The 70188-nt window shown below is 53.3% G+C and overlaps 2 protein-coding genes across 2 annotated transcripts in view; both read right to left on the bottom strand.

The window, feature by feature from the left end:
* Nucleotides 1–1144, bottom strand: part of LOC134515300 (uncharacterized) — a 1625-nt gene extending 481 nt beyond the window's left edge. Inside the window, exons 1-3 of the mRNA XM_063334161.1 lie at nucleotides 1062–1144; nucleotides 704–758; nucleotides 1–545 (exon numbers count right to left, since the gene is read on the bottom strand). The exon at nucleotides 1–545 is cut by the window's left edge and continues 481 nt beyond it. Coding sequence (XP_063190231.1) covers nucleotides 1–487 — 487 coding nt within the window. The 5' untranslated portion in view covers nucleotides 488–545; nucleotides 704–758; nucleotides 1062–1144. The remainder of the gene's footprint in view (nucleotides 546–703; nucleotides 759–1061) is intronic.
* An 18741-nt stretch (nucleotides 1145–19885) lies between these two features.
* Nucleotides 19886–53170, bottom strand: LOC134512681 (neuronal acetylcholine receptor subunit alpha-10-like). The gene is made up of 5 exons (XM_063328282.1): nucleotides 53129–53170; nucleotides 23097–23248; nucleotides 22469–22733; nucleotides 21767–21847; nucleotides 19886–20008 (listed from the first exon to the last, which is right to left on the bottom strand). The coding sequence occupies exons 1-5, from the start codon at nucleotides 53168–53170 to the stop codon at nucleotides 19886–19888; spliced, it is 663 nt and encodes a 220-aa protein (XP_063184352.1).
* Nucleotides 53171–70188: the final 17018 nt, after the last annotated feature.

The raw sequence follows: 70188 nt of genomic DNA, 5'->3' as shown, positions 1-70188 counted from the left end.
AAACTGATTCTCTGCTCCTGTCAAGGGACAAAACTGATCTGCTGACAGTCACAGGGATAGAGAAAATATTGACTTTTTTATTGGATGAGAAGTGGGGCACCCCAGGGGGTTCCCGGCCCCACACCTCCCAGCCATTAGGGGAAATTTCTGAAGCAGATGCAGCGCGGCCGGCAGCCGGCTCTCGCCATGGGCTGTCTGGCCATGGCAGTCTGGCCATGGGCTCGCCGCGCTGCTGCCTCTCCCCCCACGCCTTGAAAATGTGCAAGAGGTCAAGTAGACCTCTTGCGTGGTCCTTGTTGGCAGTTCCTGTGGGGGCTCCTCGCAGAGGGCTGGCCCTGGCTCCTGCACCCTCCCCTTGACAGCCCTGGGGGGATGGCGGGGTCCTGAGCAGTTGAGTGCTGCCAGCTCCGCCATCCCACCAGGACAGGCCTCCGGGAAGGGTAAAGGAAGCTGAGGAAGAGTAGCCTCTGTCTGTCATGGAGTCCATGGTGGCCAGCGGGGCCCGTGGGGAGAGGGGCTTCCGGCTCAAGGCCTCCGCACTCGCCCTGCAGAGGAGGAGAAAGAGACCCCGCTGCACCCCAGACCCCAGCGGGACCCGCAGGCAGCACCCCCCTTGGCTGGCCGTCAGGGCTGCCCAGCGCAGGCAGGGGCAGGGCACGGGGTGAGGGTCTGGGGCAGCATCTGGGGTCTCCCCCACACTCACCGCTTCTCCTGCTTGGGCCAGGATTTCTCCACTCCTCCAGCCACTGTCTGAGAAGCTGCAGAGGGAGGAGACAGAGTGAGCGGCCAGCAGCTGCCGGCACAGCCCCGGCTCAGGGCTGCCATGGGGTGTCGGCCGTTTGTAGGGTGGTCGGTGCTGGGGCCACTCACCGCTCTGCTTCTCCAGCTGGGCTCTTGTCTTCCTTGTCTGACGCTTCTTCTTCTCCTTCACTTATGGAAGGTCCCCAGGAGCTGGGTGAGACGGGAGCCCCACCCAGTCCCACACCACAGCCACCCACACCACCCCACGCCATCCCTCGCCACCCCATGCCACAGCACAGTGTGCTGCAACAGTCACCTACCTGAAGCAGCTTCCTCCACAGCACAGATGAGAATACGCTGAGCCCCATCACAATCAGGAGGAGAGGGCCCAGGGGAGACAAGGCATCAGAGCGCCCATGGCACGGACTCCAGTGTGGCTGCAGTGCTCCAAGTCACCATCACAGAACCGCGATGTAGCTCCCCAGTGTCCTCCTGGGTCCTTGTTTTTCCCCCAGTTCCCCTTCCCGGTTGGGGAGGGGTCATCGGGTGAGAGAGTAGTTCTCTAAAGGACAAGAAATTGTGGTGGGTTTCTCAAACCATAAGGAGGGGGAGAAAAGGCGGGGGAGAAAAGGCGGGGGAGAAGGGCCCCACCCCTTCAGGGAATGGTTTGGGTAGGAACGGACCTTAAAGGCAACCCAGTGCCACCCCCTGCCCTGGGCAGGGACACCTCCCACCAGCCCAGCTTGCTCCAAGCCCCGGCCAACCTGGCCTTGAACCCCTCCAGGGATGGGGCAGCCACAGCTTCTCTGGGCAACCTGGGCCAGGGGCTCACCGCCCTCACAGCCAGGAATTTCTGCCCGAGATCTCAGCTCAATCTCCCCTCTTGCAGTGGAAACCCCTTCCCCCTCGTCCCATGGCTCCCCTCCCTCATCCAGAGTCCCTCCACAGCTTTCCTGGAGCCCCCTGAGGGACTGGAAGGGGCTCCAAGGTCTCCGCGGAGCCTTCTCTTCTCTTCTCCAGGCTGAACGTTTCATCGAATCACAGAATTTCAGAGTTGGAAGGGACCTCTAGAGATCATCTATCCAACTCCCCTGCTAAAGCAGCATTGCCCACAGCACATTACTCAAGACTGCAGCCAGGCACGTCTTGAAAGTCTCCAGAGAAGGAGACTCCACAACCTCCCTGGGCAGCCTCTTCCAGTGCGCTCTCACCCTCACCGTGAAGAAGTTTTTCCTCAGGTTTGATCGGAACTTCCTATGTTCCACCTTGTGCCCGTTACCCCTCGTCCTCTTACTGGCAGCCACTGAAAAGAGTCTGGCTCCATCCTCCTTCAGCCCACCCTTCAGATACTTGTAAACATTAAGAAGGTCTCCCCGCAGCCTTCTCTTCTCCAGGCTGAACAACCCCAACTCTCTGCTGCTCTGCCCTCTCCCTGACGCTCCGCAGCCTTTCTGCTCCCTCTCTGACCTCTGCCGCCAGGCCGAGCGCATCAGCCGCCTGCTCGCACCTCACGCACCCGCCATCCCTTCTACCCTCCGCTACCCGGGAGAGGTGAAGGCGCTCCCTGCAGACACAGCCCGGGGGGGCTGCAGGCGTCCAGGGGGGCTCTGTCTGCGTGGCCGCGTCTCCTCTGGAAAGTGCGCAACACGCGGGAGGCTGCGCCTTTCGGGCACAGGCCATGGCTGAGCTCCCCCGCCTCGCCCTGCCTCGGCGTCCCGCGCGAGCTCAACTCCCGCGCGAAATCCCGCGCGAGCTCAACTCTCGCGTGACCTCCCGCGCCCTGGCTGCTCGCCCCGCTCCCGCTCCCGCTCGCCGCCCTCCCCGGGGCCGCCTTTGACGGGGGTGGGGTCTGGCCGCGGCGGCTGCAGGCCCCGCCCCCGCCTCGCCCCCCGCCCTCGCGCCAGCTGCGGCCGAGCTGCGGGTGCCCGCGGGCGAGCTGCGCTTCCCCGCCGCTGCCCGGGCTTGTGCCGGCCTCAGCACAAGCCGCCTGGGTGATGCTGCCTCTGAGGGAGCCGGGAGAGACCTGGGAGCCGCCCCCCCCCGGCACTGCCTGGTGGCCCCCGCAGCCCCCGCCCTCTCTCCCCAGCTGTGGCTGAGCCCGTCCCCGCCGGACCGGGGCTGAGATGGGGCTGGGGACCCCCCTGCCGCTGCCGGGACCTGGCTGTGCCTGGGGGCCCTGCTGGGACCCCCCTGTGAGAAATAAGTTCCGGTCCGAATGAAATAGGCTCAGGCAGAATCCTCTGGGAGGCACATTTTCATTCACGCTCTTGCAAGAGCGGGTGACCTAGCAAGTAGGCACACTTTCCGTTCTTGAAACACCACACCTTTTTATTTCCTAATCCCGGCCCAATTTTTCCCTCCCCTCTTTCCCGTTGGTTGGGTACTCCAGGGTTCACGGTCTGTGCGAGGCACCTAAAATTCTTCCCGCATGTCCTGCCGCTGTTTGCTTCTCTTTATGCTACACCTAAAGAGATTATCTGACTAGTTTATTTCCTTCCTTTTTGGTAACAAAAAAATTGCTCAATGTCATTAGCCCTGGTTAAATGTATGACTACCCTTCCAGACGCTAATGCAGTAGGAATCAGTTTGTCCTTTTGTCTGTGTGATAAGAGATGTTCTACAAGCCTTTGCTGGAGCCTCTTTGTCTCAGTCATTCCCTTATCGTGTCACCTCTGATGGAAACGGCTTTTCTCCTCTGCAAAAGCAACACCTGCCTTTCTTACAATTTCCCCCTTTCCTTTCTCATAATCTTATTGTCTTTTGCATTCCCAGGGCATGGTTCCATATGAGGCCTCTGGAGCCGACAGCGTGATGTTACGTTCTTCTTCTTCTCGACAGTTTTTATTGTCTTCTAGATGAAGCATTTTCCCAGGGTATGGGGGAGGGTCTACTTCCATTCGTTTTGTTAGGGCAGTTTCAATTAATCGTTGAACTAATCCTCGCACACAGGGAATGATACAGCGTCCGACAGCCGCTAACATTCCCGCTACCATTATAAGAGAAGTCAATATTGATACCACCATACCTTTCCGTTTCCCAAACCGGGAATCCAGCCAACTTGTCAGTGAGGTGTCTATTCCAGAGTTCTCAGCTAACTCATCAGCTAGACTGGTGAGCCCTCGAAGGGCTTTAGTTATAGCACCATCTGGAGCTGTATTGTTGGGGATGAAGGTGCAGCACCGGTTCCCTAACATTACACACACACCTCCCTTCTCTGCTAAGATCACGTCCGGGGCAATCCTATTTTCCCATGCCATCCGCTGGTTGCATCCAATCGTTCAGCTATTCCTTTCAATGCATCTCTGGTATAATTAATAAACCTCTGTTGGTTATAGTACATATAATTTATCCAATCTACATTTTTGCTTATAGTTATCCACCAGAAAAAGACAGACTCGAATCCTGCTCCTGTCTGATTCCTTGCTTTGTGTTCATCTGGGACTCCTCTAGGGACTCCAATGGGATCTATATATATCCGTTCATCAAAGGATACACCCACACTTCTTTTTACGCTACTGCCTGAGCTCAGGGTTCCTGTTCCTTTTTCAAATGCTAGGGTGAATGGTATTGCCAATTGTACCATTCCACATGTACCTTTCCAGTTAGCCGGCAACACAGATCACAAGGTCTTCCCTCCACAATACCACCAGAGATCCACCCAAGGCACTCGTATCGCTGAGTAGTTTCCTTTTACATCCTTGGTCCCATTCAGAGTTTCAGTGCACAGGGTAAATCCCCCCCCAGGTTTGGTAGCATTCACACCCTGCCGTGAGAGGCACGCTGGATGGTTACCAATTGCTGTGGAAAATGCTGGTGGCACTTTAACATCTCTAGATTCCAAGGCAGGAAACAGTAAGGAAAGTGAATGACAAGCCTCGTTTCCCCAGGCCGTCCTTTCTTGGTATAATGCTATCATACACCACATCCCTAGGGAATCTTTCGTCCACCCTAAGGGAAAAGGGACAATCTGTGCTGTGGGCCTTCCTGAGGCACAAGCAGAGCAATTGCTTTGGTTCAAACTATTAACAGTATATTTTACCCATTCTACTCAAGCATTCGTCTCACCGTACCCTGTCTCAATCTCAAATGTTTGTCTAAGATCTGTAATCTCAGCAACCGTTACCAAAGCTGGGTCATTCAGTGGTTCCCACTGTTGTATTACTGGGAGTTTTAGTAGTCATAGCTGTCCCTTCTGCTTAACTGCTATTTTCCAGTAGGTCTATTCTAAATCTTCCCCTTGGCTCTCTTCCAGACACATCTGCTCCTATTCCATACCTCAGGTTAGCTGTATCGTCCCTCTGGGTTATAGTTATCAACCGAGGAGTCCATTCAAAAAGGCCACACTCTGGGGAAGGTGATCCTTTGTAAAAATGTATTTTCTTTTTGAGAGGGTAATAATAAGAAGACTTGAACCACTTGTCATCAATGGCCCACCCTCCAATTTGGGTGGTCCACCACGCTTCACTCCATCGGTCACAAGGTGCAGCCTCCTGATATCCCTCTGCGACCCTCCAAATTTCTGGGAACAGGTACCTGTTTTCACCACTCAACCGTCTTTGGGCCTCTAGCTTCCCACACTTCAGTACTTGACAGGCATCAAAGCGTACAGTCTGTGGGGTATCTCCTTTAGTGATGTTTATGATAAGCCTAACCGGGTAATCTGGGTGTGCACTTCGTAGGTGATCTAGGTGTACACTCCAGCTTCCTAGTGGGAAGCTCAACACCGCCCCTATGACCAGTATCATCGCAAAACGCTTCTTAAAATTCATGGCATGCACAGATTTATGTCTCCCAACTGGATCATCCCGCCCCAACCCACGGCTTATTGTCTCTTTAGGGTTACTCGCAGTGGGCTGTCAGTAGAATGTACAGTCCACCGTTCTACCGGATCTGTTGGCGGGGGTTCAACTGCTCCTTTTTGCTGAGCGTAGTGAGCCCATCCTTTTTCTGCTGTCCTTACTGCGGTTTCAGTAGTGAGGAGGACTTGGAATGGTCCTTCCCACTCCGGTTGTAGCTTACTCTCCGTCCAGGATTTGACTAGTACCCAGTCCCCTGGTTTATACGGATGGACGACAAATTCCAACGGCGGAGTTTGAGCAAGAAATCCTTTATTTCTGAGGCGAGAGAAAGAAGACGACAACCCCAGTGTACGGTTCTTAAGAAGCATATCTTTAGTTTCAAAAGTGGGCAAGTCTTCTCTGTTACCCATATAAGGTAGTCCAAAAAGCGTCTCACAGGGCGAGAGACCTGTATCTTTTCTAGAAGTCTGGATCCTCAACAATGCTATGGGCAAACATTTAGTCCGTGGTAATTTTGACAATTGTCTCTTACTGAATTGTCTCTTAATGGTCTGGTTCATCCTCAACTTTTCCTGATGACGGGGGATGCTAGGGGATATGAAATTCCCACACCGTCCCTAAACTTTCCAGAATTCCTTGAAGGATTTTAGATAAAATGACTGCCCCGATCTGAGTTTCTATTCTCCACTAACCCGTATCTGGGAATAATCTGTTCGAGGATTATCTTAATTACCCCTGCTGCAGTAGCTGACACCAAGGGGTAGGCTTCCACCCATCCAGTCAGACGGTCCACTAGGACTAAAAGATCTTTTCGCCTGCCTGTTGGTGGTAGTTCACTGAAGTCTACCTGTATACTTTGGAATGGTCTCAAGCCGGGCTCTCCTCCTCCCGAAGATTGCTTTCTCAAGGCTTTCTTGTTTACTTTCTTACAAATAGCACATCCCTCACAAATTTGTTTGGCTATTGTGTATATGCCAAAGCACCTGTACTTCCACAAAACTATTCGCACGTTGCATGCGTTCCCCAATGGCTTCCCTGTTGTAACACTGTCACTGTTTCTCTCATTGTTTGTTGACCATTTCCCTTCCGTCAGGCAGAATCCATTTACCACCTTTCTCCACTGCCCCTGCTTCTGTCATTGCTTCTCCTGCCCCAAGGCTGCCTCTTTTGCCACCTTGTCCGCTAATCTGTTTCCCCTTGCGGTGATTGAATTGTCTCTCTGGTGACCTTTAACATGTAAAGCTGCTATTTCACTTGGTATTAATATATTAGCTAACACCTGCTGTGTAAGTTCTTTGTGTAAAAGTTCTTTCCCTTTGCTGTTTATTAGTCCTCATTCTTCCCAAATTTTACCAAAGGTATGCACTACCCCAAAGGCATAGCGAGAGTCTGTGTATATTGTTCCTTCTCCTTTCTCCAGTTAATTTAAGTGCCTGCTTTAAGGTATACATCTCACATATTTGAGCGGACCATGCACTAGGGAATTTTTCAGATGCTTTTACTTGTTGGTGTATTTGTCTGTCAGAGTCCCGGACTTTCACTGATTTACTATCAGAGTCCCACCACAGGACTTTCACTGAATCAGATTCACAAATAATCGAAATTAGTTGTTTTATTGAGAGCGACAGAACAGACTTGAGATTGCCGTTGATAAATTCTCTGACTACAATAGCGCTAATTACTTCAGGTTAACATTGCTAGCAAAAATAATGATAGTACAGCAACCCGGGGTAACATTCACCAGAGGGTGAAAGGCGCAGCGCTTACCCAGAAAGGCGTCCCTGCCTGGGGCGGAGGGAGAGAACACAGCCCGTCGACTGGTCCGTCACGTATCAAGTTTCTTCTCTCCCAATGTAACAGTCATTTTCTCCATCCTTTTATCCCCAGACTTACAAGGTTTATAGGATTTATTTTTTCGACTCCCTTCACTGACTACATGTCCCAAGTACTTCACTTCTGTTTCCACCTATTGCAATTTTTTTTTTATTTTTTTTTTGAGACCCTCAAACCTTACTGTCCCAAAAAGTTCAGTAACTCATTCGTGGCTTCTTTTACCCTGCCTTCTTCCTCCCCAGATACCAATAATCATCCACATACTGAAGCAGGGCTACTCCCGATGGAGGGCTGGATTGTTCAAGCACTTGTTCTAACACTCGCCAAGCGAATTAGGGGATTCTGTAAATCCCACAATGATAACACCCTACCGGTGAACCTCGAGCTGCTGGTAGGAGCGGTCGGGGCAGTCCTCGTCCCCTGTTATTCACCCCTCTCCCTCGCCCCCAAGTAACAGCCTAAGGGGTCCCACTTCGGGGATTCAATTTCTTTGTCGATTGAAACATCACCGACGGTCTTGTTATAGTTGAATTTAAAATAAATCGAGTCCAACTTAGATTCAATAAATATTTATTGAGGTAGGAAGGCAAAAGCAGCGCTGGGCGGCCGGGGAGTCGCAGCTCCACCAAAGGCTCGCAAATTCAAGCAAGCTGAGCAGCTCTTTTTATCTTCACGGAGGTCGGTTTCGACATCTTCGGTACGCCCCTCTGTAGCTTCTTGCTTGAGGTAGTTTAGATAAAATGTTGGTCACAGAATCAGCTTAAAACAATATATTCTGATAACATTGTGGTTAAGCTTTTTGTCAAACAGGAGTTCCCATGTTGATGTAGCAAGATAACGTGGACATGTCTCTTCTGGTTAAACAGGGAGTTCTCAAGACTGCCACAATGGGTTCGTTCCTCTTGCTTAACTTGTTCGATCAGCATATCACCTTTAGTTACTTATTACAATCCCCCCCTTCTTTTATTTATAAGTGATTTGCTGATCAAACCTAGACAATACCTCACAAGCTGCATCTAATTCAGGATTTTCGTTCGGTATAATTTTCATTTCCAGTTCTGATTGCTTCATCACCATTAGCTGCACTTTTTCTAACCTGCTTTCAACAAAGGTTACAAATTTATTAATGACACAGGGTCCAAAAGTCAGAGCCAATAGCAACATCATGAGGGGTCCCGCCAAAGTAGAAATTAAGGTAGTCAGCCATGGTGACTGATTAAACTAAGATTCATTTTCTAAAGTCATGGTAATCAATACCATTAATAGGATGCCAGCTTTCATTTCCCCACTGTTTAGTACCTCTCTGCCTTCCTCGTCTACTCCTTTGCAGAGAGCAACGGGATATCAAGATCTTCTCGGCAGCAGCAGATAGTCTTCAGGGGAATTTTACTGTTATCCTGTCAATAATTTCCAAGGTCTAAAGAGTTAGTTATCTCTCAAATCTATTTCCACCTATGTGGTTGTTGTGCCCGTTTCCAGGTGAATCTTATAGCACACTGTCTTAAAACTCTATACCAGTCTGTTTCATGTACTTCCCAAAGTTCAGGTACTGACAGTTCCCACCCACAAAATAATTTACGAATTTCCACTGGATCCTCTGGTCCCCTGGCACGTATCAAATCATTGCGACATTTCATACAGTAGGGTTGTCTCTTAAATGAAACACAGGACCAATCTCTATTACAATTTAGACATCGGCAAACAACCCAACATAAATGTCCGGAAGTAGGGTGTTTTAAGCAGGGTATTCCCCAGAGATCTCCTATTCTGGGCGATTCGGGTATCTCCGTCTCTGTTTCGCAACAAAATGGAAAAACCTGGGGAGTTCCTGTTAGTTTGTATAATCCACCCCCCCGCCCCCGTTTGGTCCGGTATCCTTTCTTCACTCCAAGGTGCAAAATATACCTTTCGTAGAGTATTTCCTGGTGGTATTTGGAACCATCGATATAAACTATCTCTTACTTCCCTTCTGGAGTGGTTCATTTACCGGTCTCGCTTTTCCTTATCTTTATTCGAAGATCTCCTGGTTCCGACGTCACAGTCCACTTCTCTGGGAAGATAGGTCCCTTAATTCTACTAGCGTGAGTCCATCCTTTTTCTGCTGTCCGTACAGCTGTATCTGTGGTAAGTAAAACAACAAAGGGTCCTTCCCAACGGGGTGTTAGGGAGGTTTCTTTCCAGGTTTTGATTAGTACCTGGTCTCCGGGCTGGATTCGATGTATGGAAATGTCCAAGGGAGGTCTTTGTACTACCAAGCCCTTCTTTCTTAGTTCCTGTCTTCTTTTTGTAAGTTCTAAAATATATTGTGTTAAAAGTTTATCCTCGACTTTTGGGTGTTCCACTAATAACCCAAAGTCATAAGGCATTCCATACAACATTTCAAAGGGGGATATACCAGTATCTGTTCTTGGCTGAGTTCTAATGTAAAGCAAAGCCAATGGGAAACATTTAACCCAATTCATTTTTGTTTCCACCATAAGTTTGGTTAGGTGTTTCTTTATCTCCCCATTCATTCTTTCTACTTTCCCAGAATTCTGTGGGTGCCAGGGAGTATGGTATTCCCATTTTGTACCAAACAATTCAGTTGTCTCTTTAATTACTTTGGATGTGAAATGTGGACCTCGGTCTGAGTCAATTACCATAACAGTCCCATATCTTGGAATAATTTCTTCCAAGAGAATCTTAATAACTGTCTTTGCAGTAGCTCTTACCACTGGAAAGGCTTCTACAAAGTGCGTAAGGTGATCAACCAAGACCAATAAATACTGATATCTCCCCACCTTTGGCAATTCGGTAAAATCCACCTGTATTTTCTCAAAGGGTCTTTTAGCCAATTCACGACCTCCTTGAACCTTTTCCCTAAGTTGTCGTTTATTCACTTTGTGACAGGTGAAACATCCCTCTAAAATCCTTTTAGCTAGATCGTATATTCCGACACAGGCATAGTTTGTCTCAAACTGATCCACTAAAGCTTGAATTCCCCAATGAGTTTTATGGTGTCATTTATTCAGTATTCCCCGAGCTAATCCTTTTGGAAGAATTTCCCTGCCGTCTGGTAGCAGCCATTTATCACCATCTCTTTTTGCTCCAATTTGTTTTAGCTTCTCCAATTCTTGGAGAGTGAAAGTTTTATCTAATTTTAGCCTTTCAGGTTCCTCTCTCAAGGTCTGAACCATTAATAATGCAGCCCATTTTGCCTCCGCGTCGGCTAGATTGTTTCCTCTTACAGTATGGGTTAGTCCCTTCTGATGTCCTTTTACATGGACTATGGCTATCTTTAGTGGACCTCTTAATGCCTTTAAAACTTCTAAGATTAGCTTTTCATGGACTAATCCTTTTCTCTGGGTGTTAATTAAGCCTCTCTCTTCCCAAATTTTTCCAAAAGTATGTACCACCCCAAAGGTATACTTTGAATCTGTATAAATAGTTCCAACTTTATTTTCTAAGAGCTTTAATGCCCTTAGCATAGCATATAACTCACACGCTTGTGCGGACCAGGCTTTACTTAATGGTCCCGATTCTTTTATCTTAAAAGTATACCCATCCACAATAGCATAACCTGATTTCCGTTGTCCTTCAACCACTCGTGAGGAGCCGTCCACAAATAATTTTTCTCCTTCGTCTAATTCATCGTCTTCTAAGTCCTCCCTTATTTTAGTCTGCAAATTTATTAGTTGGAGGCAGTCATGTGTCAAATCTTCTTTAGGTTCTCCGTATAAAAATTGGGCAGGATTCTGAATAGAAGTGGTTTCCATTTCTAGTCGAGGGGAGTTAATTAAAATTCCCTCATATTTTAGCAGTCGACTATCTGTAAGCCACTTATCAGCCCGTTGTTGCAATACTCCTCGAATGTTATGGGGGGTGTATACTTTTAGTTCACCTCCTAAGGTGACTTTTTCAACTTCTTCTTCTACTAATGCAGTGGCCACTATTGCTTGCAAGCAGGTGGGCCACCCGCGGCTTACAGGATCCAGTATTTTAGAATAATATCCTACAGGCTTTCTCTGCCCTGCCCATCCTTGGGTCAGAACCCCATAAGCTGTCCCGTTATCTACATTGATAAAGAGTTGAAAGGGTTTACGGATATCGGGTAAACTGAGGACAGGTGCTTCTACCAGATCTCTTTTTATATTTTCCCAACGATTCTCATCTTCAGGGGACCATTTTACCAACCCGTTTTTAGTTAATTTTTCGTACAAGAATTTTACTTTACTGCTGTAATTTTCTATCCACTGTCGACAAAACCCTAATAATCCCAATAACTGTCTTATCTGTCTTTTATTAGTGGGCACTGTTAGAGACAAAATTCCTTTTACTCTTTCGGGATCTAATTTCTTGTGTCCCTTTATGAGCCAATGCCCCAAATATTTTACCTCTTCTTCAGTAAACTGTAATTTGGACTTAGAAACCTTTAATCCCTTGAGGCCTAAAAAGTTCAATAATTTGATGCTTTCATTTCTGACTCCTTCTTGAGTTCTTCCAGCGATCAATAAATCATCCACGTATTGTATTAGAATTAGTCCCTGACTTAATTCATAAGATTCCAGTAACTGTTCCAGAGCTTGTCCAAACAAGTTCGGAGACTCTGTAAATCCCTGGGGCAAAACGGTCCACCGTAATTGTTGTTTTCTATGGGTCTTGGGGTTCTCCCACTCGAAAGCAAAATAGTCCCTACATTTTCCTTCTAAGGAACAAGCCCAAAAAGCATCTTTTAAATCTATAACACTATACCATTTATAATCTGGACTTAACTGATTAAGTATAGTGTGCGGGTTAGCCACCACAGGGAACCGGGTAATGGTTCGTTCATTTACGGCTCTCAGATCTTGTACTAAACGATAGGACCCATCCAGCTTCTTTACGGGCAATATGGGAGTATTGTGGGGAGACATACAGGGTTCCAAAAGCCCTTGGGCCAAAAGTCTCTCAATTACTGGCTGCAACCCTTCTCTCCCCTCTCTAGAGATGGGATACTGTTTTATCCTAATTGGCTGGTCTGGGTCTCTTATGGAGACTGTGATCGGTTTGATATTTAATTTTCCCACCGACCCTGGGCTATACCAAGTTTCTGGATTAATCTTGGCTTCATCTTCTGCAGTTAATAAGCATAATCTTACTTTTAATTTCTCTTGCTCTACTTCCAAATTGATTCCTAATTCCACCATCAGGTCTCGTCCCAAGAGGTTATACTCAGCTTCTGGGACCAATAAAAATGTTCCCACTCCATATTTATTTGGGGCTTCTATTGTTACATTCCTTATCAGGGGCACCTTAAAAGGTTCCCCCTTTGCACCAATTACTTGGAGTTTATCCTTTGATTCAACACATCCAGATGGTAACTTTTGGACTGTTGATCTTTCGGCACCCGAGTCCACAAGGAACTCGAATACTTCATGCTGAGGACCCAATTTCAATTTTATCAAGGGCTCGGTAACCTTAGGGGTCCCCAGCAAATAGAGCCCCTGACCCCCCTAATCTTCCTTAAAAATCTCATCCTGCATTCTTTTCCGACAATTTCTCTGTAGATGTCCCTTCTTGCGACAATAAAAACATTCTATGTCCTGCGAACTAAATCTTCTTCTTCTCGGTTCTACTGGGCCCTCCCGGGGACTTTCTCCTCTCCTGCCCTGATTTTGTCCTTCCCTTACAGCTGCCATCAGGATTCTGGCTTGTTTCTTCTGATTTTCTTCTTCCCTTCTCACATACACCTTCTGAGCTTCTCGTAATAATTCATCTAACCCCCTTCCCTGCCAGTCTTCTTCTTTCTCTAACTTTTCCCTTGTATCTGTCCAAGATTTTAGCTACAAATTGAGTTTTCAGCAGGGCTTGACCCCCTTGGCTATCGGGGTCTAACCCAGAATATAGCTGTAAACTTTTTCTCAATCTTTCCAGCCATTCGGTGGGGGTTTCATCTTTCTTTTGTTGTTCATTAAAGGCCTTATTAATATTTTGCCCTCTGGGTACAGAATCTCTAATCCCCTGAATTATCATATCCCGGAGATCAATCATGTTATTTCTATGTGCGGGGTCTTGATTGTCCCAATTGGGCCACTGTAAGGGCCATTTTACATCTCCGGCGGGACCATGCTGATGCCTCTGATCCCAATGCCTCATGCCTGCCGTTCTGATCATTCCTCGTTCTTCGTTTGTGAACAAGATCTTTAAAATAGACTCCATCTCGTCCCAAGTATAAATGTTAGGCCCGAGGAATTGATCAAAACGTTCTGCTACCCCTGATGGGTCCTCTAACAAGTGTCCCATTTCTTTCTTAAATTCCCTCACATCCCCGGAGCTGAGGGGTACAGATACAAATCCAACTCCGGGTTGTGGTCCCCCCATAGCAGTCTCCCTTAAGGGATACAACAAGTTTTCCTCCCTCCTTTCTCTAGTTTGACTTCTAGTTATTCTTCGATTAGGACCTTGCTCAGGACCTTGCGGAGGGGGGACATAGGGTGGGGGAGACGCTGGAGGTTCGTCTACATCCCACCTTTTCTTTCTATCATTTTTCTTTTCTTTTAATGGAAACAAATTAGCAGCCTGAGCCGTGCCCAGGATCCATAAAAAGGCGTATTCACTCTCCTCCTTATTAAATGATCGTTTGTTGTTAACATATATGTTTAATTGTTGGCATATCCAAACCTCTAAGGATCCATGAATTGGCCAATATAAATCTTTTCTTATCTGTTTTCTTCCCCATACCTCCATACAATAATAGACCAATTTCTCCTTGGACTTCCCTTTTCGAGAAGGGGAACTATCCCAATATCTAATCATTAGGCCTAACGGGCTATCTTGGGGTATATCGGGGAGCCCACCCCCACCCCGTATCTCCTGCATGGAACCAGAAGTCCTACTTTTCTTCTGTCCCATCTTCCGAAAGTGCCTTCTTTCACTCAAAATTCACTCACTTCCCTCCGTTCGTGGCCCACGCCCTCGCGGACAATGGGAACCGCACTATTAGGAGGTCCACACTCACTTTGTCCGGTGGGCTACTAAGCCCAGTGGACGTCTCAGTCACTCGCACCCGGGTACCCAATCCCCGACCGAACGGAACCGCAATATACTTACTCACTCCCGAGTCTTCGTCCGGATCTTCGTGCACAAAAATTACGGGGAACTGCAGTATCTCCTTTCTCTTTTCTTTTTGCTTTCCTATCTCAGTTCGGAAAATCCAGGTGAGCTAAGTCGGAATCTCCTCTGGGACCATCCGAAGATGGGGCGCCCTCCCAGAGTTGAATTCCGAGTCAGCTGTCTGGATCCGAGTCACGGCACCAAATTTGTTATAGTTGAATTTAAAATAAATCGAGTCCAACTTAGATTCAATAAATATTTATTGAGGTAGGAAGGCAAAAGCAGCGCTGGGCGGCCGGGGAGTCGCAGCTCCACCAAAGGCTCGCAAATTCAAGCAAGCTGAGCAGCTCTTTTTATCTTCACGGAGGTCGGTTTCGACATCTTCGGTACGCCCCTCTGTAGCTTCTTGCTTGAGGTAGTTTAGATAAAATGTTGGTCACAGAATCAGCTTAAAACAATACATTCTGATAACATTGTGGTTAAGCTTTTTGTCAAACAGGAGTTCCCATGTTGATGTAGCAAGATAACGTGGACATGTCTCTTCTGGTTAAACAGGGAGTTCTCAAGACTGCCACAATGGGTTCGTTCCTCTTGCTTAACTTGTTCGATCAGCAAATCACCTTTAGTTACTTATTACAGTCTGGGCTGCGAACATATAAAATGGATTTGGGCGTTCCTGAATCTATTCATCTTGACCCAGCAAAAAGCATATTCACCTTCTTCGACTTCCTTATTAGTCCTTATTATTCACATACATGTTTAAAGTCTGACAGACCCAGTCTTCATCAGATCCAAATTTGGGCCAAAATACACTAGGAGGTCTTATGGGTTCTTTGGTCCAAACAAATTCAAATGCAAATGCAAACGTGTCCCACCTGGGACACCTCTGGGATCCTCTAAGACAGACACAGGACCCCTAGGACACCCCTGAGACCCTTCCCAGGATGTCCACGGCCCCCCTGGCCGCCCCCGGCCCCTCCGGGATGCGGTCCGAACAAAACAAATCATTTTCTTTTTATCTTTATCCCTTGTACAAGAAGAATCATTCCGAAACCTCAGCATTCTCCCCTAAAGGACTGTCTGGGGGAATGTTCCCGGGGTCTTTCTTAGTATCCCCTTCTTCATCCCTAGGCCTAGAATCCTTATTTCCCATTCTGAACAGAGACTTTTCTTACACCCCTTCCTTTCGCTTCGTCCTTCTCCGGCTGCGCCCCTCACGGGACTACAGAACCGCGGATCCCGACTCCACACTCGCTTCGTACCGCAGTACGTCTCAGTCACTCACACACAAGTCCCTTAGAATGTCCCGACCATCAAGGCAATACTTTAACGGTCCGATTTTTCTTACCTTGGTCCGTGCACGGACTTGCCTGGTCGTACTCTCTGTGCCGACTGCACCTATCCCTTTTCCCCCTGTGGTTCACAGAGTCTGCTGCACAACTGGGTCTCGAGATCTTAGTCGATTCCTCCCGGAATCCCTGCCGACGATCCACGAGACCGTTGAAATCAACGGGACGCGTCTTCCCATCCTTCGGCAACACGGACTCCCAAAAAGATGACTTCTGCTCCCGGACGAGCCCCCAAATTGTGAGAAATAAGTTCTGGTCCGAATGAAATAGGCTCAGGCAGAATCCTCTGGGAGGCACATTTTTATTCACGCTCTTGCAAGAGCGGGTGACCTAGCAAGTAGGCACACTTTCCGTTCTTGAAACACCACACCTTTTTATTTCCTAATCCCGGCCCAATTTTTCCCTCCCCTCTTTCCCGTTGGTTGGGTACTCCAGGGTTCACGGTCTGTGCGAGGCGCCTAAAATTCTTCCCGCATGTCCTGCCGCTGTTTGCTTCTCTTTATGCTACACCTAAAGAGATTATCTGACTAGTTTATTTCCTTCCTTTTTGGTAACAAAAAAATTGCTCAATGTCATTAGCCCTGGTTAAATGTATGACTACCCTTCCAGACGCTAATGCAGTAGGAATCAGTTTGTCCTTTTGTCTGTGTGATAAGAGATGTTCTACAAGCCTTTGCTGGAGCCTCTTTGTCTCAGTCATTCCCTTATCGTGTCACCTCTGATGGAAACGGCTTTTCTCCTCTGCAAAAGCAACACCTGCCTTTCTTACACCCCTGAGCGGAGTCGGCGCAGGGCTGGGGTCTCGGTGGGACCCCCGTCCGCGCTGCCCTGCGCTTTCCATGCTGCCTGGCCCCTTTGCCTTCCTCCTCGGCCCCTGGGGCTGCCCTGGCCGGGCTCCCTCCTCGCCGCGGGGCTCCCCGCGGGGTCAGCGGCTCCTTCCCCTCGCCATGTGCCCCCAGCCGGGTCCCTGCACTCAGCCGGGGGCGGTGCTGCTGGCCCCCCGCGCTCCCCTCGCTACGGCCATCCCTGCTGCCAGCGTCTGTGCGCCATCCCAGCCAGCCCGAGGGCACTCCGTGTCCCCCGCACCCTGTTCCGGCTGCCCCAGCGCCTCCGGCTCTCATCCCCCAGTTCCCCCATCACCCACGGGTGTCCCCCCGGGTTTGGCCACCGTCCCCCTCCCCACCAGCTGATCAGTCCCCTCCACCGGTGACAAGATGGCATGAGCCCCGAGGCCTCCGACAGCCACTCTATGAGGTGTGGGGCAGGGATGGGGACGAGGGGCCCAGCCCCCCCAGCACAGGCTGTCGGGCAGGGTGAGCGCGGACCAGCCGCCGTCGCTGTCGCAGGAGAAGAGCCAGAGGTCACTCAGCCAGAGCTGATGGAGTCGTTATTTTATTGAGGACGGATCAGTAAATGCAGGGGGGTGAGATATTCCGTAAGGCCAGATGTATCGGCAGGAAATGCTCCGCTATTTACCGCACGCGGGGTTTGGGTGGGATACAAAGGTCATGACGTCGGTTTCCCGTATGTATCTTAAATGTCACAGGTATGCAAAGGTACGGTGTCTCTCAGCCTCGAGGGGTCCCCTTGTCTCCTGGCTTTATGTTATGCATGGCTACATCCAAGGGGGGTCTCTGTACTACTAAGCCCTTATTCCGCAGCTTTACTCTCCTAGCCATGAGTTGAATTATATAAGGTCTAATTTGTGAATTTTCAAGTTGGGGGTGGTCCTGCGGAATTTCTAAATCGTATGGCATCCCATATAACATTTCAAAGGGGGAAATTCCTACATCAGTTTGGGGCTGTGTTCTTATATTCAATAGTGCTAAGGGGAGGCACTTTACCCATGACATCTTAGTTTCTAACATCAATTTTGTGAGCTGTTTCTTTATTTCCCCATTTACTCTTTCTACCTTTCCCGAGCTTTGTGGATGCCAGGGAGTATGATATTCCCATTTTGTCCCCAAAGAGGAGAGAGCTTCCCTTGCTATTTTTGAAACAAAATGGGAGCCCCTATCAGAGTCTATTACCTCAATGGATCCATACCTAGGGATTATATTTTCCAGCAAAGTCTTCACTACGGTTTGAGCGGTGGCTCTAGCTGTCGGGAAAGCTTCCACAAAATGGGTTAGGTGGTCTATGATTACTAATAAGTATTTATATCGTCCCACCTTTGGAAGTTCAGTGAAGTCTAGCTGGATTTTAGCAAATGGTCTGTGAGCCAGTTCCCTTCCCCCCAGGGCTTTTTCCCCGTAACTGATGTTTATTGACCCTTTTGCATGTCATACATTCGCTAACTATTCTCTTTGCTATATTGTATATACCAATGCACACATACTTTGTGGCAAACTGACCCACTAACGCCTGAGTTCCCCAATGGGTGTTCTCATGGAATTTTTGCATGATTTTCAAAGCCAGAGGTTTGGGGAGAACTTCCCGGCCATCCGGGAGTTTCCACTTTCCTTTTTCTGTCTCCCTGATTCCCATCTGAGTCAGCTTATCTTTTTCCTGCACTGTAAAACTCAGGATTGAGTGAATTTTTCCATGTAGATGGCAATGGCTATACTTGGGGTTGTCACACTCATCATAAATTAGACATCTGCAAGGGACTGCATCGATTCCAAAATCCTTCCAACACTCATAACATGGGAATTCGTCTGATTCCTTTCCACAAGTTATACAGTCCTCCCGAGTTCTTTTAGTCTGGATCACCATTAATGCCGCTCTTTTTGCTTCTTGATCAGCAAGATTGTTTCCTCTGACTAATGGGCTTAATCCTTTTTGGTGTCCTTTTAAATGTACTACGGCTATTCCCGCTGGTCCTCGTAATGCTTGTAAGACCTGGATTATTAATTCCTGGTGTATTAATCCTTTTCCTTGAGAATTTATTAAACCCCTTTCTTCCCAAATTTTTCCAAAAGTATGCACTACGCCAAAGGCATATTTTGAATCCGTATATGTGGTTCCAATTTTACCTTTTAAAAGTTGCAAGGCTCTTAATACAGCACATAGTTCACAAGCCTGTGCAGACCAACTAGGACTTAGAGGTCCTGATTCTATTACACTAAATGTTTTCCCATCAATGATTGCAAATCCTGATTTTCTCTTTCCTTCAACTACCCGGGATGATCCATCTACAAATAGCTTTTCTCCTTCTCCAAGTTCTTCCTCATCTAAATCTGGTCTGATTTTTGTTTGCTCCTCAATGTTGTAAAGACAATCATGACTTATTTTGTCACTCGGCTCCCCATACAAAAACTGTGCTGGATTCTGCACGCTTGTTACCTGGAGTTCCAGTTTGGGAGAGGAAATTAGGATGCCTTTATATTTTAGGAGCCGGGGCATCTGTTATCCATTTGTCAGCTTTTTGTTGCAAAATTCCCCTGATGTTGTGAGGTGAGAATACCCTCAATTCTCCTCCAAAGGTAATTTTATGGGCTTCCTCTACCAAAAGGGCTGCGGCTACTACCACTTGAAGGCAGGTAGGCCAACCCCTACTTACAGGGTCCAGGAGTTTAGATAAGTATCCCACAGGTTTCTTTCTTCCTGCCCATTCTTGTGCTAATACCCCAAATGCGGTCCCTTCATCAACATTGATAAATAGATAAAATGGTTTCTTTACATCTGGCAGGCTCAAGACTGGGGCATTTACTAAATCAGTTTTTAGTGTTTCTAATTGTTTATCATCATCCTCCGACCATTTCAATAATCCATCCTTAGTTAATTTGGTATAGAGGAACTTCACCTTTTTGCTATAGTTCTCAATCCATTGCCTGCAATAGCCAAAGAGACCTAATAATTGCCTAAGCTGTCTTTTAGTTCTAGGAGCCGGTAATGACAATATGCCATTCACCCTTTCGGGGTCTAATTTCTTAGTTCCCTTGCTTAGTCTGTGTCCCAGATATTTTACTTCTTTCTCAACAAATTGTAGTTTTGATTTTGATACCTTCAATCCTTGGAAACTCAAAAAATTTAGTAACTTAATAATTTCCTGCCTCACTTTTTCTTCGCTATCACCAGCTAGGAGCAAATCATCCACATATTGGACCAGTGTGACTCCTTCACTTAACTCATACCCCTTCAGGATTTGTTCTAAGGCTTGTCCGAACAAGTTCGGAGATTCGGTAAAGCCTTGGGGCAATACCGTCCGCCGTAATTGTTTCCGATGGTTATCTGGGTCTTCCCATTCAAAAGCAAAGTAATCTCGGCAATCTTCTTTGAGAGGGCATGCCCAGAATGCATCCTTCAGATCTATTACACTATACCATTGATTATCGGGCCCTGTTTGACTCAGGAGGGTGTGTGGATTCGCCACCACCGGGAATCTAGCTATTGTTCTCTGGTTAATTTCTCATAAGTCATGTACTAACCTATATTTTCCATTTGTTTGGGTTTTTTTGTTTTTTTTTTTTACAGGCAGGATGGGAGTATTAAAAGGAGACATACAGGGTTCTAGCAACCCCTTTTCAAGTAATCTTTGGATCTCAGGTTTCAAACCTAGCCTCCCTTCTCTAGGAAGGGGGTATTGTTTTATTCTGACTGGTATTTCTGGGTTCCTTATTGTTACTGGAAAGGGTTCAATATCTAACTTACCTACTGTTTCCGGGGTGTACCAGACTTCAGGATTTATTTTCTCTTCATCTATTACTCGTAAGGGACACAGTTTAATTTTTTTTAGTGTTTCATTTTTTACTTCTAAGCCAATTCCTAATTCAATCATCAAATCTCGGCCCAATAAATTATAGTCTGCTTCAGGCATGAGTAGCAGGGACCCCACCCCTACCTTAGAATGGGTTTCAAAAAACACATCCTTTATTACGGGTATTCCAAAAGGTTCTCCTTTTGCTCCAATAACCTGTATAGTCGCCGAGGATATTTTACATCCTTGGGGCAATTTTTGAACGGTAGATCTTTCTGCTCCCGAGTCCACTAGGAACTCAATTTCTTGTTGCTGGGGACCCCCTTTTAGTTTTATCAAGGGCTCTCGTGTTGTTTTTTTTTTGTTTTTTTTTTTCCTCGGGTTCCCAGCAAATAGAGCCCCTGACACCCCTAGTCTTTGAACATTTTCTCATCCATCATTCTCTTTCTGCAGTCCTTTTTAACATGCCCTTTTCCTCCACAATAGAAACAAACCACAGTTTCCCATTCTCTCCCTCTTAAAGGTTTTTGGGTCTCCTGTCTTATCTGGCGAGCTTCAAACCCTTTTCCAGGGGTTGACGTCCTTTGCCCTTCTCTGACTGCAGCTACCAACATTCTGGCTTGTTTCTTATGTATTTCCTCCTCCCTGCGGACATACACTTTCTGGGCTTCCCTTAACAATTCATCCAAACCCCTATCCTGCCAATCCTCCACTTTCTCCAGCTTCTTTCTAATGTCCGTCCATGATTTAGCTACAAATTGGGTTTTTTCCTACCCCCCTGTTTCTTCTCTCTCAAGTGATATAGATTTACTCTAGTCTCTGACCTTATCCACAAGTGTGCATATTCACTCTCCTCCAGGCTAAAGGGTTCCTTAGAATTAACATAAATATGTAAAGCCTGGCATATCCAATCTTCAAAGGACCCAAAAACGGGCCAATACAGGTGGTCACTTCTAATTTGTTTCCCACCCCAAACTTCCATACAATAACGTATCATTTTTGCTTTATCCTTACCCTGCCTAGAAGGGTAATCATCCCAATATTTAATCATTAATCCTAACGAACTGTCTGGCGGTATCTGGGGTAACCTAACCTTAGGCACCGACCCACCCATGGGATCAGAAGGCTTGCTTTTCTTCTGTCCCATCTTCCGGAGTGCCTTCACACACACACACAATCTTTTCCCCCTGTTCCTGGCCCAGTCCCTCGCGGGAGATGGGAACCGCACTACTAAGGGGTCCGCACTTGCTTCGTCCTCAAGTGGACGTCTCACACAGGCACACTCCAGGATACCCAACCCCAACCGAACGGATCACCGGCCTATACTTACTCACTCCTGAGTCTTCGTTCGGGTCTTCGTGCACAAAGTTTACGGGGTTGCCGGCTTTTATTTGCTTGCTGCCGAATTTCGAGTTCTTCGGTAGAGGTTTTGGGTGTAAAAACCCCCAACAGTGGCCGTTTACTCAGCGGGGCGCCCCCCCTGTGAGGTTTACAGCCAAATTGCCTCTATCCGAGTCACGGCACCAAATTTGTTATAGATTGTGGCCCAATAATTGACAGGAACCAGTCCAATTAATCAAATTAGTTTATTAAGCAAGCGGCAGCAAGCAAAACAGCGCTGGGCGGCCGGGGAGTCTTTGCTCCGCCAACGGCGCACACCCACTTCCCAAAAGTAGTTGATTATATACTCTTCTGGTTCCCGTATATGTGTCAATCCTGGTATATTCTGTGTCTGAGCGACGTGTTGCTAGGGGGTCGGTCTTGTCCCGCCTCCTGATGGTGGTGGGGCTGAAGGCTCCTCATCTTTATCAGTGTCCTTGGGGAGACTCTTTTCAGCTTATCTCACAACTTAGCTCTTCCCTTTGAAGTGTTAAAACACACCAGATGCCTGTGATTTAGGCCTTGAGGTATCAAAGTGCACCAGACAGCAGGCTGGATGCCTGCGATTTAAGTATGTGAAGAGTCGAAACAGTGTAAGGTTTCACCAGCCTTTAAGAAAGCCTGATTTGATTAACAAACATGATTCTATTTATTACAGCCGGCATGCCCAGCGCCACCCACTCCACGTTCTCCACGAAGTCCGTCAGGTCCCCGGTGTCCAGCCGGTTGTGGAGGTCGATCTGGTTCCCGTTGTAGGTCCAGGAGCCGAAGGTGAGGCGGCACCGCTGCCCGTCGAAGGGCAAGTAGGAGACATCCACCTTGCAGGAGCTCTTGGTGATGGCGGGCGAGTCCCACGTGATGTGCCCGTCGGAGCGCAGCACCACGTTGGTCTCCACTGAGCCGCCAAAGCCGTCGTTGGCGCTGGGGGAGGGATCGCTGTGGGGCCAAGATGGCCCCGAGCCCCACGTGGGGCAAGGGTCTGCGGGGCCGGGGCCGAGCACTGTCCCCAACCCCGTGTCCCCTCCCCACGTCACCCCCAGGAAGAGGGGGCTCGCTGCCCCTGGTCACCCCCGGGGTGGCATATCCCAGCTGCCAGGTGGGTGGCACACCAGGCTGATGCCAGCACCTCCTGCCGCCGCCTTCTCACCCAGTCGAGGTGACCGTCTCCCCACATCCCCCACACCAGGACCCCCCTGCTCCCCGTTGGCAACACCCCCAGCCGCAGCCTCAGCCCCCCCAGCTCCGGGAGCAGCCGGGGGGTGGGGGAGGGCGAGCAGCACCCACTCGTTGTAGAGGATGATGATGGCCGGCCGCCAGACGTAGCTGCTGGGGATGCGGATGCTGTCGATGCCGCCGTAAGCGTCCTTGTCCCAGGCGAGGTGGGCGTCCAGCCAGGCCTGACGGACCCACAGGTAGGAGGTGAGGACTTGGTTCACCTTGTCCTGCCGAGGGCAGAGGGTGGGGGACGGGGACAGGGACAGACCTCGCTGCCCCCCTGTGGAATAAATACTACATTGGCTAAAAACACAAAAGTACAGCATTGTTCACACAGGAAGGAAAAGTAGAAAATCAAGAGGCTTCTGAGGGAGAAAACAGCCGCAGCTGGCATGAAGAATACAACACCTGTGGTTCCCTGATAAGCTACATGAGGTACGGGACGGGATGCAATTATTCCGCGGCTTTACCTTAGGATGTATAGCGGATACGGGAATGGGATGATACCAGGAAACAGATAAGCTGCCAATTAGCTGCCCGCTCCATACTCGGAGCCAACATTTTGCCAAATTTTGATGAAATGCTGTCCTTTGTGCGAACTTTGCTCGTTAGAATGTCATTATAATACCAAAACACACCTCCACCCCGAAGGCTACCCGCCTCCAAGGTGCGACCGCTCCTTCTTGAGCCTGCGCCCTGAGCTTCTCGTAAACTAGACCTTTAACTGTGAAGCGAGAAAAATTTACACCACTCATGGTAAAAGTATGTACGACTAAAGTCACTCAAACTCCACCTCGAAGATAACAAATAGTAGAAAAACAGCCCAAGAGAGGGGGGATACCCAGGGAAGACACCATCGCAAAGAATTCCATCACTGGCTTCTGGGAGCAGGCAACGGGCTGAGCCTCTCTTCCCCCCCATAGGGACACCTTTGGGTAAGACTTAGATTATACCGAGGGCTTCCTCGGGAAACTCAGAAATTTCTCGAGACTCTCTTTTCTACATGTATAGCCAGGCTGTATCGTTAGAACTTTGTCCCGCATTTTGTAGATGTAACAATACTTTCATTTGCACGTGCTTTGCAGACAGTGTATTTATCACCGGCTGCCCTAAGAACCTATCTATCTGTTGCTTAAATAAACTGCACTTTTTGAAGTAGCTCGTCCTTTTGGTTTCTCACCGAACGCGACCAAAGACTCGAGAGTGGCCGTGCTAGTTCATGAGCACGACTAGACGGAAGGTGCAGTCCAGTAGTAGTGTATCCATCCATCCAGCCAGCCAGCCTGTCCAGGGCCCTCTGTAGAGCCTTCCTTCCCTCAAGGAGATCAACACTCACACCTTCTTGGTGTCGTCTGCGAACTTACTGAAGGTGCACACAATCCGCTCATCCAGATCATTAATAAAGGTATTAAATAAAACTGGCCCCAAAACTGAGCCCTGAGGGACACCACTGGTGACCGGCCGCCAAGAGGATTTCACCCCACTAATCACAACTCTCTGGGTATGGCCATCCAGCCAGTTTTTAACCCAGCAAAGAGTGCACTTGTCTATGCCATGATTCGCCAGCTTCTCCAGGAGAATGCTGTGGGGGACGGTGTCAAAGGCCTTACCAAAGTCCAGAGAGACAACGTCCACAGCCTTCCCCGCATCCAGCAGGCGGCTCACATGGTCATAGAGAGAGATCAGGTTGTTAAGCAGGACCTCCCTTTCCTAAACCCATGCTGGCTGGCCCTGATTCCGTGGCTGCCCTGCACTTGCCGTGAGAGCTCACTCAAGATGATCCTCTCCACGATCTTCCCTGGTACCGACATCAGGCTCACAGGCCCGTAGTTCCCCGGATCCTCCTTCCGACCCTTCTTGTAGATGGGCGTCACATTAGCCACCCTCCAGTCATCTGGTACCTGCCCTGTTGACCAGGATTGTTGATAAATGATGGAGAGAGGCGTGGTGAGCTCTCTCGCCAGCTCCCTGAGTACTCTTGGGTGAATCAGTCGGGACGGACAAACGACAAGACTCTCCTTGAAGAGTTAAGTTAAGCTCTCTCTTTATTACAAACTTGGCTTTCTTATATATCTAATCTTTTGTTCATGTGTTCTTTCTACGCATTAGCGTAGCTTCCTCAAATAATGTCTGCCCTAGGTTCGTCCATTGCGTTACACTAAATGCCGTAACCGACGTTACTTCTACTCCCTCTTCCTTTCCCCACAATAGCATTTTTCGCAAGGTCACTTCAGGGAGGATTACGCCCTGCCGCTTTAACAGCAGCGTCCATGTGGAGAGTACAGTCTGCTCTTCCTTAGTTAACTTCTCTCCCATGTCCCCAGTGGCTCACCTACTACAGGTGTCTTCTGAAATATGATCCGGATCCGTCAACAGCTCTGCCCGCTGTCTTCAGCTTCACTGGGCTCCGTCCCCACGACTATTTCCAGTCGTCTTCTTCCTCAGTATCACGTCGGGGTCACCAATTGTCGTTTCAGTCGAGACGGACAAACGACAAGACTCTCCTTGAAAAGTTAAGTTAAGCTCTCTCTTTATTACAAACTTGGCTTTCTTATATATCTAATCTTTTGTTCACGCTCCGTTCACGTGTTCTTTCTACGCTTTCAATTGGTTAGGTTACATAGCACACGCGCTCGTAGCTACAATACGATTGGTTATTGAAATCCTGTTCGCATTGCTCAAAATCTGGCTTCCTCACAGCCTAACTCTCCTTGTTCTCTGAAGCGATCTTCTTCTTTCTCCTTTTTGTTACTTTGCCCTTATATGACGCAACTCGCGGCCTTCTTACGGCTACACTGCAATCTCTATCTCTTCTGTCAAAGGGTCTACGGGCCCGCCGCATCCCCCAACATGTATGTTATTGCATGCCTTAGTAGATTGCTCTGTGTTATGCCCTGTGAGACTAAAATGAACCCAGCAGAAGCGGTCTCTTGAGCAAGGGGGTGGAATATGGGAAAGCAACGGCAGATCGGCGAGGAGGATTGTAAATACACTCAAGGGACTCGCACCTGGGTGCTGGAAAACACATATATCACACCAATCGTTATTCAGTCTCGGGTGCTGGCAAGAAAAACGTTTGGATGACATAAGCCTGTGATGGACTCACAGACACCTCATCTAGCTGCTTGAGGATCTTGGCCTGTTGTGGAAGAAGATCAAAGCACAGTACCAGCAAGAACAGGGAGTCCGCATGCGCTCTTGCTAACGAGGACTCTTTTGCTGCCAAGGATTCGTGATAACAAGGACTCTCTTGCTGCCAAGGATAAGTTTAACAATGCTACTAGTACCGCTATTTCTGAGTTGTTGCTGGATGTAGATAGTATTCGATATGCGATGTTGCAAAACAGAACTGCTACTGATTTTTTGCTTTCAGCTCACAGACACGGTTGTCAAGATTTTAAAGGACTGTATTGTATGAATCTAAGTGACCACTCCAAATCCATCCATGCCCAGTTGCAGGAACTGCACCGACCGAACCAGCAACTTGTGGAGACCACTGGGTGAAATCTCTTTGCTGGATGGACTTGGGGGTGGGGTTGGTTGAAGCAAATTATACTCATTGCCTGTGTGGAAGGAATTTGTCTGTTATGTTTAGTATGCTGTTTGCCGTGTTTAATAAGCATCATACGATCAGTTGTAAATGCCGCTTTGCATCGTACCCTCGTACGAGTTGTAGAATATGTTGCTCTAAAAACTATGTGTGTATCCATGAGAACCCGACCTTCACAGAAGAAGCTAAGACGGGATTACAACAATGGAGTCACGTATCAGACAGCCGCTGTTAGCAAAGCTGGATCATGAGTTTGGTGAGACTCGCTGCATACGCTGGCCACGCGTGCAGCGACTCTGGCCTGTACTTTTCTACTCAGTCCAGTGCAGGAGAGTCTGGTGGGACTTGCTGCGTGCACTGGCCACGCGTGCAGCGGCTCGAGCCTGTACTTCTCCACTCAATCCAGTGCAGGATATAAGGGGGCTGTCTCGGGTCAGAGACGGGGAGAGAGACATGAGCGAGGGGGAGAGAGACATGAGCGCACTTTGAAGATACAGGGGATGCCCTGAAGCACTGTGTCTGCCCCCGCCCCCCCCCCCATAAGTTCTATGTTCATTAACCCCAACAGCTCCGAAGGCATTACAGCATGTTGCAAGATAAGATATAGTCTACTACTGCTGCAAGACGCATTGAACACCTTCCTACAAGAATTTCAACTTTATGCCCTGATAGGACAGTGGGATGATGCACTCGCAAAGAGCCTGACTGCACTAGAGTGGGTATTTTTGCCACATACCTTTTCAAAACCAGTAACTACGATGATTGAAATGTTACCGCGATTGTTTTTCCAGGGTCGTCTGTGCTGTCAGCAGCTTTCTGGAATGGATCCAAGCCACATACATGTCCCCACCAGAAAGGATGACCTTGACCCTTGGTTATCACAAAGTCTTAACCTCCTTAGTACATTATATTGGGCAAATAAGTTATTCTTTCCCCTGGCACAGACTATTACAGTCACTTTCACAAATTCCTTTACAGCCGCGCATCCTGCTAGCACCAAAGCCTCTTGATGGCACCTGTTCGGTGTTTGCAGATGGTTCAGGGACACAGTAAAGGCTTTGGACTTATTTCAACAGGAACTGCTAAATGTAGGCAGAATCTCAATGTGTTACTGGTATTGTTCAAAGACTTGAAGGAGCATTTATAAAACAAGTAGAGAACCAATGGTTATTTAGTCTCTTACTGCAATTACTGTTGCTTTTATGAAAAAGACAGTTTCCTTATTTTATTGTCCACATACGCTCTCATAGCTGTTTACTTGGCCCGTTAACTGAGGGAAACACAGTTGCGGATTATCACACTGTTGGTAACAACTCCCAACATTATGCAGCAAGCTAAAATGTCGCATGATTTTTTTTCATCAACATGCGAAGGCATTGAGGAAGCAATTTTCTTTGACACAACAAGAAGCACGTGATACTGTGTGAACGTGTGCCGGTTGTCAGCAGCTGGCTCCTCTGCCATCCTTTGCGGGGGTTAACCCGCGAGGGCTTACACCTGATGAACTTTGGCAATCCGATGTTACGCGCATTATGGAATTTGGACATGTTTCAGTTGATTTGTTTTCACACTTTGTTGTAGCTACTGCTCATACAGGAGAGAAGGCTTGTGATGTTATTCGACATTGGTTGCAATGCATCGCAGTCGTGGGAGTACCGAAAACTATAAAAACTGATAATGAACCAGCTTATGTGTCCGCTAAAGTACAGGACTTTTTTTTTTTACAGATACGAGGTATTAAACATGTCACCAGTATTCCTCATTCCCCGACTGGGCAAGCAATTGTGGAGCGTATGCATCATACTTTAAAAACCATGCTTGCTAAACAAAAAAGGGGGAATCCCGTAGGTATGACACCTCAAGAGTGAGTGTATAAAGCAACTCATGTTTTAAGTTTTCTAAACATGTCTTCTTTGTCATCCACAGCAGTAGAGCGACATTTTGTAAGAAGTGTTGAATGGCCTGAACAACCGAAGGTGTATTATAAGCACCCTAAATCGGGGTGCATGCTAACCACAGATAATACTGCAACAAATAGAAGTTGTGAGCAAGACAATTCTGTAATGATTTGTACTTCTCATCCGTCTGTTTGCTTCGGCTCAAAATGCAAGTATACAAGAATGTAATCAATCTTGTTGTGTAAAGTTAACGCTAGTAAGGTATAAAACAGCAGTAATATGGACAGGGAATCGGCAAAACGCATTAAAAACACGTCTTTCTCTGTATTGTGATTGGGAGTACAACTCTCGAAGACTTTGTGTTACATCTCTCCCCTGGAATACGTTGCTACATGGCTGAGAAATGGTTAAACACCATCTTCAAGGTGCTTTTGACATGTCGTTGCAAGAAAATATTCGTCCTTTACATGACCAGCTAAAAGCTCAAATACTAAACATTCAAGACTTAATGAACCGCAATGTATTTGAAATATTACAAAAGGATTTCTCGTGGGTAAATCCAAAGAAATTGGCTTTCTGGGCTAAATTTAGGAATCTGGGTATTTATTGCCTTAGCAGGGTTCTTCTTGATTCTGTTTTTAATTGTGTTTAGTATGATATATAACCTGCTAAGAGCGTCACAACGAGTAGAAGCACAAGTCATGGCCACCTTGTTAATAAATGGTCTGGTGTTAAACAAAAAAGGGGGAGATGGGGCAGATCTACGAGCAGAGGCCTGCGTACGGCCAAAGACACAGTGAGCAGCGCACACAGTAAACACAGAGCCAAGAGAACAGTTCGTACCTTCACTCCATCCTGTGACGACCATATAACGTTCCCGAATCTCGGACAAAGAATAGGGCTAAGTATTCTTCCTTCGCTGGGAACAGCCATGGCATTGAATATGTTGAATAAGATAGGGTGTTGGGCAAGTAAACTGAGATCATATCTAGCTTGCTCACTGATGTTGATAGCATTCAGCATGCTACGTTGCAAAATCGAGCGGCTATTGATTTTTTGCTGTTAGCTCAGGGTCATGGATGTGAAGATTTTGAAGGTATGTGTTGCATGAACCTTTCCAACCACTCATCATCCATTCATAAGCAGTTGCAGGATCTGAAGGATAACATGTCCAAATTAAAAGTGGTCAAAAAGGTTTCGATGATTGGTTAAGCTCATGGGGTATAACGGGATGGTTATCAGATTTACTAAAGCAAGGGCTCATGCTGTTGTTGGTTATATTACTATTGGTTATGGTAGCCTCGTGTGTTCTCCGCAAAGTGACTGACATGATAGAAAATGCCATGCATAAGGTCTGGCTGGCTCAAGAAGAAAAAGGGGGGATTGTAGGAATGTGTCTGAGAGAAAATGGTCATGTGAGCCAGCCTCCCTACTATGAGAGATTAGAGTAAGAGCAAAACAGGTGGTAGAAGATGGAATTAGTACATGGCAAAAACGGGAACTGAGAAGGCAGAAAACATGTTGTGCTAATGACTAAGCAATTTACTATGCGAATTCTTGTAACCAATCTGCTGTGTGAACGAACTGCATGGACAGCGCGTGGACAGCGTAACTAGCTAATCAGAAATAAGCGAGTCGCGTGTACGGCGACAACACAGGGTATAAAAGGTGATGATCTGTGCTTAATAAACGGCTTCTGTTGGTTCACATTGGACCGTCTGGAGGCCAGTTATTTCTCCTCACCTAGCCAGCCTCGGAGCAGATCTCTGGGCGGTAGTCTTAAATAGTCGTTTAGCCCTAAAAAGGACCTGCAACGTATTCAGGAGACATAACACTAGGAACATGCTGGTTTGAGCATCCCAAGGATATTCAAAATTCTCAAAAGCTGTCACGCCTGACCCGAAGGAGAAAAGCCGTTTCCATCAGAGGTGACATGATAAGGGAATGACTGAGACAAAGAGGCTCCAGCAAAGGCTTGTAGAACATCTCTTATCACACAGACAAAAGGACAAACTGATTCCTACTGCATTAGCGTCTGGAAGGGTAGTCATACATTTAACCAGGGCTAATGACATTGAGCAATTTTTTTACCAAAAAGGAAAGAAATCAACCAGTCAGATAATCCCTTTAGGTGTAGCATAAATAGAAGTAAACAGCGGCAGGACATGCGGGAAGAATTTTAGGCGCCTCGCACAGACCGTGAACCCTGGAGTACCCAACCAACGGGAAAGAGGGGAGGGAAAAATTGGGCCGGGATTAGGAAATAAAAAGGTGTGGTGTTTCAAGAACGGAAAGTGTGCCTACCTGCTAGGTCACCCGCTCTTGCAAGAGCGTGAATAAAAATGTGCTTCCCAGAGGATTCTGCCTGAGCCTATTTCATTCGGACCGGAACTTATTTCTCCCACCATTCTGTGTGTCCAGAGAAGGGCAAGGGAGCTGGTGAGGGCTCTGGAGCACAGGCCACGGCGCCGGGCCCTCAGCCGCCCCACCACCGGGCGCAGCCCCGCCGCAGGCCCCGGCCCCGGCACCGGCCCGGCCCACAGCGGCGGCCGATGGCGGCGCTCGGGGGTTCCCTCACAGGACGCCGCGGTGTTCCCCCCCCTCCGATTATTAACCACTCCTCATTTTTCAGACAGGCAGAGACGATCTGCTACCGAGAATCCCAAGGGAGATCAAGAGAGACTTCTGGGCCTTGGGATGACTAGGAAAGGGCTCAGGAGCGCAAGTCGTGCTCTCCTCTGTCGTTGCAGGCACAGGGAAGGATGAGGAAAGCAACAGGAAGAGCCCGCAGATCAATACCTGGCTGCGAGCCTGGTGTCAGCGGCAGGACTTTGGGGTTTTTGATCACAGCATGGTTTGACAGGACAGCAGGCCTGTTGGAGACAGATGGGATACACCTGCCTCAAAAGGGGAAAAGGATCCTTGCATAGGAGTTGGCAGGGCTCATCAAAGGGGCTTTCAAGTAGATTTGAAGGGGGAAAGGCATGAATCCGGCAGCAGAGACACAAGGGTCGTTGATGGGTTAGAAGCTACGGCTGCTCCTGGGAATGGTCAGGTAGGAGTGAAGCCTTCTTCCAGCAAAAAGGTGTCAGGATCAGCAGGCCAGCTGAAGTGCTTCCACAGTCATGCCTGCAGCATGGGCAAGAAAGAGGAGGAGCTGGAAGCCATTGTGCAGCAGGACAGCTATGACGTAGTCGCTGTACGGAAACATGGTGGGCTGACTCGCATGACTGGAGTGCTGCATTAGATGGCTACAAACCCTTCAGAAGGGACAGGCAAGGAAGGAGAGGAGGTGGGGTGGCCCTGTATGTTGGGGAGTGTTGTGAACATTGAGACCTTAATGATGGTAAACACTGGGGTTGAGTGTTTCTGGGTAAGAATGAGGGGGAGGGCCAAGAAGGCTGATATGACGGTCTGTTATAGACTGCCCAACCAGGACGGAGAGGCAGGTGAAATATTCTGTAAGCAGGTGGGAGAAATCTCACGATCACTGGCCCTTGCCCTGGTGGGAGACTTCAACCTACCAGGTATCAGCTGGGAACACAATAGAGCTGAGAGGGAAGAGTCTTGGAGGTTTCTGGGGTGTGTGGGGATAAATTCCTGACACAGCTGGTGAGGGAACGCACTAGGGAAGGAGCCCTGCTGGACCTGCTGTGTGTGAAGAGAGAAGGACTTGTGGGGGATGTGATGTTGGAGGCCGTCTTGGGCACAGTGACCATGAAATGACAGAGTTTTTGATTCTTAGAGAAGCAAGGAAGGGCGTCAGCAGAACTGCCACCATGGACTTCCGGAGGGCAGGCTTTGGTCTTTTCAGGAGCCTGCTGGAGAGAGTCTTCCTCTAGGTTTGGCTCAACACCCAGAAGAGAAGTGAAAAACTGTCTTCTCAATGGAAGACGACAGCGAAGCTGAGCAGAATCGCTGGGCTCACCTACCTGATGTCTGTCTGAGACGTGTCTTCCATCGGTCAGACGACAGGGACAGATGTAACGCTGCCTTGCTCTGTAAAAATGGAATGGGGCCCTGCACTCGGGATCCCTCCCTCCTCCACGAAAGATGAAACTGGAATTTGGACTACTGGGGGAAGCCCCGTCTTACCAAGAAAATACTCAATGGCTTTGGCTAGGCAGTTTTGTGATAAAACACATGGAGGGATGACAATTTTTAATCAGATTGAGAAAATGTGGACAGCCCCCGGAAGACATGTGGCAGTAAAGGGGATTGTGAGTTCTTGGCCCACATGTTGGAAGTTTTCCGGTGCAAAACCCAAGCAGGAGGCTGGAGGGCAACCATGGTCATACTTCCCATTCCAAAGGCTGCAGATGGGTTAGGCTGACGTGCCTCCTGTGGGAGGCGTTAAGCACCTGCTGGTAATCATGGATCAACCCTCAGGAGGAGTAGAAGCTTTTCCTACCAGGAAAGCTGATCCCCCAGGAATGGTCAAAGCACTTTTGTGGGAAATCATTCCCAGATACTGACTGAAATGAAACCAGAGGATCAGACAGGGGTTCTCATTTTTCAGCAGGAATACTAAATAATATCTATAAAAGTTCAGCCTGGAGAAGAGAAGGCTCCGCGGAGACCTTCCAGCCCCTTCCAGCCCCTCAGGGGGCTCCAGGAAAGCTGTGGAGGGACTCTGGATGAGGGAGGGGAGCCATGGGACGAGGGGGAAGGGGTTTCCACTGCAAGAGGGGAGATTGAGCTAAGATCTCGGGCAGAAATTCTTGGCTGTGAGGGCGGTGAGCCCCTGGCCCAGGTTGCCCAGAGAAGCTGTGGCTGCCCCATCCCTGGAGGGGTTCAAGGCCAGGTTGGCCGGGGCTTGGAGCAAGCTGGGCTGGTGGGAGGTGTCCCTGCCCAGGGCAGGGGGTGGCACTGGGTGGCCTTTAAGGTCCCTTCCCACCCAAACCATTCCCTGAAGGGGTGGGGCCCTTCTCCTTCTCCCTCCCTTCTTGTTATGATTTGAGAAACCCACCACAATTTCTTGTCCTTTAGACAACTACTCTGTCGCCCGATGACCCCTCCTCACCGGGGAAGAGGAATTGGGGAAAAACAAGGAAACATGAGGGTTGCAATAGAAATAGATTTACTAGGATAAAATTAAAGAATTTACACTAATAATGCTAAAGAAGCAGTGTCAATCCCGATAATGATATAAAATACCCAAGGACTACACCCAGCCCATTCCATCAGCAGGAAGCCGTGCACTCCCAGCAGGGGACAGCCAATGGGGGACACCGTGAGCGCTGCGGCTATGGGAGGAAGGGAAGGGCTCAGGGCTCCGGCACCGCAGCAAGGAGTTCTCTGCACCGCCGCCATCAAGGGAGAGTCGAACTACACAGCAGACTTTATAATTTGTACTGAATGTGATGTTCGTGCTATGAAATAGTCCTGTTGGCAGCCTGGGGCAAGTGCCCTCCTTGTCTTGCTCTTCCTCATCCCCTGCTGCATGTCACCAAGGGGGGCCCTGACTGCCCTGTGATGTCACAAAGGGGGGCTCTGACTGCCCCATGATGTCACAAAGGGGGGACGTGCCCCCCTGCCACACTATAAAAGGGGGACGCGGTCCCCACTGGAGCCGTCAGCGGATGCTGGGCACCGCAGTCTGGCATTGTCTGGGCAGACTGCAGCCTCGGCCTCTGACACCCCAGCAGTCTTGCGGGTCCCGTCACTGGGGACCCAGGAGGACACTGGGGAGCCGCATCGCGGTTCTGTGCTGGTGACTCGGAGCACCGCAGCCACACCGGAGTCGGTGCCATGGGGCGCTCTGACGCCGTGTCTCCCCTGGGCCCTCTCCTCCTGATTGTGATGGGGCTCAGCGTATTCTCAGCTGTGCTGCAGAGCAAGCGGCTTCAGGTAGGTGGCTGTTGCACCACACTGTGCTGCGGCGTGGGGTGGCGAGGGATGGCGTGGGGTGCTGTGGGGTGCCGTGGGGGGCTGTGGTGTGGGACTGGGAAGTGCTCCCGTCTCACCCAGCTCCTGGGGACCTTGCAGAAGTGGTGGAAGAAGAAGAGTAAGAAGAATCGTCAGACAAGCAAGACAGGAGCCCGGCCAGAGAAGCAGAGCGGTGAGTGGCCCCAGCATGGAGCACCCTGCAATCGGCTGACACCCCACGGCAGCCCTGAGCCGGGGCTGTGCCGGGGGCTGCCGGCCGCTCACTCTGTCTCCTCCCTCTGCAGCTTCTCGGGCAGTGGATGGAGAAGTGGAGAAATCCCATTCGAAGCAGGAGAAGCGGTGAGTGTGGGCGAGACCCCAGATGCTGCCCCAGACCCTCACCCCGTGCCCTGCCCCTGCCTGCGCTGGGCAGCCCTGAGGGCCAGCCAAGGGGGGTGCTACCCGTGGGTCCCGCTGGGCTCCGGGGTGCAGCGGGGTCTCTTTCTCCTCCTCTGCAGGGCGAGTGCGGAGGCCTTGAAGAGGAAGCCCCTCTCCCCACGGGTCCCGCTGGCCACCATGGACTCTGTGACTCACAGAGGCTCCTCTTCCCTCAACTCCCTCTACTCCTTCCCGGAGCCCTGGCCTGGTGCGATGGTGGAGCTGGCAGCACTCGACCGCTCAGGACTCCGCCATCCCCCAAGGGCTGTCAACGGGAGGGTGCAAGAGCCAGGGCCAGCCCTCTGCCAGGAGTCCCCACAGGAACTGCCTACAAGGACCAAGCAAGAGCCGGTCCCCAGGGAAAGCAGGGACAGGGCGCAGAGCCCTGTGCACACGCAGCCTTCACCCTGCAGCCCCCCAGCCATGGCCTCGGACCAAGGGGAGCTCGTCATGGAGCTCCTCCGATGTTTCGAGTGCACCCAGGAGATGGCCAGGCAGTGCTGTGAGATGCTGAAGGTGCTGCAGGCCCGTTGGCAAGGGGCAGCGGGAGCCTGTGACCAGAACCTCCCCGGGGAGCCCTTCCATCCCCTGGGCAGGATGGAGGCGCAGCAGCAGCTGGGGGCCACAGTGAAGCCCCATCACCTGGGAGCGGAGCGGCCGTGGGTGGATGCAAACACGGATAAGGCTGAGGATGGGGACATGGTCAAGGAGAAGGACACAGGACCAGAGAGAAATGTAAAGGAGAAGGAAAGGAGCAGCCCTGTGGAGCTCGGCAGGGGGAGCCTGGCGGAAGTGAAGAGAAACAGCAAGACGGGGCCGGGTGAGAACAACTCCATGGGGCCAAGCACCAGCAGCCCCCCAGGCTCAGGCAGGAGCACCCCCATGGATGCGGAAGGGAGGAGGGACAGGGCGCAGAGCCCCGTGAATGTGCTTCCGCCGCCCAGCAGCCCCCCAGCCAAGGCCACGGACGACAAGTTGCTCTACTTGGAGCTCTTGGACACTGTCAAGATCTTGGAGGAGGAGAGGCAGCAGCGCGACGAGGTCGTGGACAGGGAGTGTGACCAGGCGTCCCCAGGGCTGTGCCCGCTAGGACGGTGCCTGTGTCAGTGCTGCACCCGGCTCTGGCACCGCCTGAAGGACTGCTGGAGACGCTGCTGCCGGACGCGCCGCGTTGCTTCAGCAATTTCCCGCAATGGGTGGGAAGGGTGGGGCCGGGAACCCCCTAGAATGCCCCTCTTCTGAAACAATAAAAAAGTCAATATTTTCTCTATCCCTGTGACTGTCAGCAGATCAGTTTTGTCCCTTGACAGGAGCAGAGAATCAGTTTTGTGTAAGGACAACAGTATATGCTACAGTAATCCCAACTCTCCCATGGAGATCATAGAATCATAGAATCTTCATGGTTGGAAACGACATTTGAGATCATGGAGTCCAATCATTGTGCAGCAGGACACCTATGACGTAGTTGCCGTCACGGAAACTTGGTGGGCTGACTCGCACTCCCTGCGGGAGCACAGCGCTCGTTCCCTGTGCACCTTGAATATCCAATGTCATATCCATGACCCTCATGGGCAAGTGGTCAGGGGAATGTCGTGGGCCAACTTGGCCAAGAGAGCCCCAAAACTGTGCGTGAACCTCTTCTTTGAAAGAGTCACGAAGCACGATCACCTAGCCAGGATCCTGCTAGCGGAGATGCCAGTCAGCAGCATAAGAGTCTGCGGAGCTACAGTTTCAGAGACCCAGGCTGGAGAATGAGACGCACCCTCACCAACCTCCTCCCAGCCTCCTGGCGTGTTCTGCAGGTACGGGAACCCAGAGGGACATCTCACCGCGGTATCACAAAGCTAAGCAAAGTGATCCTCCAGGCCTTCTGCATAGCAGCGCTCAGCAGGAGGAATTCCTGACCACTTCAGTGTTATGGCCAGAGGGTCATTTTCATAAGCGAGCCACTGCGGTGTTCCACTCTAGCCTGGTTGAGGTTGTTGTCCTTGTCCAGTTGTGATCCCCGTTATGCCAGTCTTCACTGTCAGGCTGATGTCAGGTTGCCCTCATAAAAAGCTAAAACACCCAAAATACTGGTGCTGGGATGTCAGCTGTGAGCAAAAAGAGCTTTTCAGGCAGGAAAACCTCAGTTTTGTGAAACCGCTTTAGGCTTCTTCTAGTTAGACGTGTTCACGTTTAGTAACTGGTAACTTGCTTATCCTTTCCGATGTTTCTGAACCCCACCCTTTTGCAGGGAAATCTGCGTATGAGGAGAAGAGTCTGTACACCCTGTTTGCTTGCGGCGCTGTAGCCTGCATCGGCCTGCACTCGTGGTTCTGCTCCCTTTTGGCAACACACAAACGTCTAGAGCGGATGTAAATTAACTGGTGCCCATGTCACAGCCCTGTGGTGTCACGCAGGATGTGCCACCAAAGGTGTGCGACAGCCTTGACCCACGTCAATGAGCATCAGGTCTTTGCACGCCTGAGGGAAGCACACGGCCTGATGGTTGCTGACAGCGCTCTTTAGGTTCTGTTGCGCTGCAGAGCTTCCAATGAACAGGCGGGATCTGCAAAGCTTTCTAGAAATTGTCTTTGGATCTACTCTCGTACCGGGGATAATTTCCAATATGTCAAATAAGATCATGGCATGAGCTGAGGGTACGACATGTTCTAACGGTAACAGAAGTTGTCTATCTCTTAGGGTGGGGTGCAATGCACAAGGGCCCCCCCATCTCCACGGGAGAGTTGGGATTACTGTAGCATCTACTGTTGTCGTTACCCAAAACTGGTTCTCTGCTCCTGTCAAGGGACAAAATTGATCTGCTGCCAGTCCCTTCTGTTGGTAGTATTGGGAAACTTGTTTATTGAATTCTAGTTACTGCGCTCACCAGTTCTGTTGAGTAGCACTAACAACTTTTGTTCTTTTTGGAAGGAATTAACACTTCAGTGGAACAACGACCGTGAGCTGCTGGACGATGAGCTGCTACAGCTCACCTTGTCATGCCACAGGCTGTTCTTTCTGGAAGTGTGGGCCTTTCTAAGTGTCACCCCCGTGGAGAGGCTGCTCCAAAACCGGGCAGAAAGGAAATGCAGTTTGGCTACTCTAAAGGTAAGACTTTGTGCTTCAAAACTCCCATTCCCTTCCTCTCTCCAATAGCCAGAGAAAGGTGAGGTCCCCAGGGCCAGAGAAAGGGCGCTTACGGAAATGCTAACATAACTACCTTCCCTAGGTTACGTTTTAGCATTGTAACGAGCCTGAGAACCACTCGCAGAAACGGGGCTTTCCGACCTCCTCAGCCAGGTACAGAATGCTGCAGAGGCTGAACAACAAGCCCCAGCAGTTCCACGAGTCCTTCCTAGGCTGGGCTTCCCTCTGTCTCCTCTAGTTCAAGCTGGGGATTCTGAGTCACCTGCCAGCCCCGGCGCTTACGTCTACGCTTAAGTCGAGGCCGGGGGGTTGAATCCCACTAAACTGCAAAAAGATGGAAGCACATCTCACTCTTTAGGGATGCTGTGTTGAACTGGGCCAGACCACGACTGTGGCTGGTGTACACCATGCTGTCATGCTGCTTTGCATGCCAGATGCTGAATTCAGTGGATCCTCCCCGATGTGTGCAGCTCCCAGGGGTGCCTCGCTTCTGGGGGTAAAAGGAACCTGGCTCTCCCCAGAGATTCTTCAGCAGGAGATGGTGTTTTCCATCAGTTTGGAGTGAAAACAGTCACACCTCAACATTTTACTCCAAGCCAAGGCATTTGGCTTCTCTGGGTTCCTCATTAGTCACAGAGGCTTCTTGTTGTCATGAAATTTAATGGGCTGAGCGTGCTCCGTGTATCTGAGAGACACGACCGTCATTCATTCGTACAGGTCGGGATTTACACAGCCTGATAAGAGCCTAGTGAAGAGGCCCACAGAATCACAGAATGGTAGGGTTGGAAGGGACCTCTGGAGACCCTCCAGTCCAACCCCCTGCCAGAGCAGGGTCACCCGGAGCAGGTTGCACGGGAACGCGTCCAGGTGGGTTTGGAATGTCTCCAGAGACGGAGACTCCACCACCTCTCTGGGCAGCCTGTGCCAGGGCTCTGCCACCCTCACAGGAAAGAAGTTCCTCCTCATGTTTAGGTGGAACTTCCTATGGTCAAGTTTGTGCCCGTTACCTCTTGTCCTGTTGCTGGGCACCATTGAAAAGAGCCCGGCCCCATCCTCCTGACACCCCCCCTTTCAGTATTTCTAAGCGTTGATAAGATCCCCCCTCAGTCGTCTTTTTTCCAGACCAAAGAGACACAAGTCCCTCAGCCTTTCTTCATCAGAGAGGTGTTCCAGTCCCCTCATCATCCTGGTAGCCCTTTGCTGTCCTCTCTCCAGCAGTTCCCTGTCCTTCTGGAACTGGGGAGCCCAGAACTGGACCCAGTGCTCCAGCTGTGGCCTCCCCAGGGCCGAGCAGAGGGGGAGGATGACCTCCCTCCACCTGCTGGCCACACTCTTCTTGATGCCCCCCAAGATGCCATTGGCCTTCTTGGCCACAAGGGCACATTGCTGGCTCATGGTCATCCTGTTGCCCACCAGGACTCCCAGGTCTCTTTCCACAGAGTTGCTCTCCAGCAGGTCAGCCCCCAACCTGGACTGGTGCAGGGGGTTATTCCTCCCCAGGTGCCGCACCCTACGCTTGCCCTTATTGAATTTCATAAGGTTCCTCTCTGCCCAACTCTCCAACCTGTCCGGGTCTCTCTGTATGGCGGCACAGCCTTCTGGTGTGTCAGCCACCCGCCCCCCCAGCTTTGTGTCATCAGCAAACTTGCTGAGGGTGCACTCTATCCCTTCGTCCAGGTCATTGATGAATATATTGAAGAGGACTGGACCCAGTACTGACCCCTGGGGAACACCACTCGTCACTGACCTCCAACTAGACTCTTTGCCCCTAATCACGACCCTCTGAGCTCTGTCTTTTAACCAGTTATCTGTCCACCTTATCTATGTCCATTTATCTAACCCACACCTCCTAAGCTTCCCTATGAGGATGCTGTGGGAGACCGTGTCGAACGCCTTGCTCAGCTCTTGCACGCTAGTTAGAGGAGGTTCAAATACCTGATTGACTCAGAGATTAATCATTTTGCTGTCGTCTACCCAATGGTATAAGCCAGAGGAAGCGAGAAGAACACCCAGTGCCATCTGCACGCAATGAATGCATCCTTTGGAGGGCTCTAGGAAGGGATTTGAATCTCGACAGCAGTGCCTCTGAACGAGAGAGACCTTTACAGCAAGACAGAGGCAAGGGACAAGGTTGCACTCCACGCGTTAAAATGTTGGACTTGGGAACGGGCCTCCTACATCTCCAGCATCATTTCTTCTTACCCTTGCTTTGTTTTTCCTCGCCAGAACCAAAGGAAGCAGCGAGCCCTTTTCCACCCTTACGGGCATCTCTAGGAAAAATAAGGCCCCCTCTTTCTTCAGCACCTCTCATTGTAGAGCTTCAAACACCTTACCAATGAAGCCCAGCGCGCTGTTTCCAATTTACAAAGAGGGAAACTGAGACGTGGGGTGATGTCCTGGTTTAACTTCAGCCACCAACAAAGAAACAGGCGGCCGCTCGCTCGCTTCCCCCCTGCCACGGGAGAGGGGTAGAATGGGAAGAAAAAGGCAAAACTTGTGGGTTGAGATCAAGGCAGTTTAACAGAACAGCGAAGGAAAGCAGAAAACCACAACAATAACGCTGTTAGAGGAATGTACAAAACACCATGAATGTACCGCTGCTCACCGACCGGACCCGGGAAGTACCGCTGTCCCGTGACAGCTCCTTGGGAAAACTGACCCTATTGCTGGCAGAACCGGGTGTTATCCACCCTTTGTTCTATACTTTCAACGTCATGCCCAGATCTTACACTTTCCAATGAATTACCACCGCTTTTCCCTGTCTTTGATATATACACACATCTATAGACATACAGCTATCATAGAACGGTCGAGGTTGGAAGGGACCTTTCAGATCATCAAGTGCAACCATCAACCCAACACTGACAAAAACCACCGCTAACCCACGTCCCTCAGCACCACGTCTGCCCGGCTTGTAAATCCCTCCCGGGACGGTGACTCCACCACTGCCCTGGGCAGCCTCTTCCAATGACAACCCTGTTGGTGAAAACATTTTTCCTAATATCCATTCTAAAACTCCCCTGGTGCAACTTGAGGCCGTTTCCTCTTGTCCTGTCGCCTGTTCCTTGAGAGAAGAGACCGACCCTTAGTCTCTGGGCCATCCCTCGACAATGTCCGTTGAGGTTGAGTTCATTTAACCCATGGCTTTGGGCTCCCTCTGTCAGAGCCGTCTCTCAGGGCAGGGGAGATGGTGTGTGGTGCTGGACTCCTGCATGCTGTATCCAGAGCTCGCCGCTGGTGTAGCTGGTGCGGACCCTGCCCAGGTTCCGCAGGTTGAAGATGTCAATCTTCAGGAAGTTGCTGGGCGCCAGTTGCTGAGGTCAGGTGTGATCCCATCACCGCTGCGCTTTACTCACGTTCATCAAAGTCCATCTGCCATTGTTTTGGGTGATTCTTACTGGAGTCCCATCGGTATGGCATCTAGCAATTCTAATAATGATGACACAGAGTGGCAGGGCTATATAGCAATTAACATCACACAAATGGATTCATTGGCTTGTCTCACCCACAGTCAGATCCCCATGACCATGTGAGCCGCCTTCTGGATGCGGGGAAGGCTGTGGACGTTGTCTCTCTGGGCTTTGGTAAGGCCTTTGACACCGTCCCCCAGAGCGTTCTCCTGGAGAAGCTGGCGAATCGCGGCATAGACAAGTGTACTCTTTGCTGGGTAAAAAACCGGTTACATGGCCGTGCCCAGAGAGTTGTGATTAGTGGGGTGAAATCCTCTTGGTGGCCGGTCACCAGTGGTGTCCCTCAGGGCTCAGTTTTGGGGCCAGTTTTGTTTAAAATCTTTATCAATGATCTGGATGAGGGGACTGAGTGCACCCTCAGTGAGTTTGCAGATGACACCAAGCTAGGAGGGAGTGTTGATCTGCTTGAGGGAAGGAAGGCTCTACAGAGGGCCCTGGACAGGCTGGAGGGATGGGCCAAGGCCAATTGGATGAGGTTTAATAAGGCCAAGGGCCGGGTCCTGCATTTCGGTCACAACAACCCCAAGCAACGCCAGGGGCTTGGGGAAGAGTGGCTGGAAAGCTGCCCCGCAGAAAAGGACCTGGGGGTGCTGGTGGCCGGCCAGCTTAACATGAGCCAGTCCTCCCCCAGATGAGCTGGGATCACTGGAAACCGGCTCAGCTCTCTCCAACCCCCCCCAAAGCAGCACAGCCCTCCCCAAAATGAGCTGGGACCGCTGGCGTCCAGCTCAACCCTGCCCAGCCCCCCCAAGACCAGCGCAACCCCCCAGAGGCAGCCCAGCCCTCGGGACCCTTGCAGAGGCCGCCAGGCTGGGGCCCAGGGGGCGGGTCGGGGGTGTCGCGTGAAAAGGGGCAAAGCGGTTTTGGCAGAAAAGGAACCCCCTTGTGTTCTAACACTCCTCACCGAGGTGGGAGGCCAGGTGCGGCTGGGTGTAAATCCTGAGGGATGCCCAATTCAGCACTATCAGCCCAATGGCGTTTAATGTGTATTAAAGTGTTACGATTTGGGCACAGTAATAGTGGACTGCACCTTCCGTCTAGTCGTGCTCATGAACTAGCACGGCCACTCTCGAGTCTTTGGTCGCGTTCGGTGAGAAACCAAAAGGACGAGCTACTTCAAAAAGTGCAGTTTATTTAAGCAACAGATAGATAGGTTCTTAGGGCAGCCGGTGATAAATACACTGTCTGCAAAGCACGTGCAAATGAAAGTATTGTTACATCTACAAAACGCGGGACAACGTTCTAACGATACAGCCTGGCTATACATGTAGAAAAGAGAGTCTCTAGAGAAATTTCTGAGTTTCCCGAGGAAGCCCTCGGTATAATCTAAGTCGTACCCAAAGGTGTCCCTATGGGGGGGAAGGGAGGCTCAGCCCGTCGCCTGCTCCCAGAAGCCAGTGATGGAATTCTTTGCGATGGTGTCTTCCCTGGGTATCCCCCCTCTCTCGGGCTGTTTTTCTACTATTTGTTATCTTCGAGGTGGAGTTTGAGTGACTTTAGTCGTACATACTTTTACCATGAGTGGTGTAAATTTTTCTCGCTTCACAGTTAAAGGTCTAGTTTACGAGAAGCTCAGGGCACAGGCTCAAGAAGGAGCGGTCGCACCTTGGAGGCGGGTAGCCTTCGGGGTGGAGGTGTGTTTTGGTATTATAATGACATTCTAATGAGCAAAGTTCGCACAAAGGACAGCGTTTCATCAAAATTTGACAAAATGTTGGCTCTGAGCATCGAGCGGGCAGCTAATTGGCAGCTTACCTGTTTCCTGGTATCATCCCATTCCCGTATCTGCTATACATCCTAAGGTAAAGCCGCGGAATAATTGCATCCCGTCCCGTACCTCATGTAGCTTATCAGGGAACCACAGGTGTTGTATCCTTCATGCCAGCTGCGGCTGTTTTCTCCCTCAGAAGCCTCTTGATTTTCTACTTTTCCTTCCTGTGTGAACAATGCTGTACTTTTGTATTTTTAGCCAATTTAGTATTTATTCCACACCCTGCAATCAAGCGAGTCAGGTGGTGAAAGCCTCTGTGGTATGGAGGCCGATGGCTGAAATATCAATATGGGGAGGCCTGGCAGATTGACGATACCACACTGCCACAAACCCACCAAGGTAAGGACCATGTGCTCACAGTGGTGGAAGCAAGCACTGGATGGCTGGAAACGTACCCTGTGCCCCGTGCCGCTGTGGGACCTTAAAACAATGGGATACACAGTTAGCAAAGGCCACCTGGCTAGTTAACACCAGGGGATCTAATAATTGAGCTGGTCCTGCCCAATCAGAACTTCCACGTACCGTAGAAGGGGATAAAGTCTCAAACTGAAGGAGGGTAGATTTAGATTGGCTCTCAGGAAGAAATTCTTGACTGTGAGGGTGGTGAGGCACTGGCACAGGTTGCCCAGGGAAGTTGTCAGTGGCCCATCCCTGGAGGTGTTCGAGGCCAGGCTGGGTGAGGCTTTGGGCGGCCTGGTCTAGTGGGAGGTGTCCCTGCCCAGGGCAGGGGGGTTGGAACTGGATGATCTTTAAGGTCCCTTCCAACCCGAACCATTCTGCAGTTCTGTGATGTCGTCTACCTTGACTTGAGCAAGGCTTTTGACACTGTCTGTCATAACATCGTCCTTAGGAGACTGAGGAAGTGTGGACTAGACGAGGGGACAGTGAGGTGGATGGAGAGCTGGCTGCGTGACAGGACTCAGAGGGTCGTCATTAATGGAGCAGGGTCGAGTTGGAGGCCTCTAACCAGTGGTGTCCCGCAGGGGTCAATACTTGGACCAGTATTGTTTAAAGTATTCATCAACAGCCTGGACAAGGGGAGAGAGTGTATGCTCAGCAAGGTCGCTGCTGATACCAAACTGGGGGGGGTGGCTGAGACCCCAGAGGGCCGTGCTGCCATCCAGCGTGAGCCAGACAGGCTGGGGAGCTGGGCAGAGAAGAACCTAATGAGGTTCAACAAGGACAAGGGCAGGGTCCTGCAGCTGGGGAGGAAGAGTGTCAGGCAGCAGTATGGGTTAGGGGTGGACCTGCTGGAAAGCAGCTCTGAAGAAAAGGATCTGGGGGTCTTGGTAGACAGTAAATTATCCATGAGCAAGCCATGTGCCCTTGTCGCCAAGAAGGCCAGCGGAACTCTGGGCTGCACAGGGAAGAGCGTGGCCAGCAGGTCAAGGCAGGTCATTCTCCCCCTCTGCTCTGCACTGGTGAGGCCACAACTGGAGTACTGTGTCCAGCTCTGGGCTCCCCGGATCAAGAGAGACGGGGAAGTTCTGGAGAGAGTCGAGCGTAGGGCAGCAAAGATGATTGAGGGATTAGAGCATCTCCCTTATGAGGAAAGGCTGAGAGAGCTGGGACTCTTTAGCCCGGAGAAGAGAAGGCTGAGGGGGGACCTTCTTAATGTTTACAAGTATCTGAAGGGTGGGCTGAAGGAGGATGGAGCCAGGCTCTTTTCAGTGGTTGCCAGTAAGAGGACGAGGGGTAACGGGCACAAGGTGGAACATAGGAAGTTCCGATCAAACATGAGGAAAAACTTCTTCACGGTGAGGGTGAGAGCGCACTGGAAGAGGCTGCCCAGGGAGGTTGTGGAGTCTCCTTCTCTGGAGACTTTCAAGACGTGCCTGGCTGCAGTCTTGAGTAATGTGCTGTGGGCAATGCTGCTTTAGCAGGGGAGTTGGATAGATGATCTCTAGAGGTCCCTTCCAACTCTGAAATTCTGTGAGTCCATGAAAAGTTCAGCCTGGGGAAGAGAAAGCTCCACGGAGACCTTGGAGCCCCTTCCAGTCCCTCAAGGGGCTCCAGGAAAGCTGGGGAGGGACTCTGGATGAGGGAGGGGAGCCATGGGACGAGGGGGAAGGGGTTTCCACTGCAAGAGGGGAGACTGAGCTGAGATCTCGGGCAGAAATTCTTGGCTGTGAGGGCGGTGAGCCCCTGGCCCAGGTTGCCCAGAGAAGCTGTGGCTGCCCCATCCCTGGAGGGGTTCAAGGCCAGGTTGGCCGGGGCTTGGAGCAAGCTGGGCTGGTGGGAGGTGTCCCTGCCCAGGGCAGGGGGTGGCACTGGGTGGCCTTTAAGGTCCCTTCCCACCCAAACCATGCCCGGAAGGGGTGGGGCCCTTCTCCTTCTCCTTTTCTCCTTCTCCTTCTCCCTCCCTTCTTGTTATGATTTGAGAAACCCACCACAATTTCTTGTCCTTTAGACAAGTACTCTGTCGCCCGATGACCCCTCCCCACCCGGGAAGGGGAATGGGGGAAAAACAAGAAAACAGGAGGGTTGAAAGAGAAATAGATTTACTAGGATGAAACTAAAGAATTTACACTAATAATGCTAAAGAAGCAGTGTCAATCCCGATAATGATATAAAATACCCAAGGACTACACCCAGCCCATTCCATCAGCAGGAAGCCGTGCACTCCCAGCAGGGGACAGCCAATGGGGGACACCGTGAGCGCTGTGGCTTTGCGAGGAAGGGAAGGGCTCAGGGTTCCGGCACCGCAGCAAGGAGTTCTCTGCACCGCCGCCATCAAGGGAGAGTTGAACTACACAGCAGACTTTATAATTTGTACTGAATGTGATGTTCGTTCTATGAAATAGTCCTGTTGTCAGCCTGGGGCAAGTGCCCTCCTTGTCTTGCTCTTCCTCATCCCCTGCTGCATGTCACCAAGGGGGGCCCTGACTGCCCTGTGATGTCACAAAGGGGGGCTCTGACTGCCCCATGATGTCACAAAGGGGGGACGTGCCCCCCTGCCACACTATAAAAGGGGGACGCGGTCCCCACTGGAGCCGTCAGCGGATGCTGGGCACCGCAGTCTGGCATTGTCTGGGCAGACTGCAGCCTCGGCCTCTGACACCCCAGCAGTCTTGCGGGTCCCGTCACTGGGGACCCAGGAGGACACTGGGGAGCCGCATCGCGGTTCTGTGCTGGTGACTGGGAGCACCGCAGCCACACCGGAGTCGGTGCCATGGGGCGCTCCGACGCCGTGTCTCCCCTGGGCCCTCTCATCCTGATCGTGATGGGGCTCAGCGTATTCTCATCTGTGCTGCAGAGCAAGTGGCTTCAGGTAGGTGACTGTTGCACCACACTGTGCTGCGGCGTGGGGTGGCGAGGGATGGCATGGGGTGGTGTGGGGTGCCGTGGGGGGCTGTGGTGTGGGACTGGGAGGTGCTCCCGTCTCACCCAGCTCCTGGGGACCTTGCAGAAGTGGTGGAAGAAGAATAAGAAGAAGCGTCAGACAAGCAAGACAGGAGCCCGGCCAGAGAAGCAGAGCGGTGAGTGGCCCCAGCACCGAGCACCCTGCAAACGGCCGACACCCCATGGCAGCCCTGAGCCGGGGCTGTGCCGGGGGCTGCCGGCCGCTCACTCTGTCTCCTCCCTCTGCAGCTTCTCGGGCAGTGGATGGAGAAGTGGAGAAATCCCATTCGAAGCAGGAGAAGCGGTGAGTGTGGGGGAGACCCCAGATGCTGCCCCAGACCCTCACCCCGTGCCCTGCCCCTGCCTGCGCTGGGCAGCCCTGACCGCCAGCCAAGGGGGGTGCTGCCCGCGGGTCCCGCTGGGCTCCGGGGTGCAGCGGGGTCTCTTTCTCCTCCTCTGCAGGGCGAGTGCGGAGGCCTTGAGCCGGAAGCCCCTCTCCCCACGGGTCCCGCTGGCCACCATGGACTCTCTGACAGACAGAGGCTCCTCTTCCTTCAGCTCCCTCTACTCCTTCCCGGAGCCCTGGCCTGGTGCAATGGAGGAGCTGGCAGCACTCGACCGCTCAGGACCCCGCCATCCCCCAAGGGCTGTCAAGGGGAGGGTGGAGGAGCCAGGGCCAGCCCTCTGCCAGGAGCCCCCACAGGAACTGCCAACAAGGACTAAGCAAGAGCCGGTCCCCAGGGAAAGCAGGGACAGGGCGCAGAGCCCTGTGCACACACAGCCTTCACCCTGCAGCCCCCAAGCCATGGCCACGGACCAAGGGGAGCTGGTCATGGAGCTCCTCCACTGTTTTGAGTGCACCCAGGAGATGGCCAGGCAGTGCTGTGAGATGCTGAAGGTGCTGCAGGCCCGTTGGCAAGGGGCAGCGGGAGCCTGTGACCAGAAATTCCCCGGGGAGCCCTTCCATCCCCTGGGCAGGATGGAGGCGCAGCAGCAGCTGGGGGCCACAGTGAAGCCCCAGCACCTGGGAGCGGAGTGGCCATGGGTGGATGCAGACACGGATGAGGCTGAGGATGGGGACATGGACAAGGAGGAGGACACAGGACCAGACAGAAGTGTGAAGGAGAAGGAAAGGAGCAGCCCCGTGGAGCTTGGCAGGGGGAGCCTGGCGGAAGTGAAGAGAAACAGCAAGACGGGGCCGGGCGAGAACAACTCCATGGGGCCAAGCACCAGCAGCCCCCCAGGCTCAGGCAGGAGCACCCCCATGGATGCGGAAGGGAGGAGGGACAGGGCGCAGAGCCCCGTGAATGTGCTTCCGCTGCCCAGCAGCCCCCCAGCCAAGGCCACGGACGACAAGTTGCTCTACTTGGAGCTCTTGGACACTGTCAAGACCTTGGAGGAGGAGAGGCAGCAGCGCGACGAGGTCGTGGACAGGGAGTGTGACCAGGCGTCCCCAGGGCTGTGCCCACGAGGATGGTGCCTGTGTCACTGCTGCACCCGGCTCTGGCACCGCCTGAAGGACTGGTGGAGACGCTGCTGCCGGCCGCGCCGCGTCTGCTTCAGCAATTTCCCCTAATGGGTGGGAAGTGTGGGGCCGGGAACCCCCTAGAGTGCCCCTCTTCTGAACCAATAAAAAAGTCAGTATTTTCTCTATCCCTGGTGCTGTGGTTCATCCACCCTTCCCGCAGCTGGGGGTGTTACCCCCTCAGTGCCCAACCCCAGTGCGACAGGCTGGCACCCACAAAACTCGGGGGGAGGTGGTGGCTGATACACCCCGACGGGTGTGTTGGCGCCTGACCCCTGTCCCAGTTGAAGTGGCTGCAGGTCCCCCTGGACAGAGGGAGATGGCCAGGAGAAGGACCCAGAGGGAGACAGCCGGGACAGGGACCCCGGCGCAGCTGGGGATGCTGAGGATCGGGCCCTGCTCCTGGCTTAAGGATGCGGAGGAGAAGTGATCCCCCCGTCAGGTGCTGCCCGTGGGTGCTGCTGGGGTCCAGGGTGCAGAGGGGTCTCTTCTCTCTCCTTCTCTGCAGGACGAGTGCGGAGGCATTGAGCAGGGACAGGGTGCAGAACCCTGTGTACATGAAGCGTTCACCCCAGAGCGCCCCACCCCACCCCACCGCCCCCCAGCCATGGCCTCGGACCAAGGGGAGCTGGTCGTGGGGCTCCTCGGCTCTTTCGAGTCCACCCAGGAGATGGCCAGGCGGTGCTATGAGATGCTGAAGGTGCTGCAGGCCCGTTGGCAAGGGGCAGCGGGAGCCTGTGATCGGAACCTCCCCGGGGAGCCCTTCCATCCCCTGGGCAGGATGGAGGCGCAGCAGCAGCTGGGGGCCACAGTGAAGCCCCAGCACCTGGGAGCGGAGCGGCCGTGGGTGGAGCTCCACAGACCCCGATGGCTGCGGGTGTTTAGAGCATCGAGGGGTTGAGTCGTAGTCGGGTTTTCTGCTGCGTTCAGGCTGTTTCAGCCACTTACCAGCCCGATCTCCAGCCGAAACAGGGCTGGTTTTTGGTTTTGGTGCTGAGCTCTCGCTGACGGCCTCACGCAAGAGCATTAACTTGGGTTTGGCTGAGCATCTGCCTGCACCCAAGTGTGGTTCGCTCACACAGCAGGGCTGCACCCCTCACTGTCCCCTACCCGCGCAACAACCTGCACCCGCCCCTGAACGTGGCGGCTTCCCCTTGTGCGGCTCCAACGGCAGCTTCCCCTTCAAATTCCCCCACTCCAACCCGGCGAGAGCCCTGCAGCTGCTGCGGGACCCTGCCAGCCACCCGCGGCACCCAAGTGCTGCCCCACACCCGCCATGGGTGCTATGGTGGACCCCAGCACTGACCTGCCCTGCCCTGGGTGGGCAGCAGCCCCAGAGCTCCACGAACCCCGCGCTCTGTCACCAAAGGCGTCGAGGGCCAGACCCCTCCGTCCCTCCTGGGCACCATCCTGGCCCCAGCCAGCACCCGGAGGGGACGGGGTGGGGGCTGCCCCGCTCCCCTGTGACCCTCACCAGGGCTGCCGGACACTGGAGTGGCGTCTCGGGGGGCTGCAGCAGACCCGGCCCCTGGCCAGGCAGGGTGGCAGGCACTGGTGGGGACACAGGAGGAGCGGAAGGTGTCCATGTGTCCAGAGGAGGCCCCGGAGATGCTGGGAGGGCTGGAGGCCCTCTGCTGTGAGGACAGGCTGGGAGAGTTGGGGGGTTCAGCCTGGAGAAGAGAAGGCTCCACGGAGACCTTGGAGCCCCTTCCAGTCCCTCAAGGGGCTCCAGGAAAGCTGGGGAGGGACTCTGGATGATGGAGGGGAGCCATGGGACGAGGGGGAAGGGGTTTCCACTGCAAGAGGGGAGATTGAGCTGAGATCTCGGGCAGAAATTCTTGGCTGTGAGGGCGGTGAGCCCCTGGCCCAGGTTGCCCAGAGAAGCTGTGGCTGCCCCATCCCTGGAGGGGTTCAAGGCCAGGTTGGACGGGGCTTGGAGCAAGCTGGGCTGGTGGGAGGTGTCCCTGCCCAGGGCAGGGGGTGGCACTGGGTGGCCTTTAGAGGTCGCTTCCCGCCCAAACCATGCCCTGAACGGGTGGGGCCCTTCTCCTTTTCTCCTCCTTCTCCCTCCCTTCTTGTTATGGTTTGAGAAACCCACCACAATTTCTTGTCCTTTAGAGAACTACTCTCTCACCTGATGACCCCTCCCCACCGGGGAAGAGGAATTGGGGAAAAACAAGGAAACAGGAGGGTTGCAATAGAAATCGATTTACTAGGCTAAAACTAAAGAATTAACATTAATAATGCTAAAGAAGCAGTGTCAATCCCGATATCAATATAAAATACCCAAGGACTACACCCAGCCCATTCCATCAGCAGGAAGCCGTGCACTCCCAGCAGGGGACAGCCAATGGGGGACACTGCGAGCGCTGCGGCTTCGGGAGGAAGGGAAGGGCTCAGGGCTCCGAGACTTCGGCAAGGAGTTCTCTGGACCACCGCCATCAAGGGAGAGTCGAACTACACAGCAGACTTTATAATTTATATCGAACGTGATGTTCATGCTATGAAATAGTCCTGTTGGCAGCTTGGGGCAAGTGCCCTCCTTCTCTTCCTCTGCCTCATCCCCTGCTGAGTGTCACCAAGGGGGGCTCTGACTGCCCCACGATGTCACAAAGCGGGGCTCTGACTGCCCCACGATGTCACAAAGCGGGCACGTAAACCCCTGCGACACTATACAAGGGGGACGTGGTCCCCACTGGAGCCGTCAGCGGATGCTGGGCACCGCAGTCTGGCATTGTCTGGGCAGACTGCAGCCTCCGCCTCTGACACCCCAGCAGTCTTGCGGGTCCCGTCACTGGGGACCCAGGAGGACACTGGGGAGCCGCATCGCGGTCCTGTGCTGGTGACTGGGAGCACCGCAGCCACACCGGAGTCTGTGCCATGGGGCGCTCTGACGCTGTGTCTCCCCTGGGCCCTCTCCTCCTGATTGTGATGGGGCTCAGCGTATTCTCATCTGTGCTGCAGAACAAGCGGCTTCAGGTAGGTGACTGTTGCACCACACTGTGCTGCGGCGTGGGGTGGCGAGGGATGGCGTGGGGTGGTGTGGGGTGCCGTGGGGGGCTGTGGTGTGGGACTGGGAGGTGATCCCGTCTCACCCAGCTCCTCGGAACCTTGCAGAAGTGGTTTAAGAAGAACAAGAAGCGTCGGACAAGGAAGACAAGAGCCCAGACAGAGAAGCAGAGCGGCGAGTGGCCCCAGCACCGAGCACCCTGCAAACGGCCGACACCCCACGGCAGCCCTGAGCCGGGGCTGTGCTGGCAGCTGCTGGCCGCTCAATCTGTCTCCTCCCTCCGCAGCTTCTCAGACAGTGGCTGGAGGAGTGGAGAAATCCTGGCCCAAGCAGGAGATGCGGTGAGTGTGGGGGAGACCCCAGATGCTGCCCCAGACCCTCACCCCGTGCCCTGCCCCTGCCTGCGCTGGGCAGCCCTGCCCACCGGCCAAGGAGGGGTGCTGCCCGCGGGTCCCGCTGGGCTCCGGGGTGCAGCGGGGTCTCTTTCTCCTCCTCTGCAGGGCGAGTGCGGAGGCCTTGAACAGGAAGCCCCTCTCCCCATGGGCCCCACTGGCCACCATGAACCCAATGACAGACAGAGGCTGCTCTTCCTTCAGCTCCCTCTACTCCTTCCCAGAGCCCTGGCCTGGTGCAATGGCGGAGCTGGCAGCACTCGACCGCTCAGGACCCCGCCATCCCCCCAGGGCTGTCAAGGGGAGGGTGCAGGAGCCAGGGCCAGCCCTCTGCCAGGAGTCCCCACTGGAAATGCCTACAAGGACTAAGCAAGAGCCGGTCCCCAGGGAAAGCAGGGACAGGGTGCAGAGCCCTGTGCACACACAGCCTTAACCCTGCAGCCCCCAAGCCATGGCCACGGACCAAGGGGAGCTGATCATGGGGCTCCTCCACCCTTTTGAGTCCACCCAGGAGATGGCCAGGCAGTGCTGTGAGATGCTGAAGGTGCTGCAGGCCCGTTGGCAAGGGGCAGCGGGAGCCTGTGACCAGAAATTCCCCGGGGAGCCCTTCCATCCCCTGGGCAGGATGGCGGCGCAGGAGCAGCTGGGGGCCACAGTGAAGCCCCAGCACCTGGGAGTGGAGTGGCCGTGAGTGGATGCAAACACAGATAAGGCTGAGGATGGGGACGTGGAGAAGGAGAAGGACACGGGACCAGACACAAGTGTGAAGGAGAAGGAAAGGAGCAGCCCTGTGGAGCTCGGCAGGGGGAGCCTGGCAGAAGTGTAGAGAAACAGCAACGTGGGGCCAGGCGAGAACAACTCCATGGGGCCAAGCACCAGCAGCCCCCCAGGCTCAGGCAGGAGCACCCCCATGGATGCAGAAGGGAGGAGGGACAGGGCGCAGAGCCCCATGAATGTTCTTCCGCCGCCCAGCAGCCCCCTAGCCAAGGCCACGGACGAGAGGGAGCTCTTCTTGGAGCTCTTGGACACTGTCAAGACCTTGGAGGAGGAGAGGCAGCAGCATGGCAAGCCTGTGAATAGGGAGTGTGACCAGGCGTCCCCAGGGCTGTGCCCGCTAGGACGGTGCCTGTGTCACTGCTGCACCCGGCTCTGCCACCGCCTGAAGGACTGGTGGAGACGCTGCTGCCGGCCACGCCGCGTCTGCTTCAGCAATTTCCCCCAATGGCTGGGAAGTGTGGGGCCAGGAACCCCCTGGGGTGCCCCTCTTCTGAAACAATAAAAAAGTCAGTATTTTCTCTATCCCTGTGACTGTCAGCAGATCAGTTTTGTCCCTTGACAGGAGCAGAGAATCAGTTTTGGGTAACGACAACAGTAGATGCTACAGTAATGCTCACTCTCCCGTGGAGATGGGGGGGCCCTTGAGCATTACACCCCACCCAGAGAGATAGACAACTTCTATTACCGTTAGAAGATGTCGTACCCTCAGCTCATGCCATGATCTTATTTGACATATTGGAAATTATCCCCAGTACGAGAGTAGATCCAAAGACAATTTCTAGAAAGCTTTGCAGATCCCGCCTGTTCATTGGAAGCTCTGCAGCGCAACAGAACCTCAAGAGCGCTGTCAGCAACCATCAGGCCGTGTGCTTCCCTCAGGCGTGCAAAGACCTGATGCTCATTGACACGGGTCAAGGCTGTCGCACACCTTTGGTGGCACATCCTCCGTGATACCAAAGGACTGTGACATGGGCACCAGTTAATTTACATCCGCTCTAGACGTTTGTGTATTGCCAAAAGGGAGCAGAACCACGAGTGCAGGCTGACGCAGGCTACAGCTCTGCAAGCAAACAGGCCGCACGGACTCCTCTCCTCATAAGCACATTTCCCTGCAAAGGGTGAGGTTCAGAAAAATCGGAAAGGATAAGAAAGTTCCCAGTTACTAAACGCCTAAAAAAACCCCAACAAAACAACCAAAACCAGCCCAATGAGTGAAAAAGAATCACGGTACAAGCACAGGCCACATCCTTTAACTTTTTGGCCTTCGGTCTAGCTAAACAGTGAAATGGTCTCCGCTGCTGAAGTTCAAGTGCCCAGTCTGGGCAGGGCTGGGAGTGCTCAGCCTGGAGAAGAGGCGGCTCAGGGGGATCTCCTCCACGCACATCAATACCTGCAGGGAGGGTGCCAAGAGGACGGAGGCTGGAGCTGGTCATCACCACCGTGAGCAGTGGCAGCAGCTCGGGGCGCTGCTGAGTTCATGGGAGGTTTTGGGATGGTGTGAGACCCGTGAAGGGGTAATCCCAAGTCCTCCTGTCCCTTTGCTGAACATCTCCTTCTCTCCCTTTGGGGCGCACAGGCCTCAGACTTGTGCTCCCACACTTTTCTGTGGGCCCAGAAGGCAAATGTGTGGAGCCTCTGAAAGCATTTTGCCTGGAAGGGATCGACTCAAAGGTGTGTCTTCTCAGGGATGCCCGCACCTCCCCTTCTATCCCTTGCTGACCCTCCACCCCCTTCCCTTTCTGTCCGCAAGCCTTCCCTCTTGTGTCTGCTCTTCCCCAGGCTGCTCCTGCCTGCCCCTGTGTCCGTGTCCCTGTCCTTGTTCACGTCTGCATCTGCGTCCATGTCCCTGTCTGCCCCCAGCCCCAGTTGCTCCCTCCCAAGGCACTGGGGTGTCACGCTTTCGGCTGGGGTGGGGATGACTTCCTTGCGAGCAGGTGGTGTAGCGCTGTGTTTTGGATTTGGGATGAAAACAGTGTTGGTAGCGCACTGGTGGTTTTAGCTGTTGCTGAGCTCTCAAGGCCTTTTCTGCTCCTCACGCTGCCCGACCGACAGTGGCCTGGGGGGCACAGGGAGTTGGGAGGGGACAGAGCCAGGACAGCTGACCCCGACTGAGCAAAGGGACATTCCGTGCCATTTGACGTCACGCTCAGTATATAAAGCCGGGGAAAGAAGAAGGAAGGGCTGATGTTCAGAGTGATGGCGTTTGTCTTCCCAAGTCCCCCTCACGCTGCCGGAGCCCGGCTTTCCTGGAGACGGCTGAACCCCCGCCTGCAATGGGAAGCAGCCAACGGGTTCCTTGTTTGGCTTTGCTTGTGCGCGCGGCTTTTGCTTTGCGTATTAAACTGCCTTTCTCTCACGCCACGACTTTCCTCCCTTTCCCACTTCCCATTCTGTGTGTCCAGAGAAGGGCAAGGGAGCTGCTGAGGGCTCTGGAGCACAGGCCACGGCGCCGGGCCCTCAGCCGCCCCACAGCCGGGCGCAGCCCCGCCCCAGGCCCCGGCCCCGGCCCCGGCCCCGACCCGGCCCGGCCCGGCCCACAGCGGCGGCCGGTGGCGGCGCTCGGGGGTTCCCTCCCAGGAGGCGGCGGTGTTCCCCCCGCATATCCCTGCAACGTGATCAGGAACTAGTGCTGAAGGGCCGTCTGTGTCTTCTCGCGAATTCTCACTCGCCAAGGGACAGCTTCGGGGCAGGTACGTCCGCAAGGGAGCGGGGGTTGGTGGCGAAAAAAGGCAAAAAAGGGGCTATTCCGGAGCTGCCCGGGGCCGGGGAAAGGCCGGGAGGGCGCAGGCCGGCCGCGAGGGCCGGCAGCTGGCGGGGGGGCGCTGACGGGCCGGGCCGGGGCGAGCAGGAACGGCGCTCAATTTAAACGGGGTGTAACGGCCCCCACCGGTCGCTTCCCGAGGGACAGCTTCGGGGCAGGTACGTCCGCAAGGGAGCGGGGGTTGGTGGCGAAAAAAGGCAAAACAGGGGCTTTTCCGGAGCTGGGGAAAGGCCGGGAGAGCGCAGGCCGCCCAGCAGAGCCAGCAGCTCCCAGGGGGGCTGCTGACAAGATGGGGGACACAGCAGATTCCCCGCCCTCCCTCTGCCTAGCTGAAGAAGGTAACGAAGAGGACAGGGGGCTGTGGGAACATGTTCCTGCCCGGCGAAGCAGGCGTGTCTCCCCAGTAACTCCCTGGCCTTCCAGGTACCCTGAAAAACCAGGTACGAGGCTCTGCGAGGGGAACCTAATGCTGACGAGGAAGATAATGCAGTGTCCACAGAGGTGTTGCCAAGGTTAAGCCAAACCACACCTCGCATCAAAACGTCTTCAGTTAAGAAGAAAAGACGGGTCACTGTTGTAGGCGACTCCATCCTGAAGGGAGCGCAAGGCCCGATATGCAGACCAGACCCACTTCTCAGGGAAGTGTGCTCAGGGAAGGGGCCCGGGTTAAAGATACCAGAAGAAAACTTCTCTCCCTGGTAAGCCCCTCCGATTATTAACCGCTCCTCATTTTTCAGACAGGCAGAGATGATCTGTTACCGAGAATCCCAAGGGAGATCAAGAGAGACTTCTGGGCCTTGGGATGATTAGGAAAGGGCTCAGGAGCGCAAGTCGTGCTCTCCTCTGTCGTTGCAGGCACAGGGAAGGATGAGGAAAGCAACAGGAAGAGCCAGCAGATCAATACCTGGCTGCGAGCCTGGTGTCAGCGGCAGGACTTTGGGGTTTTTGATCACAGCATGGTTTGACAGGACAGCAGGCCTGTTGGAGACCGATGGGATACACCTGCCTCAAAAGGGGAAAAGGATCCTTGCACAGGAGTTGGCAGGGCTCATCAAAGGGGCTTTCAAGTAGATTTGAAGGGGGAAAGGGATGAATCCGGCAGCAGAGACGCAAGGGTCGTTGATGGGTTAGAAGCTACGGCTGCGCCTGGGAATGGTCAGGTAGGAGTGAAGCCTTCTTCCAGCAAAAAGGTGTCAGGATCAGCAGGCCAGCTGAAGTGCTTCCACACTCATGCCTGCAGCATGGGCAAGAAAGAGGAGGAGCTGGAAGCCATTGTGCAGCAGGACAGCTATGACATAGTCGCCGTCACGGAAACGTGGTGGGCTGAGTTGCACACCCTGCGGGAGCACAGCGCTCGTTCCCTGTGCACCTTGAATATCCAGTGTCATATCCACGACCCTCATGGGCAAGTGGTCAGGGGAATGTCGTGGGCCAACTTGGCCAAGAGAGCCCCAAAACTGCGCGTGAACCTCTTCTTTGAAAGAGTCACGAAGCACGATCACCTAGCCAGGATCCTGCTAGTGGAGATGCCAGTCAGCAGCATAAGAGTCTGCGGAGCTACAGTTTCAGAGACCCAGGCTGGAGAATGAGACGCACCCTCACCAACCTCCTCCCAGCCTCCTGGCGTGTTCTGCAGGTACGGGAACCCAGAGTGACATCTCACCGCGGTATCACAAAGCTAAGCAAAGTGATCCTCCAGGCCTTCTGCATAGCAGCGCTCAGCAGGAGGAATTCCTGACCACTTCAGTGTTATGGCCAGAGGGTCATTTTCATAAGCGAGCCACTGCGGTGTTCCACTCTAGCCTGGTTGAGGTCGTTGTCCTTGTCCAGTTGCGATGCCCGTTACGCCAGTCTTCACTGTCAGGCTGATGTCAGGTTGCCCTCATAAAAAGCTAGAACGCCCAAAATACTGGTGCTGGGATGTCAGCTGTGAGCAAAAAGAGCTTTTCAGGCAGGAAAACCTCAATTTTGTGAAAAAGCTTTAGGCTTGTTCTAGTAACTGACAACTTTCTTATCCTTTCCGATTTTTCTGAACCCCACCCTTTTGCAGGGCAATCTGCTCATGAGGAGAGGAGTCCGTGCGGCCTGTTTGCTTGCAGAGCTGTAGCCTGCGTCAGCCTGCACTCATGGTTCTGCTCCCTTTTGGCAAAACACAAATGTCTAGAGCAGATGTAAATTAAGTGGTGCCCATGTCAGAGCCCTTTGGTGTCACGGAGGATGTGTGTTCCTGGACCCACACTTCCCAGCCATTAGGGGAAATTGCTGAAGCAGACGCGGTGTGGCCGGCAGCAGTGTCTCCACCAGTCCTTCAGGCGGTGGCAGAGCCGAGTGCAGCAGTGACACAGGCACCGTCCTAGCGGGCACAGCCCTGGGGACGCCTGGTCACACTCCCTGTCCACGGGCTCGCTGTGGTGCTGCCCCTCCTCCTCCAAGGTCTTGACAGTGTCCAAGAGCTCCAAGTAGAGCTCCCTCTCGTCTGTGGCCTTGGCTGGGGGGCAGCTGCATGTTCACGGGGCTCTGCGCCCTGTCCATCCTCCCTTCCACATCCATGGGGGTGCTCCTGCCTGAGCCTGGGGGGCTGCTGGTGCTTGGCCCCATGGAGTTGTTCTCGCCCGGCCCCATCTTGCTGTTTCTCTTCACTTCCGCCAGGCTCCCCCTGCCAAGCTCCACAGGGCTGCTCCTTCCCTTCTCCTTCACACTTGTGTCTGGTCCCGTGTCCTTCTCCTTGTCCATGTCCCCATCCTCAGCCTTATCTGTGTTTGCATCCACTCACGGCCACTCCACTCCCAGGTGCTGGGGCTTCACTGTGGCCCCCAGCTGCTCCTGCACCACCATCCTGCCCAGGGGATGGAAGGGCTCCCCGGGGAGGTTCCAATCACAGGCTCCCGCCCTTGCCAACGGGCCTGCAGCACCTTCAGCATCTCACAGCACTGCCTGGCCATCTCCTGGGTGGACTCAAAAGGGTGGAGGAGCTCCATGATCAGCTCCCCTTGGTCCGTGGCCATGGCTGGGGGGCTGCAGGGTGAAGGCTGCGTGTGCACAGGGCTCTGCGCCCTGTCCCTGCTTTCCCTGGGGACCGGCTCTTGCTTAGTCCTTGTTGGCAGTTCCACTGGGGATTCCTGGCAGAGGGCTGGCCCTGGCTCCTCCACTCTCCCCTTGACAGACCTGGGGGTACAGCGGGGTCTTGAGCGGTTGAGCGCTGCCAGGTCCACCATCACACCAGGCCAGGGCTCTGGGAAGGAGTAGAGGGAGCTGAAGGAAGAGGAGCCTCTGTCTGTCAGAGAGTCCATGGTGGCCAGCGGGGCCCATGGGGAGAGGGGCTTCCTGCTTGAGTCCTCCACACTCGCCCTGCAGAGGAGGAGAAAGAGACCCCGCTGCACCCCGGAGCCCAGCGGGACCCGCGGGCAGCACCCCTCCTTGGCCGGTGGGCAGGGCTGCCCAGCGCAGGCAGGGGCAGGGCACGGGGTGAGGGTCTGGGGCAGCATCTGGGGTCTCCCCCACACTCACCGCTTCTCCTGCTTGGGCCGGGATTTCCTAACTCCTCTATCCACTGGCTGAGAAGCTGCAGAGGGAGGAGACAGAGTGAGCGGCCAGCAGCTGCTGGCACAGCCCCGGCTCAGGGCTGCCGTGGGGTGTCGGCCGTTTGCAGGGTGCTCGGTGCTGGGGCCACTCACCGCTCTGCTTCTCTGTCTGGGCTCTTGTCTTCCTTGTCCGACGCTTCTTCTTGTTCTTCTTCCACCACTTCTGCAAGGTCCCTAGGAGCTGGGTGAGACGGGAGCACCTCCCAGTCCCACACCACAGCCCCCCACGGCACCCCACACCACCCCACGCCATCCCTCGCCACCCCACGCCGCAGCACAGTGTGGTGCAACAGTCACCTACCTGAAGCCGCTTGCTCTGCAGCACAGATGAGAATACGCTGAGCCCCATCACAATCAGGAGGAGAGGGCCCAGGGGAGACACGGCGTCAGAGCGCCCCATGGCACCGACTCCGGTGTGGCTGCGGTGCTCCGAGTCACCAGCACAGAACCGCGATGCGGCTCCCCAGTGTCCTCCTGGGTCCCCAGTGACGGGACCCGCAAGACTGCTGGGGTGTCAGAGGCCGAGGCTGCAGTCTGCCCAGACAATGCCAGACTGCGGTGCCCAGCATCCGCTGACGGCTCCAGTGGGGACCACGTCCCTCTTTTGTAGTGTGGCAGGGGGGCACATCCCCCTTTGTGACATCGTGGGGCAGTCAAAGCCCCCCTTGGTGACACTCGGCAGGGGATGAGGCAGAGCAAGAGAAGGAGGGCACTTGCCCCAAGCTGCCAACAGTACTATGTCATAGCATGAACATCACGTTCAATATAAATTATAAAGTCTGCTGTGTAGTTCGACTCTCCCGTGATGGCGGTGGTCTAGAGAACTCCTTGCCACAGTCTCGGAGCCCTGAGCCCTTCCCTTCCTCGTGAAGCTGCAGCGCTTGCAGTGCCCACCATTGGCTGTCCCCTGCTGGGAGTGCACGGCTTCCTGCTGATGGAATGGGCTGGGTGTAGTCCTTGGGTATTTTATATTGATATCGGGATTGACACTGCTTCTTTAGCATTATTAATGTTAATTCTTTAGTTTTATCCTATTAAATCGATTTCTATTGCAACCCTCTTGTTTCCTTGTTTTTCCCCAATTCCCCTTCCCGGGTGGGGAGGGGTCATCGGGTGAGAGAGTAATTGTCTAAAGGACAAGAAATTGTGGTGGGTTTCTCAAACCATAACAAGAAGGGAGGGAGAAGGGGGAGAAAAGGAGAAGGAGAAGGGCCCCACCCCTTCCGGGCATGGTTTGGGTAGGAACCGACCTTAAAGGCCACCCAGTGCCACCCCCTGCCCTGGGCAGGGACACCTCCCACCAGCCCAGCTTGCTCCAAGCCCTGTCCAACCTGGCCTTGATCCCCTCCAGGGATGGGGCAGCCACAGCTTCTCTGGGCAACCTGGGCCAGGGGCTCACCGCCCTCACAGCCAAGAATTTCTGCCCGAGATCTCAGCTCCATCTCCCCTCTTGCAGTGGAAACCCCTTCCCCCTCCTCCCATGGCTCCCCTCCCTCATCCAGAGTCCCTCCCCAGCTTTCCTTGAGCCCCCTGACGGACTGGAAGGGGCTCCAAGGTCTCCGCGGAGCCTTCTCTTCTCCAGGCTGAACTTTTATAGATATTATTCAGTATTCCTGCTAAAAAATGAGACCCTTGTCTGACCGTCTGGTTTCATTTCAGTCAGTATCTGGGAATGATTTCCCACAAAAGTGCTTTGACCATTCCTGGGGGATCAGCTTTCCTGGTAGGAAAAGCTTCTACTCCTCCTGAGGGTGGATCCATGATTACCAGCAGGTGCTTAACGCCTTCCACAGGAGGCATGTCAGCATAACCCATCTGCAGCCTTTGGAATGTGTTTCTTTCCCATCTACAAGAAGGGTCGGAAGGAGGATCTGGGGAACTACAGGCCTGTGAGCCTGACGTCGGTACCAGAGAAGATCATGGAGAGGATCATCTTGAGTGAGCTCTCACGGCAAGTGCAGGGCAGCCACGGAATCAGGGCCAGCCAGCATGGGTTTAGGAAAGGGAGGTCCTGCTTAACCAACCTGATCTCTTTCTGTGACCATGTGAGCCGCCTGCTGGATGCGGGGAAGGCTGTGGACGTTGTCTCTCTGGACTTTGGTAAGGCCTTTGACACCGTCCCCCACAGCATTGTCCTGGAGAAGCTGGCGAATCGTGGCATAGACAAGTGCACTCTTTGCTGGGTTAAAAACTGACTGGATGGCCGTGCCCAGAGAGTTGCGATTAGTGGGGTGAAATCCTCTTGGTGGCCGGTCACCAGTGGTGTCCCTCAGGGCTCAGTTTTGGGGCCAGTTTTGTTTAAAATCTTTATCAATGATCTGGATGAGGGGATTGAGTGCACCCTCGGTAGGTTTGCAGATGACACCAAACTAGGTGGGAGTGTTGATCTGCTTGAGGGAAGGAAGGCTCTACAGAGGGCCCTGGACAGGCTGGAGGGATGGGCCAAGGCCAATTGGATGAGGTTTAATAAGGCCAAGGGCCGGGTCCTGCATTTTGGTCACAACAACCCCAAGCAACGCCAGGGGCTTGGGGAAGAGTGGCTGGAAAGCTGCCCCGCAGAAAAGGACCTGGGGGTGCTGGTGGCCGGCCAGCTTAACATGAGCCAGCAGTGTGCCCAGGTGGCCAAGAAGGCCAACAGCATTCTGGCTTGTATGAGGAATAGCGTGGCCAGCAGGAGTAGGGAAGTGACCGTGCCTCTGTACTCGGCACTGGTGAGGCCTCACCTCGAGTGCTGTGTTCAGTTCTGGGCCCCTCTGTACAAGAGGGACCTTGAAGTGCTGGAGCGTGTCCAGAGGAGAGCTACCAGGCTGGTGAGGGGTCTGGAGACCAAGTCCTATGAGGAGAGGCTGAGGGAGCTGGGCATGTTTAGTTTGGAGAAGAGGAGGCTGAGGGGAGACCTCATTGCCCTCCACAAGTCCCTGAAAGGAGGCTGGAGAGAGGTGGGTGTTGGCCTCTTCTCCCAGGTGAATAATGACAGGACCAGAGGAAATGGTCTGAAGCTGCAGCAGGGGAGGTTTAGATTAGATAGTAGGAAGAATTACTTCACTGAAAGAGTGGTCAGGCACTGGAATGACCTGCCCGGGGAGGTGGTTGAGTCACCATCCCTAGAGGTGTTTAAGAAACGCCTAGATTTGGCACTTCAGGGCATGCTCTAGTGACAGAGATTGTAGGGGGGGTTTGTGTGTGTGTATGGTTGGACTCGATGATCTCAAAGGTCCTTTCCAGCCATGAAGAGTCTCTGATTCTATGATTCCCAGTTAGGCTTACTTCCGCCTCCAGTACAGTCAACTCTTGGGATCCCCCTGTGACCCCAGAAATACAAATGGGTTCTGACCCTCTATAGCTTGGCGGTATTAGAGCGCACTGTGCACCTGTGTCCGCTAGAGCCTTATACTCCTGAGGGTCTGATGTGCCAGGCCATCGAGCCCACACCGTCCAATAAACCCGGTTGTCCCTTTCTTCCACCTGGCCGGAGGCAGGGCCCCTCTAATACCAGTCATAGTATCCGTTACTCACTCACTTCTTGCAGAAATGACTTGGAAGTTCCTTCAAGAGGATCAGAAGCAAGATCAGGCCTTCTGCTCTGTCTGGGGAACTGCCCGCTGGAAAGTGGGGCGGCGCTTTTCCTGGAGGGATCCCCTTTTGTGGTTGTCCTTCCTTGCAACTCCTGTACCCGTGTCCGCAGGATCCAAGTAGGTTGTCCATCCCACTTCCTCATGTCCTCCCCGTGGTCACGCAGGTAGAAGAACCACAGGGTGCCTCGTGGTGTGTACCTGAGATGCTGGCCCGTACAGGTGGGGAGTAGGACATATTCTCTTCAAGTTGCTGGACCTTTCGGGACAGTTTCTCCACAGCTGGGACAAGGCGGGAAGAGAGACTTTCTTCATATCGCTGGAGCCGGCCAGCCACCTCATCCACCGTTGGTCCCTCTTCGCCTTTCCATTCCGTTACTGCCAGTGAGTTGGCATATGACGACGGTGCGCTTCGTACAAACTTCCGCCACATGGGCCTTGTGCATTGCACCTCATCAGGGTCTGTGGGTAAGTCTGCATTGTCCGAGTCATAATAAATCATCTCCCGCACGGCTAATTCTCTCAGGTACTGGATACCTCTTTCCATGGTAGTCCACTTGCTTGGTTGACATACAACATCTTCACTGAAGGGGTACCTCTCCCTCACGCCTGACAGGAGTCGTTGCCAGAGGCTGAGGGCTTGGGTCTTCTTTCCAATTGCCTTGTCAATGCCGCCTTCCCTAGACAGGGATCCCAGCTGCCTGGCTTCCCTACCCTCTAATTCCAGGCTACTGGCCCCGTTATCCCAACACCGAAGCAGCCAGGTGACAATGTGCTCGCCTGAAAGTGGGCTAAAATCTTCTCGCATATCCCGCGGCTCACTCAAGGATAGGGATGGGGTAATTATCTCTGGTTCTGCCCCTTCCTCCTCTTCTCATGATGGCCCTGGTTCATCATCATCTCTTACTAAGCGAACGGATTTCTTCGTGTACTTCTTCTGTATGGGGGCAACTGATACTGGCACGGGTTGGTTCCCTGGTTCAGCGTCAGTGTCTGCCACAGGGCTTGCGGTAGCCACAGTGTCTGCCACAGGGCTTGCAGTAGCCGCAGTGTCTGTCACGGAATCGCGGAATCTTCAGAGTTGGAAGGGACCTCTAGAGATCATCTAGTCCAACTCCCCTGCTAGAGCAGGATTGCCTAAAGCACATCCCTCAGGGCTGCATCCAGGCGGGTCTTGAAAATCGCCAGAGAAGGGGACTCCACAACCTCCCTGGGCAGCCTGTTCCAGTGCTCTCTCACCCTCACCGTAAAGAAGTTTTTCCGTGTATTTGAACGGAACTTCCTATGTTCTAGCTTGTGCCCATTGCCCCTTGTCCTGTCACTGGGAACCATTGAAAAGAGCCTGGCTCCGTCCTCCTTAAACCCACCCTTTAGGTACTTGTAAACATTAATCAGGTCCCCCCTCAACCTTCTCTTCTCCAGGCTAAAGAGTGCCAGCTCTTTCAGCCTTTCCTCATAAGGGAGATGCTCCAGTCCCATAATCATCTTGGTTGCCCTACGCTGGACTCGCTCCGGTAGTTCCCTGTCCCTCTTGAACTGGGGAGCCCAAAACTGGACACAATACTCCAGTTGTGGCCTCCCCAGTGCAGAGTAGAGGGGGAGAATGACCTCCCTCGACCTACTGGCCACAGTCTTCAATATGCAGCCCAGGATGCCATTGGCCTTCTTGGCGACAAGGGCACACTGCTGGCTCATGGATAGTTTGCTGTCTACTAGGACCCCCAGGTCCTTCTCCTCAGAGCTGCTTCCCAGCATGTCCGCCCCTAACCTATACTGGTGCTGTCGGTCTGGTCTCCATCTCTTTCCCCTGAGGGTGCTGCATAACACTGAGCAGTGCCTGGTAGATAGTGGCCAGGGCCCCGCACAGTGCGGTGAGTTGTGCCTCTCTAGAAGAGCCCCGGTATTTCCCCTGCAGATATTCTACTCCTCTCTCAGGGTCCTGTAATTGTTCAGGGGTGAAGTCCCAGAGCATTGGAGGCGAGAAGTTCTCTAGGTACCTGCCCCTGTTCTCCCACATGCCATGCCACCCCTGCCTGTCCAGCCTCAGAGCTGGGGAGGGACTCTGGATGAGGGAGGGGAGCCATGGGACGAGGGGGAAGGGGTTTCCACTGCAAGAGGGGAGACTGAGCTGAGATCTTGGGCAGAAATTCTTGGCTGTGAGGGCGGTGAGCCCCTGGCCCAGGTTGCCCAGAGAAGCTGTGGCTGCCCCATCCCTGGAGGGGATCAAGGCCAGGTTGGACGGGGCTTGGAGCAAGCTGGGCTGGTGGGAGGTGTCCCTGCCCAGGGCAGGGGGGTGGAATGAGATGATCTTTAAGGTCCCTTCCCACCCAAACCATTCTGTGATTCTATATCTATATGTCACCACCGAGACAACTGCTCGGGGGGCCGTGACCCCTCAACCCTGCAGCTGGGGCAGCCCCGGCCGAGTCAGGTTCCCGCTCTCAGGCTCCTCTTCCTTGGCGCTGGTGGATCTTCCACCCTGCAGGTCCATGAAGGGCCAAGGGGGGCTCAGGACGAGCCACCCTCATGGGGCACCAGTGGCCACCACTGTCCCTAGGGGCAGTGAGTCCACAGGGCCATCATGCAGCATTGCCCAGGACCAGCACACTCATGAGGAAGACCATGAGGAAGAAGACCCACATGAAGAAGCGGTCCATCACCTTGGCCACCTTCTTCCACTCGCCGGTCCGGCGCTGGGAGGCTTGGTGATGCCGGAAGCAGCCGGCGACGAAGCCCACGTTCCTCAGCAGGCCATCGTGGTGGCACAGGCAGGGGTCCCGGGGACAGCCCCCTGCCTCGGCACCCACCTCTCTCTCCGTGGGGCTCTCCCCCCGCCCCCCAGCGTCCTCCCTGCCCGCCCGCCTGCCCAGCACCCGCTGGGGGCTCTTGCAGCTCTCGCCCACCTCGTAGACACAGCAGAGCCGGGCCATGTGGTGGAGGATGAGCCACCTGGCCCAGGGGGGCACGGGCCGGGGCCCCGGGCCGCAGTGGTGGACGTTCATGATGAAGATGGTCAGCGCGGTGGAGGCCGTGATCATGGTCATGGTGGCGATGTAGTACTTCCCTGCGTGGGTAATGGGTGGTGACGCCGCGGCGGGGTGGGGAGAGACCCCTGCCCACCTCCCCGCATCGAAACCTCCCCTGGCATGGAATCCATCGGGTCCCCGGTGTGCAGCCGGTTGTGGAGGTCGATCTGGTTCCCGTTGTAGGTCCAGGAGCCGAAGGTGAGGCGGCACCGCTGCCCGTCGAAGGGCAAGTAGGAGACATCCACCTTGCAGGAGCTCTTGGTGATGGCGGGCGAGTCCCACGTGATGTGCCCGTCGGAGCGCAGCACCACGTTGGTCTCCACCGAGCCGCCAAAGCCGTCATCGGCGCTGGGGGAGGGATCGCTGTGGGGCCAGGATGGCCCCGAGCCCCACGTGGGGCAAGGGTCTGCGGGGCCGGGGCCGAGCACTGGTCCCCAACCCCGTGTCCCCTCCCCACGTCACCCCCAGGAAGAGGGGGCTCGCTGCCCCTGGTCACCCCCGGGGTGGCACATCCCAGCTGCCAGGTGGGTGGCACACCAGGCTGATGCCAGCACCTCCTGCCGCCGCCTTCTCACCCAGTCGAGGTGACCGTCTCCCCACATCCCCCACACCAGGACCCCCCTGCTCCCCGTTGGCAACACCCCCAGCCCCAGCCTCAGCCCCCCCAGCTCCGGGAGCAGCTGGGGGTGGGGGAGGGCGAGCAGCACCCACTCGTTGTAGAGGATGATGATGGCCGGCCGCCAGACGTAGCTGCTGGGGATGCGGATGCTGTCGATGCCGCCGTAAGCGTCCTTGTCCCACGCGAGGTGGGCGTCCAGCCAGGCCTGACGGACCCACAGGTAGGAGGTGAGGACCTGGTTCACCTTGTCCTGCCGAGGGCAGAGGGTGGGGGACGGGGACAGGGACAGACCTCGCTGCCCCCCTGTGGAATAAATACTACATTGGCTAAAAACACAAAAGTACAGCATTGTTCACACAGGAAGGAAAAGTAGAAAATCAAGAGGCTTCTGAGGGAGAAAACAGCTGCAGGTGGCATGAAGGATACAACACCTGTGGTTCCCTGATAAACTACATGAGGTACGGGACGGGATGCAATTATTCCGCGGCTTTACCTTAGGATGTATAGCGGATACGGGAATGGGATGATACCAGGAAACAGATAAGCTGCCAATTAGCTGCCCGCTCCATACTCGGAGCCAACATTTTTCCAAATTTTAATGAAATGCTGTCCTTTGTGTGAACTTTGCTCGTTAGAATGTCATTATAATACCAAAACACACCTCCACCCCGAAGGCTACCCGCCTCCAAGGTGCGACCGCTCCTTCTTGAGCCTGCGCCCTGAGCTTCTTGTAAACTAGACCTTTAACTGTGAAGCGAGAAAAGTTTACACCACTCATGGTAAAAGTATGTACGACTAAAGTCACTCAAACTCCACCTCGAAGATAATAAATACAAAAACAGCCCGAGAGAGGGGGGATACCCAGGGAAGACACCATCGCAAAGAATTCCATCACTGGCTTCTGGGAGCAGGCGACGGGCTGAGCCTCCCTTCCCCCCCATAGGGACACCTTTGGGTAAGACCTAGATTATACCGAGGGCTCCCTCGGGAAACTCAGAAATTTCTCTAGAGACTCTCTTTTCTACATGTATAGCCAGGCTGTATCGTTAGAACGTTGTCCCGCGTTTTGTAGATGTAACAATACTTTCATTTGCACGTGCTTTGCAGACAGTGTATTTATCACCGGCTGCCCTAAGAACCTATCTGTTGCTTAAATAAACTGCACTTTTTGAAGTAGCTCGTCCTTTTGGTTTCTCACCGAACGCGACCAAAGTGGCCGTGCTAGTTCATGAGCACGACTAGACGGAAGGTGCAGTCCACTATTACTGTGCCCAAATCGTAACACTTTAATACCTATTAAACGCCATTGGGCTGATAGTGCTGAATTGGGCATCCCTCAGGATTTAAACCCGGCCACACCTGGCCTCCCACCTCGGTGAGGAGTGTTAGAACACAAGGGGGTTCCTTTTCTGCCAAAACCGCTTTGCCCCTTTTCACGCGACACCCCCGACCCGCCCCCTGGGCCCCAGCCTGGCGGCCTCTGCAAGGGTCCCGAGGGCTGGGCTGCCTTTGCGGGGTTGCGCTGGTCTGGGGGGGCTGGGCAGGGTTGAGCTGGACGCCAGCGGTCCCAGCTCATTTTGGGGAGGGCTGTGCTGCTTTGGGGGGGGTTGGAGAGAGCTGAGCCGGTTTCCAGTGATCCCAGCTCATCTGGGGGAGGACTGGCTCATGTTAAGCTGGCCGGCCACCAGCACCCCCGGGTCCTTTTCTGCGGGGCAGCTTTCCAGCCACTCTTCCCCAAGCCCCTGGCGTTGCTTGGGGTTGTTGTGACCGAAATGCAGGACCCGGCCCTTGGCCTTATTAAACCTCATCCAATTGGCCTTGGCCCATCCCTCCAGCCTGTCCAGGGCCCTCTGTAGAGCCTTCCTTCCCTCAAGCAGATAGACACTCCCTCCTAGCTTGGTGTCATCTGCAAACTCACTGAGGGTGCATTATTGTTACACATAATAACAGATGATCTGAGATAAAGATAGTAAACACAATAATAGACGTTGTCTCTCTCTTCGGGTGGGGTGTAATGCACAAGGGGCAAGGGCCCCCCCATCTCCACAGGAGAGTCGGCATTACTGTAGCACATACTGCTGTCATTACACAAAACTGATTCTCTGCTCCTGTCAAGGGACAAAACTGATCTGCTGACAGTCACAGGGATAGAGAAAATATTGACTTTTTTATTGGTTCAGAAGAGGGGCACCCCAGGGGGTTCCCGGCCCCACACCTCCCAGCCATTAGGGGAAATTTCTGAAGCAGATGCAGCGCGGCCGGCAGCCGGCTCTGGCCATGGGCTGTCTGGCCATGGCAGTCTGGCCATGGGCTCGCCGCGCTGCTGCCTCTCCCCCCACGCCTTGAAAATGTGCAAGAGGTCAAGTAGACCTCTTGCGTGGTCCTTGTTGGCAGTTCCTGTGGGGGCTCCTCGCAGAGGGCTGGCCCTGGCTCCTGCACCCTCCCCTTGACAGCCCTGGGGGGATGGCGGGGTCCTGAGCAGTTGAGTGCTGCCAGTTCCGCCATCCCACCAGGACAGGCCTCCGGGAAGGGTAAAGGAAGCTGAGGAAGAGCAGCCTCTGTCTGTCATGGAGTCCATGGTGGCCAGCGGGGCCCGTGGGGAGAGGGGCTTCCGGCTCAAGGCCTCCGCACTCGCCCTGCAGAGGAGGAGAAAGAGACCCCGCTGCACCCCAGACCCCAGCGGGACCCGCAGGCAGCACCCCCCTTGGCTGGCCGTCAGGGCTGCCCAGCGCAGGCAGGGGCAGGGCACGGGGTGAGGGTCTGGGGAGCATCTGGGGTCTCCCCCACACTCACCGCTTCTCCTGCTTGGGCCAGGATTTCTCCACTTCTCCATCCACTGGCTGAGAAGCTGCAGAGGGAGGAGACAGAGTGAGCGGCCAGCAGCTGCCGGCACAGCCCCGGCTCAGGGCTGCCATGGGGTGTAGGCCGTTTGTAGGGTGGTGGGTGCTGGGGCCACTCACCGCTCTGCTTCTCCGGCTGGGCTCTTGTCTTGCTTGCCTGACGCTTCTTCTTCTCCTTCACTTCTGCAAGGTCCCCAGGAGCTGGGTGAGACGGGAGCCCCACCCAGTCCCACACCACAGCCACCCACACCACTCCACGCCATCCCTCGCCACCCCATGCCACAGCACAATGTGCTGCAACAGTCAAGTCACCAACCTGAAGCAGCTTCCTCCACAGCACAGATGAGAATACCCTGAGCCCCATCACAATCAGGAGGAGAGGGCCCAGGGGAGACAAGGCATCAGAGCGCCCATGGCACGGACTCCAGTGTGGCTGCAGTGCTCCAAGTCACCATCACAGAACCGCAATGTAGCTCCCCAGTGTCCTCCTGGGTCCTTGTTTTTCCCCCAGTTCCCCTTCCCGGTTGGGGAGGGGTCATCGGTTGAGAGAGTAGTTCTCTAAAGGACAAGAAATTGTGGTGGGTTTCTCAAACCATAAGGAGAAGGAGAAAAGGAGGGGGAGAAAAGGAGGGGGAGAAAAGGAGGGGGAGAAAAGGAGGGGGAGAAAAGGAGGGGGAGAAAAGGAGGGGGACAAAAGGAGGGGGACAAAAGGAGGGGGACAAAAGGAGGGGGACAAAAGGAGGGGGACAAAAGGAGGGGGACAAAAGGAGGGGGACAAAAGGAGGGGGACAAAAGGAGGGGGACAAAAGGAGGGGGACAAAAGGAGGGGGACAAAAGGAGGGGGACAAAAGGAGGGGGACAAAAGGAGGGGGACAAAAGGAGGGGGACAAAAGGAGGGGGACAAAAGGAGGGGGACAAAAGGAGGGGGACAAAAGGAGGGGGAGAAGGGCCCCACCCCTTCAGGGAATGGTTTGGGTAGGAACGGACCTTAAAGCCCACCCAGTGCCACCCCCTGCCCTGGGCAGGGACACCTCCCACCAGCCCAGCTTGCTCCAAGCCCCGGCCAACCTGGCCTTGAACCCCTCCAGGGATGGGGCAGCCACAGCTTCTCTGGGCAACCTGGGCCAGGGGCTCACCGCCCTCACAGCCAGGAATTTCTGCCCGAGATCTCAGCTCAGTCTCCCCTCTTGCAGTGGAAACCCCTTCCCCCTCGTCCCATGGCTCCCCTCCCTCATCCAGAGTCCCTCCACAGCTTTCCTGGAGCCCCTTGAGGGGCTGGAAGGGGCTCCAAGGTCTCCGCGGAGCCTTCTCTTCTCTTCTCCAGGCTGAACGTTTCATCGAATCACAGAATTTCAGAGTTGGAAGGGACCTCTAGAGATCATCTATCCAACTCCCCTGCTAAAGCAGCATTGCCCACAGCACATTACTCAAGACTGCAGCCAGGCACGTCTTGAAAGTCTCCAGAGAAGGAGACTCCACAACCTCCCTGGGCAGCCTCTTCCAGTGCGCTCTCACCCTCACCGTGAAGAAGTTTTTCCTCAGGTTTGATCGGAACTTCCTATGTTCCGCCTTGTGCCCGTTACCCCTCG

Source organism: Chroicocephalus ridibundus, chromosome 1 (genome assembly GCF_963924245.1).
Source record: "Chroicocephalus ridibundus chromosome 1, bChrRid1.1, whole genome shotgun sequence".
NCBI classification, from domain to species: Eukaryota; Metazoa; Chordata; class Aves; order Charadriiformes; family Laridae; genus Chroicocephalus; species Chroicocephalus ridibundus.
This window is presented reverse-complemented; position numbering and strand designations above follow the sequence as displayed.

Coding starts and splice junctions, on each gene's coding strand:
- LOC134512681 (XM_063328282.1), bottom strand. CDS start 53,170: ATGTCACAGTCCTTTGGTATCACGGAGGATGTGCCACCAAAG. Junction 23,249..53,128: donor CGGAGGATGTGCCACCAAAG/GTGTGCGACAGC, acceptor CGGCAGGACAAG/GTGAACCAAGTCCTCACCTC. Junction 20,009..21,766: donor ACCCGAACGAAGACTCAGGA/GTGAGTAAGTAT, acceptor GCCCTCTCAAAG/AAGATTGCCGAGATTACTTT.